Here is a 60,948-nt window from a genome sequence, read left to right on the forward strand (position 1 = left end):
GCGGCTTTATTCTAAAGGGCCAACATGTTTTCATGGCCCTGTAAACTAAAGCCCATGTGAAAACACATATGGGTGGTCACTAAGGGCTTAGAACATAGAGTGACCATTTTTCCCTTAAAAAAAACCCTCCAAAATAAGTAGCCACTCCAGTTTTGAATAGGAAGCCCCAGGTGTCTCAAAAATAAAGGAACAAAAACATTTTGGGGTAGAGAAGGAAACTGAAAAAAAATTCACCTTTATAAATTTTGACATTTTGCTCTCGGACACAAAAGCCTGAAACACTTCTGGTCATGAAGGGATTAGTGGTAACGGACACAAAATGCCAATTTTAACACCGTTAGTAAACACAAGATATGGTTGCATATAAAATTAATTCTATTAATTCTATTTATTCTCCATGTTCATGTTACTGCAAATAAAATACACTTTAAGTAAGCATTAATATGGGAAACCCAGGAGATGATGCTTGTATTATTTATTAAAGGAATCACTGACATATTCATGAATATTTTTCATATGTGAAAAATTAATTAAAATGGAATCAGGAGTTGTATCTGCATGTGCAATATTAAAATGGTAATAACAGTGACAGGTAGTAAATAAGTAAAATGTATGCACGTGCTATCCTTCCCTTTCCAAATGGAAGATGCACAAGAAAATATTGACATTTCACTAATTATATGACTACAAACCTGTTTAAATAGCTATTGCTACAATAACTATAACCCTTATTAAAGGGGTTGTTTGATTTACAGGACTTCTCATCAGATTACTGTATGGTACATGCCATGATTAATTGTTACTAGTGCAGGCATAAGAATCATTGTTCGCTCACTTGCAACTCGCTACATGTAAACAACCATCCTTCACTTGTTCACATTCACTAATACAGTAAGTGTAATGTAAATGATTTATCTGCATGTATAAACTGGCTGTGCCAGCAATCTCATAGGAACAATTTCTCTCTCCATGTAAAAGGACCCTTAGGGCTCACACCCACTTGTGTTTTTTTAATGCTGCGATGTAGCTGCGTTTTTTTCAATGGGACTTTCTAATGTTAAAAAAGCATCGGAGGGTGGTGCTTTGCAATTTTTGTGTGATGCGTTTTTAACATTAGAAAGTCCCATTGACAATCGCGCGAAAAAAATGCGCCAGAAAACGCAAGTGTGCAGAAGCTCTAACTCCTCTGCTAAATTTTAACTCCCCAACAGTTTAGAATGAGCTCTGTTCCGGTTGGTTGTAGCTCCAGTTCTATCAGGTCTATCAACATGCTTTTAGGGTCATTTTAAAGCTAAGATTCTTGGCATATCAATAACTCTTAAAGAACGAAAACTATGACCATTTGAAGTGGGGTCGGGAATACTAAATTTACAGCTGTCATTTCAGTCAGTGGGTTTAAGAACCCATTAACACGGCCATGAATACGCCACTTATTATGCGTGTAATATGTAGTAAATAAAACCCATTTATTTCGATAGGGTGTTTCATATGTGCAGAAAATAGGGTAAAAAGTATGCAGCATGTCCTATTTTGTTGTGTATTATGCACCAAAATAGGGTATTGAAGTGTATCAGAATGCACAAGTGTTCAGTGAATATGCATGATACATGTGTTTTCATTGTGTATTTGCGCAAGAAAACGAATGAGCTTTCTTGCGTTGTTTTGGTTGGCACGTGTAAATATGCAGCACTTACATGTACAAAAAAAAAAAAAATATATATATATATATATATATATATATCCATTGCAGGACAGCCTGAAATACCCCAGTGTATTCAAAATATGCTTATACTTAAAGAGAGTGATTGGGATGAGTAGGCAGCAGAGATTAGGGATTCTTATGTCTTTCCCATTATCCAAGGGATGGTCCACATGGGTTATCACCCCCCCATCAATATATAAAATACTTGCTCTCTGATTGTCACATATGGGTTTTTTTCCAGAAAAAGAATGACATGAGGACTCATCTAAACACTCCTCTACACTGTTTAAGGGCGAAGTCAGACGAGCAGAACTTTTTGCGAGTGGCTATGTACGCAAAAAAAAAGCGCATCTGATAGAACCATTGGTTCACTGTGAGGTGTTTACATATCTGTCTTATACAGGCGCAAAATTTCTGCACCTGCAAATGATAGGACACCCGTGCAGCAGCAAGGATCGTGCGGCACATAAAATAGTAACAGTGATCTCCATAGTGGCCACAGTAATAATAGGGTCCCCATAGTGGCCCCAATAGTGATAGGGTTCTGCATAGTGGTCCAAGCTATGATAGTTTCCCCAATAGTTAGTGGTTATTCACACTTAAGTATTTGCACACGAAAAATGCACGCATAATATGCAGAGAATAAAACCTATTGAGTTCAATGGGTTCATACACATTTGTGTATTTTGTGCACGCATTTCGTTTGCATAAAGAACATACAGAATGCTCTGTTTTCCTTTGCATTTGCGCACAAAAATAGCACATATTGAACTGATTTAATTCCCAATTTCAATGAATGATGTGTGGTTGTGTGGTTTTTGTGCAATTTTTTTTTTAAGTATAGTAAAACACGCACTTGCGCAAATGCGCACGTAAGCACACCTAAGCTTGTCAGAATCTTGCCCAAGATGTGTATGTATGTGTGTGTGTGTGTGTGTATATATATATATATATATATATATATATTTATATATATATAAATAAATAAATAAATAAATGTGCCTTTAACCCTTTCCAATCCAATTTATATCCTGATTTTCCTAGGGGGCTTACTCTTTTTCTGCCGTTATACAACAGCGCTATCTGCTGGCTAAAGCCAGTACTGCATGAGGTGACACGTTCGATAGGCTCCGAAGCAGAGAGGCTGGCAATATACAGTAAGAGAACCCCGATGGACATCTTCCAACATCGGAGCTGTACAGCCTTAAATCATTATGTCTTCAGAGGTCAGACAGTGGATTTGAAAGGGTTAACAGAGGTGTAAATCAGAGTAAGGGCAGGTTGAGCTGTATATACAGCCCTGGCTCTAAAGAAAGTTTCCTGATCTTAGCGAGCCATAAGGTCGCGTTGCCTGTTATTTTACACGTAGTAAAATGGTTTTAAATGACTGAAACACTTGTCCGGTCTCTTCCTTCATGAACTGAATGATACAGGACAGTAGATTTAAGGATGGATTGGAGGGATGCAAAAGTGTTACATGGAAAGCCACAGAGGAATATGTTGTAGTAGCGTAAGCTGTGAAGCATCAAGCACTAGAGAAGGACACGGTGGGAATACCTCTGTACAATGTTTTTTTTCTGTAATCAAATTATATATACATGTACATTATATATAATATAATCAACAATTAGCAAATTTTTAGCATTTTGCATAATCTGGCAAATGCTGGATCATAAAGTGTTACAGTATGAACAACGTGGGGTAAAGAAAATGACAACCTCACTCAGCATATGTGTGGTTGTCACTAATCCACATCGTGTGTCATTCAAACTGCAAGATATAATGGATTCTATAGTTAAGATCAAGCAGCATAAACTTCAAGGGGAAGTGAAAAGACACTTTACAGATGATTGTAGGGAGAAGTAATGCGTTTTTTGTTACTTAAGGAGTCTAAATGATATTGTTTGACAGTAACTGGAAAGGATCTCAAGAATATTAGAAGTCTTATTTCTGATTTATGTAATTTATACATGTAATATACTACACATCTATTCTTGCTTTCTGTACTGTAAAATCAAAGAAACCTGGGTCTACATCAATTGCAAAAGAAAGACACTTGAAAAGACAATATACAAACAGAAGTAGGCTATGTACTGTATTCCTATGCCTGGAGGTTTAGGAGAAATGTTTCTCCTATGGCTTTATAGCTGATTAACAAGGGTGTTGCCTTTAACCCCCAAATAATTAACCATACAGCATGCAGATAGTGTCACCCAGTGTCAGATGGATTTTATATAGTGGAGATCCAAATAATAGAGATATGGACTGCAGCACAACCAATATAATCACCAAGTGGGGGGATATTGCATCATGGTGCACAATCCCATAAATTCGATCCGGACTCAGAGACCCTTTAGAATAGTTACCATATAACAGATAGTGAGGATCAGCACTAAGGAACTCAGCATGGAAACCTATAAATCCTTTATTCCTCCAACAAGTAAAAGCTGCGATGTGTCGACCTGTTAGAGGCCTTTGTCAACCATGCATGACAAAGGCCTCCAACAGGCTGAAACATCGCAGCTTTTACTTGTTGGAGGAATAGGGGATTTATAGGTTTCCATGGCGAGTTCCTGAATGCTGATCCTCACTATCTGTTATAGGATTTTAAATAGTGTCTGGATGAAGATATTATATAGTGTTCAGAAAAATCAATTTCTGTGCTCTGTCAAGACCAAAGTTTGCCTCCCTGGTGGTCCATGATAGTAAAAAGGTACAAGGTAATATATTTAGTGGACTACAGTAGAAAAAGAATGTGCTAATGGTAGCAACTCTGGTGGTTTAAGGTATGGAAGGGGTTGAATGTAAGTAATCTTAGTGACCTAGGGAAGCAGAGATTATTGTTAACAACCCTAATGATTCCAGGCAGTGAAGATGCTATTGGTAACATTACTAGTGGCCTAACATTGTGAAAGGGTAAATACTTACGTGTCTGGAGGTCTAGTATATTCAAGGTGTCAGTATTTGCTCGGAAAACGCCTTTAACCCTTTCATTGCCCTAGATCATGGATTTTTGCACTATTCATGGTTTATTCAGGACTGAATAATTGATTACCTAGGGTCCACTGTTGAGAACCCTAGCTGATTGGACACCCATTGTGAGTGCCACAATACTCAGGGGTACAGAGAATAAGTTGATGCTCCAAACACTGTGTAGTGGCCGGCACTGGTAGTTGCATGCATGCGGTTCCCATTAATCAGACTTTAATGACCTATTCTGCGGATAGGTCATAAAAGTCAATTTTGGGACTTTGTCCCAAAATTGACCAATATCCAAGACCATCAAGGAAATTTTAGAGCCATGAAAGACTTATCGTCGGCATCCCTGGTGGTCTAGATAAGTAAAGGGGTTAATGTCACCATACCCAGTGATTTAGGATAGTGAAGGAGTTAATATCAGCATAAACAAAGGTTCTATATCAATGTTATATTTGTAAAATTTTAGTGGTAAAACTAACAAAGTCATAACAGGCATTGGAGCATAAAAATGTTTATTGAAAGACTACTCAAAGTTTGATGTAATTCCCTGACAGACATTTAAGCATAAGTCATTATACACGAAACCTGTTGATTGTATACAAGACCACATTTGGCGAGATCTATATACCATCAGGTGTCATGGTTATATCTGATGTGTTGTAGGGAATGAGTTTTAAAAGATCATAAATGTAGTCAGTTAAATATAACACAATGCAAAAGTACTTGTGACCATGTAAACTTATTACTGTAACAGTCTAATAATTGGGCATCAGTGTGGACAAAGGACCACGTCTGCAGTAGTAACATATCTTCTAGTCAATGTGAGTGCTGTCCTTTGAAACCTTCCTGCCGGTAAGAGAGTCTCCATCTTGTGGGTCTGAATGAGTCAGGTTTATGGTCCTGGATAACAATCTAAGTAAAAGAAGACAAAGAAAATATTAGTGATTCTGTAGCGCACCTCTTTTAGCTAGCAAGAGTACTCCAGCGCATGTTTATAGTTAGGGGTTTTCCAGAATATCAGAAAATAAGGGATTTTTTATTCTTAAGGAAACCACACCAGTATTGTCCATGAGTTGTGTCTGGTATTACATCAAGTTAATTGAGCTGAGATGCAATACCAGACACTGCCCTTGGACAAGTGTGGCACTGTTTCCCAAAAAAGCAAACAAGGCAAAAAATAACGAGATAGTCCTCCAAAAGGCCACAGGGCTCATTAGCTGTCACTGTTGAGGGGGCAACACTAACCCTGATGGCTTGGGCATCAACCCTTGGTGGCTACATCTATGGAAGGGCGGTTAGACAGGATTGAGCTTCATACCCCAATTAATTGATAATCTGTAATATTTGGACACTGTACAATTATTATTAGGGTAATCTATGGTACACTGTGAGGGTAATGTTGAAAGATTATGCATTTTAAATATATGACTATTAACTGAAAGTGTGAAATCTGCTATCAATCCGCAGCAAAACACACGTTAAGACCTGCACCTATGGTGTGGATTTTCACAGCTTTTCCATTGTGTTGTAATGCAAAATGTGGTGCGGAATGTCCGTTGCGGACATTCCACAACATTTTTCATTATGTGGGAACATACCCTTGAAGGGTAACTTTGCCGAAACATTTTCCCTATCTGTCCTGCTGCGTGTTTTTTTTACTGACTCTTGATAAAACCCCCTTGAAAAGGACATTTCTCATATTCAGAGGCTACTAAGAGGGAACTGCTATAGACTACCATTTTGGTCGCCTATAACATTTGCCAACCTAAATCCTGCGAAAGAAGCCAGTGATGGGAATAGGCACACAAACACGAAAACAAAAACAGTGATTTTGGGGGCAACTATTTCACCTAGCCAAAGTATTTTTATATGAGGTTGTCACGGTGAATGGGGTTATTGGAAATCAACACTGCTATTCATGCCTATGGAGGGGTACAGAACATGCATGTCCTGCTCTCCAGTCATGAACAGGAATTTAGGGCTCCTCATTCTTGAGAATGGTGGCAGTTCTAGAGATTGGACCTCCACTAACTTATTATATGTTGGGATTGACAGGTTATACGTAAAACAGGAGTTGCTGTGAGTTCCTGTAAGAGAGGGAGATCTCCAAGTTTGAACCACCTTTCTCTTAATCAGTGTGTAAAGCAACTACAATTCACAACACTCACTATTCGTACATGTATTATCTTAAAAGGTGTTTTTATCCCTTATTCTAAGAATAATGTATAACTGGCAAATTAGTGAGGATCCAGCCACTAGGACCCCCATCAATCCCAATAATAGAGGGTCCAGAGTATCCCACAATGAAGGCAAGAGCAGCTGCGCATGCGCACTGCTGCACCATTCATTTTAATGAGAGCACCGGAGATGGGCAAGTTCAAGCGCTTAGCCCTTTCCAGCAGTCCCACTGATATGAATAAAGCAGCGCATGCTCTACCACCTATATAGTCATTAGAGGACGCTCCAAACCCACAGTAATCAGCAAGTTATCTTCTAACATCTTAAAGTACTGCACAGTGGTAATTAAAAATCTGTGAGTTATTAATTACCTCTATGGCGGCTAAATTGAACACCCGCTGCAGGATTTCCCCATAGATGACAGCTAATGCCTTGGAGTCCCAGCACCATATGATCACCTAATCAGGAGACCCTTCTAACAAAAAAGGATTGTCTAAAGTTGTCACTTTTAAGGTAATAATAATCATAGAGAAAGACATAAGCCATGAGCAAGAAATCAATATTAGCCAATAATTAACATTTAACTAAACCTATTTTTACTTTTTCATTTCATAGTTTCTTCTGCTTCTATTATCAGCTCTGAATGTCAGTAATAAGCAGGCACTTTAGAGATCAGATACAGCCGGCTTACATACTGTGATGCCTGCAATAAGGAAGATTGTTCGGGCAAGGCTAATGTTTCCATAGTATGTGAAAAAAGGTCTCCCACCGAGTGACGGTAAATAGAGCCCAGAGGATTTATTCTGCAAGACATTTTTTCCCTAAAATCCCAGCCTACCTGCTATAAGAATATGGTACACAACCAAGCAGAGGTTCGCAGTTCCCCTCTGTGCTATAAAGCATCACACTGTGAGTACCTTTGACAAGCTAATATCATATTAAATGTCAAATCGCCCAATGCTACAAATGAAACACTGAATAAATGCCTTTTGCCTGGACACATTATGTAGATGGGAGGCCTTGTCTTGTAATGCATCTAATGTGTACACAAAAGGGGATTAGGAGGACATAAGAGATTAGAAATGACTAACATTGGAGATAATGCAGAATGTAGAACCCTTCAGCTATTTCACCCACTCCTTTCCTCATATATATCTTGGTATAATGCATATTTTTAGTGCTAAAAACCAATCCACTTATGGTTAATGCTCACATCGGAGCAAAATATTTCTGTATCAAGTGTGTGCATGAAGAAAAAAAAAAAATCAAAAAGGCAACTTGCACACAAATGTTTTTCCCTGATGATTTTCCAACCAATTTTTCAGTCCGGAAATCATACAGAAATAGAACCCATTTATCTGAATGGGAATATACACATGGGATTTTTTTTTGTTACTCCGACCAATTGCCTGAGTAAAGAAAATCCCAGCATGCCCTATTATTGTCTGATTCTTGAATGAGAATAGTACATGTACATGCGTGGGGTCCTGCACATGGATGGGGTGTCCATGTGCTGTCCAATGCGAGTTGCACCTGAGAATCTTGGGCGCAACTTTATATTCGTCCATGTGCAAATAGCCTTAGAAAGCTTTTCTACACACAAGTTCAGAAAATATTCCCAAAAGGAAACTGTGAAAAATTATTCTATTCTATTCTGAATTTCAATCCCATCATGCTTCAACGTAAAAACTGCACACTAGGAGAAGGGAAATGACAGCTACTGTACAGCTTATTCTTGGCTCACAAAAGTGGTTGTCATTTTTGAAGTCCGTTCAGCCAGGGACTTAAAAATCCAGATGGCATATCTATGACACCAGTGCAACACCCCAGAAGGGTGACAAGGGGCACCGGGCTAACGTGAAGAGCTGGGAGGGTGAAGTGCTGATATGCCACGGTGGCACTTACCATGTTTTGGTCCCAGAGGGATGACACGTTGCCAAGGCCAGTGTGGATTGCCGGCCAAGCTTCGACACTCCTTTGGCTGGGAGTGCAATAAAGGGGATAAGGGGAGTTGTAGTAGATATCACTCGTGACGCCACCATTCCCACACACCGTTAATAATCACAGAGACTTGTGTATAGTGCCTCGGGTCCTCAGGAATGGTTGAGGCCCGGTATAACTTTTACTAGAGAATAAACTTGGAACAACAGGTATTACAGGTACATTTCCCTTTACGCAACTGACAGGCTATGGCTCAATACAGCCCTATACACCAAGTTATCTACAGTATATGTCACCGGACCTGGATTAAAAGCACTCCAGAGGAGGAAGGTAGGGGTCACTCCACATACACTTTGGCAAAACACAATTAAGGAGGCTTAGGCAATATACACCCCACATAGCATACGCGTGGGTGTCGCAATCAAGTACCTCTGTGCGGGAATTCTGGTGTTGGACGGCCGTACAGGAAAACGCCTCTGATGTGAACGGGTACCTGGTTTCAGTAAGTTTGGGGTTGCTCGCTCTCTATATTGCTGGGATTCACTACTCTCACATCCACTCTCTAGACGCTACGGGATGTCGCTCCTCCTCTTCCATCTTTGCCTACATGGAAGCTAAAGGTACTTCCATGCGGCTCTGTGTTAGCACACTCAGGTCGACAAGATGGAATTTATTTCCCGCTCTCTGGCACTCACATTTATACCTTCACTTTTACCACATGACACAAGAGACTAGATACATTCAGCAGACAGACCTGACAGGCAACGATTTTATCACAGTTAACTCTTCAGACGCTGCAGCTGTGCAACACACATGCAGAAAATGACATGACAGCTTTGCACAGTGCATCTACATGAGACAAAACATGTATGACATTTATGGAGGGGACCTGGATGATGTTCTGGGCCACTACACCAGCATTTAACAGGATGCACCAGAATCAACTTTTGTCACCTATCCATAGGGTAGGTGATAAGATTCTGATTGGTGTGGGTCTTAATGCTAAGACGTCAACCGATACTGAAAATGGGGGTCCATGTCCTCCTCTTCTCCTCACTGTTCCCTTTCCGTCGCAATGAGGGAAAGCTTGACCATAGTGACAGCCAAGCATATGTACTGCCGCTCTAGTCATTTCAGGAGGACTGCTGCAGATAGCCTGTTTACATGTTTTCACCTATCTCCAGCAGTCCCGTAAAGTTGAATAAATCAGTAGAGCACCTGTCCAGCTGCTGCAACGTTTAAGTTCCTCATCACTGCAGGGTGTGCAGTGAAGAGGAAAGGGGGACACTGGACCCCCATTCTCAGGATCAGTGGAGGTCTCAGTGGTGAGACCTCCATTGATCAGACTCTACCAATCCTGTGAATAAGTGATGTCTATGCAGGAATCAGTCTTCGCCCCAATGCCTGCCATTGTAGCGGGAACCCTGCTGTCAGTGACAGCCAGCTCCCACTGTGGATAGTGCAGGCTGAGCTCCAGAGCTTACACTATCGGTATGCCTTAGATGGAGCGGAATAGGTGTTAAACTAATCAAACAGATAAAATAGCTGTCAGACAATTTACGGGAGGGGTGACTAATGGCAGATTTCTGGGGGAGATATATTAAAAGGGATTTTCTGGGACGCTAAAAAGGTATAAAATCAATAAAAGTTAAATATAACAATAATAATAACCATCTTTATTTGTATAGCGCCAACTTATACTCCCCTACCCTGGCCTCTCCTCATCTAGCGCTGCAGCCCCGATGCTCACCACATGGAACCCAGAAGAAGCAGCATGCAGTTACATGTTGACATGCATGTGACTGCTCAGCTGCTGACAGGCTTCAACAGCCATGGAAGACTCACCGCTGCAGCCTGTAACTGGCTGAGTGGTCATGCGCACTATAAATGGCACAAGACCGGCCACTGTTTCTCCAAGGTTCCGTATGGCAGGCAGCAGGGCTGTAGAACTGGACGGGGAGTGGCCAAGATAAGCGAGTATTGAATTTTTAGTGATTTTAAGCTCTTAAAAAAAGTCCCAGAAAATGCCTTTTAAGCCCCAAAGACACATTCTGAATGATATGGCCACTAAGTAATTACACCCTAACATTAAAAATAAAGGCATTGAGGACAAAACATGTTATCTGTGCAAGTCATATACAGACAGTATAATAAAGTTAATAGTATCTTCTACAGGGAACTATAGAAAGTATGATTTACCATCTAGTATGGCTATTCTTCAAGCCTAATTAATATGAGGACGGAATGAATCAAAAAGGAAAACCCAGCAACAAAAGTAAACTACTTTATTGAAACTCTTTAATACCACATGGGTGCATCATCATAAAACACCTATATGCACTGGGCATTTTGGACCAACATGAGTGCCTACTAATAGCTATAAGGGCTTATTCAGACGACCGTATATCGGCTGGGTATTCACGCCCAGCCGATATACGGTGTCTCTCTCTGCAGGGGGAGGAGGATGGAAAAGCCAGGGGCAGTGCTCTGAGCTCCCGCCCCCTCTTTGCCTCCTCTCCACCCCCCTGCACTTTTTTCAATAAGGAGAGGTGGGACGGGGGCGGAGCTAATTACCAGAACTTAGCCCCGCCCCTGTTCCACCTCCTCTCATTGCATATAGTGCAGAGGGGCAGAGAGGGGTTGGAGAGGAGGCAGAGAGGGGGCGGGAGCTCAGAACGCTGCTCCCGACTCTTCCAGCCTCCTCCCCCTGCAGAGAAAGACGCCGTATATCGGCTTGGCGTGAAAACCCAGCCAATATACAGTCATCTGAATGCGCCCTAAGAAAGGACTCATGTTGGTGCAAAACACATAGGTTATATGGTGTTTTTATTTTGGTGTGGTTCTAAAGAGTTCTAATTAAGAAGCACTTTTGGTGTTGAATTTTCCCTATGGATTTATTCCATCTCCAGATTTGCCCAAGAGCTGGCCCGGCGTTCTAACCCAGCAAAGTCTGCTTCATTCTATTTGGATTATCAGGTGAGGCGATTGCCTTTCTCTCCATTTCTTGCTAATTAAAATTACCTTTGCATTCTATTTTTTTTGAGTATGATCATTCATTTTTGTACAAAACATTGGTTACTTATGATTTTGAATGACAATATGATTACTAGCTCATGCACATAGTCTTTCTGCTCTCTCGGGCGCACCAATACAGCATCTGGGAGAAAAATCAGTCTTGAAGAACAAGTGTCTAGTCTAATTAATATGGGTATATTCATTCCTACCACCATCAAAATTGTTCTCTTAGACTAGTATTGATATGTGGAAAAGCTTTGGGGTGTTGAATATATATTATCATTGCAAAACCAATTTTATTCTATATTAGGGGGTAAGAAAAAAGATGCGCTGCTTACATCAAACTGTTGATTTAATCTGTTCATGCCTGAACGGTTTTCAAATCACTTTTGCACTTGAAAAATCCCCCAAAGAGAGAGAGGGAGGAGTTCTTTTAGTGAATCTGTCCTTGATTTTTCCAAGCAGAATTATATAATTCCAAAAAAAAAACGGAGCAAAAAACAACCAAACCACATTTTATTCAATTCATTTTCTCCGATATTTTAGATTATTTTTTTTGTGTAATTTACATTTGCATTTTTTTTGTAGATTTGTGCCAATTGTTTTGCACAGATCCTAATTTCGTCCTTGATTTACTGGTAATCTGCTCTTCTATTAGAATTTCATTGTGTGCAACTAAAATATTTCTACACAAATGCCTAGAGCATGGGAAACAAGCAAGGAGAATTGGAGCTCCTAACACAAAAAGAGAAATAGGATGTCATAGGCATCACGGAAACTTGGTGGGATAATACACAGGATTGGAATACAAGGCTTGAGGGATACAACCCATTTATAAGAAACAGACCTAAAAAAAAAGGGAGGAGGTGTAGCATTGTATGTTAGGAAAACATTCATTTCCAAAGAGATTCAAGCTTGAGAGGATGGGAGTTCTGTAGAAACTGTTTGGGAACGAATACAAGGAGAGAACAACAGAAAGCACACTATTGTAGGCATTTACTATAGGCCACCTGGACAAGCAGAAGATATGGATGAACTCTTTCTACATCAGATGCCCAAGCTCTCAAAAAAGCATGACATAGTGATTAAGGGAGATTTATTAATAATAATAATAATAATAATAATAATAATAATAATAATAATCATCTTTATTTGTATAGCCAACTTATTCCGCAGTGCTTTTAACTATCCAGACATTTGTTGGGAATCTCTCTCAGGTAAAAGTAATGGATCAAACAAATTCTTATCTGCTCTTGCAGACAACTTTATCTTCCAAAAGGTAGAATAGAAAACAAGGAGATAAGCTATCTTGGACCTAATTCTTACCAACAGGGAGGGAATGGTTGAGGATGCAAGAATGGCTGGGACCTCAGGAGGCAGTGATCATGCTATCCTTGAATTTTGGATAAAAAGAGGAGGAAGACCTGGGAAGACTCAGACCTCCCGGTTGGATTTCAGAAAGGCACATTTTAATGAACTCAGAAAAAGGATAGGAAGAATCGAATGGCTGGATGTTCTTAAGGAAAGAAATGTCCAAGAGGGTTGGGATATATTGAGAAATGAGATTCTCAAAAGCACAATCGTTAACAAATCCCTGAAAGAAGGAAGAATGGGAAGCATTTAAAGAGACCAGGATGGATGAACACAGAACTTGCACACGTTAAATAGGAAGAAAGAGGGAGGAATATCTAAAAAAAAGAATATAATGTGGTCTGCAGAAACTGTAGGGAAAGTGTCAGAAAAGCTAAAGCTAATAATAAATTGATGTTGCAACAGAGGCCAAAAGCAATAAAAAAGGATTTGGGGGCTATATCAAAAGCAAAAGAAAAGTCAAAGAAGCTATTGGATGCTTACAGGATGAAAATGGTGAATTGTTTAAGAATAATGTTGAGAAGTCCGAACTTTTAAATTCCTATTTTGTATCCGTTTTCTCTCAGAAAGTAGATGTAACATCAACTGATCTTCCCTGTGCTATTGGGGAAATAAAAAATGCAGGCTATCTATAAGCAGAGAGATGGTGAGGGAACACTTAGCTAACTTAAATGAATTAAAGTCTCAAGGTCCAGATGAATTACATCCTAGGATACTAAAGGAAGCAGCAGAGGTAATTGCTGAACCACTCGCCATAATCTTTGAAAACTTTCCTGGGAAACAGGAGAAGTTCCAGGAGATTGGAAAAGGGCAAATGTCTCTATCTTCAAAAAAGGGATGAACGTGTATCCAGGAAACTACAAGCCTTTGAGCCTGACTACTATACTGGGAAAGATCTTTGAACAAATTATTAAACAGCATGTATGCAAGTACTTGGATAAAAATTGAGTAATTAACCAGAGCCAGCATGGGTTTGTAACAAACAAGACATGCCAGACAAATCTAATTTCCTTCTATAACAGAATCACCGACTGGGTTGATCAGGGAAATGTCGTGGGTGTAGTATATCTTTATAACTTAATATCAGTATGGCATTTGACAAAGTATCTCTGGAATACTGCATCCAGTTCAAGGCACCCCACTTTAAAAAAGACATTGAACTTGCTCCAGTTTGTCTGAGAAGAGTTACTAAGATGGTGAGCGGTCTGCAAATCATGTCCTATGAGGAAAGGTTAAAGGATCTGGGAATGTTTAGCTTGCAAAAAAGAAGACTGAGAGGAGACTTAATAGCTGTCTACAAATATCTGAAGGGCTGTCACAGTGCAGAGGGATCAGCCCTATTCTTATTTGCACGAGGAAAGATTACAAGCATTGGGATGAAACTAAAAGGGAGGAGACACAGATTAGATATTAGAAAAAACTTTCTGACAGTGAGGGTGATTAATGAGTGGAACCGGTTACCACGGGAAGTGGTGAGTTCTCCTTCAATGGAAGTCTTCAAACAAAGGCTGAACAGATATCTGTCTGGGATGATTTAGTGAATCCCGTACTGAGCAGGGGGTTGTACCAGATGACCCTGAAATTCCCTTCCAACACTACCATTCTATGAGAATAGGGGGAGATTTAAAAATACATTTAAAAAATCTTATTATATATTTGTATAGTGCCAACGTATTCTGCAGGGCTTCCAGGTATTTTATTTATTACCCCCCCCACCAAGCTGGGTACTCATTTTACCAACCTTCAGAAGGATGGAAGGCTGGCTCAACCTTGAGCTAGCTACCTGAACCATGCAGGCATTGAACCTTCAGGTCATGAGTGAGAGCTTAGGACTGCATTTCTGCTGCCTTAGTGTTTTAGACACTTTCTCCATCTTACGCAATAGTGAGGCATGACTTTTTAAAAAGAGGCATAGTTTAGCAAAGAGTGTGTGACCAAAATGTGTACCAAAATTTGACAAAGTAAACACTAGCTTGCATAAAGTTAGATAAAAGGGTCTAAAGAGAAGCAAAAACTATCATCCAGCAAGAGCCATTGTGATAAATTTTCCACATTTTTAGACTGCCTGGTCAAAGTTTACGCAGTCTATTAGGATTAGTAAATCTGTCGCAGACTATCTGACAGTAATACTTCATGTACTATGTATCCAACCATAGAGGGTCAGTTCAAATGGCTTTGCCATGTTCACAAGCCATTATTGTGAAAACTATCTGTTCACCTTTTTATGTTTTCTACTTTTCTTGAGGCTCTTTTCTTGCATATTTATTACTATACAGATTTACTATACAGAATTTGAGGAGTGTGGAGTATATCAAGTGACCGGTGCCACTTCATTCAATTACTTTTCTTACCTGGATGTGTGCATGTAGTTTATAATACTAGATATTGCCACGTAACAGACACTCAGAACTCCAGACACTCCAAATGACAGAATCACAATTCCACATAGGGTGCAGAGCAAGACAACACCGCACACTGCTATAACAATACCTACAAAACAAAACACAGTAATAAAAGTAAAATCACAATGACAAGAGTAAAAAAAAAAATCTCACACTGCAGAACCATTTTCACGCCATCATTTCTAAAACTACACACAAAGTGTGGTTGCTGATCTGATGGGCATTTCCATTGTTATGATTCTCATTGTCAGCTAGGCGGGGCCTCCACTTGGCCCAATGAAGGGCAACATTATTGCCCAGCAATGGTTCTCGTTATGAAACCTGTCAATTGTGCCATTGTGAATATTGCTGTGTGTGGCATTTACATACATAGCGGGGTCTGGAAAGTCTTCAGACCCTTTCACTTTTTTTACCTTTTATTTTGTGGCTTTGTGCAAATTGAAAAAAAAAATAAAATCAGGTTTTTCTCTATTTTTCACTCAATATCCCTTCATGACAAAGTGAAAACACAATGTTAGAAATCTATGTAAATTTAAAGAAAATGAAAAACTAACATTTTTCATTGACATAAGTATTCACAACCTGTACTCAGTATGTAGTTGAAGCACCTTTGGCAGCCATTACAGCCTCCAGGCTTCCTAGGTATGATGTCACAAGGTTTGCACACCTGGCTTTGGAGATGTTCTACCTTTCTTTTTTGCAGATCATCTCAAGCTCCATCAGGCGGGATGAACAGTCTGTGGACAGCCATTTTCAAGTTTTTCCAGGGCTCTGGCTGGGCCACTCAAGGGCATTCAGAGACTTGTCGCTAAGCCACTCCTGTGTTGTCTTGTGTGCTTTGGAACATTGGGGCACATATACAAAACTTTTTACACCAGTTTTTGGCAAAAAAGGTGCAAAATTTTGTGCAAATGGACAAACTTGCAACTTTTTCATTCCCCGCCAGCCCCACCACTCTTATGAAAAGTGTGCAGGACTTGTTCGGAGGAGGCATGGCTGCTCTTGACTGACAGATTTATGTATAATTTTACAACGGAAACAGACGTAAACTATACCAGAAATGTATACCAGGTTGAACCTGGCGTTCTTTTCTGAGAAGGCGCATGCAGATGCTGGGATGCGCTTAATACATGAAGAGGCCTTCACCTCTTCCCGTATTAAGTGTGCCGTGCATCAGGGGAAATTATACAAAGCCTAGCATTGAAAATGTAAATTACCCCCATTGTCTTGTCGGAAAATTAACTTTCTGTCTAGTCTGAGGTCCTTTGCACTCTGGATCAGGTTTTCAACCCTGACCAGTCTATCTGTCCCGGTCATGGAGAAACACCCCCACAGCATGATGCTGCCACCACCATGAGTCACTGTAGTGATGGTATTGGGCAAGTGATGAGCGGTGCCTGGTTTTCTTCAGACAAAATACTTAGAACTGAAGCTACAAAGTTCAGTCTTGGTTTCATCACACCTGAGAATCTTGTTTCTCACAGTCTGAGAGTCCTTTAGGTGTTTTTTGGCAAACTTCAGATAGGCTTTCATGTGTCTTTTATTGAGGAGAGGCTTCTTTCTCCCCACTATGCGATAAAGTCCAGATTGGTAGAGTGCAGCAGTGATGGTTGACCTTCTGGAAGTTTCTCCCATCTACACATGGGTTCTTTGGAGTTCAGCCATAGTGACCATTATGTTCTTGATTACCTCTTTTACCTAGGCTTTCCCTCTCCCTGATTACTTAGTTTGGTGGATCAGCCAGCTCCGGGAAGAGTCCTTGTTGTTTCAAACTACGGTACTTACATTTAAGAATTATGGAGGTAACTGTGCTCTTGGCAACTTTCAGTGCAGCAGAAGTTTTTTGCAGCTTTCTCCAGATCCGTTCCTCCAGACAATCCTCTTTCTGAGCTCTACAGGCAGTTCTTTCCTCCTCATGGCTTGGTTTTGGCTCCGATATGCCTAGTGAGCTGAGGGGACCTTATATACACAGGGGTGTGTTTTTAAAAAATATGTCCAAAGAACAGAGTTCACCATAGGAGGACTCCAATCAAGGTGTAGAAACACCTCAAGAGAAATCCGAGACCCCAAGAGCTAAATTCCAAGTGTCAGACCAAAGGGTCTGAATACTTATGTCAGTGCTAGATTTTCTTCTTTTTTTTAAATAAACAAAGATTTCTAACATTCTGTTTTCACTTTGTTATTATTGATGGGGGGGCGGGGGGTGGGGGAAACCAAAAAGTCTTAATTTTCACAAGGCACATAACAAAATGTAAAAAAAGGTAAAGAGACTGCAGACTTTCCAGACCCACTGTGTATAGCTCATGCCACTGCTAAGGATAATTGTTTTGGTAACCCTGTCATTCAAAACCTTTACAAACTGATCCATACACAGTGCTTGTAAACAACTTGTAGTGATGAATAATTATCCAACATAAACAGGCATTTAAAAGTGTACCTCCACTGATCTTTTTACACATGATCTGCCATTGGGCTTGCAGAGATGCATGCTGGGTGGTATAATTGATGAGCCAACTGTACAACGCCCAGAATGTATGATGGTTGGATCCAATTCCAGTTAATAGGACCCATGTACGATACTTGTCAAAAGTTGTACAGTTGCCTTATCAACTTTACCGCCCAGCTGCGTTTCTTCACACCATAGATTAGATCAGGCAGGACAGTTGCAGTGGAGGTTAACTTAAAATAAGAAAATCACTTAAAAATTTAGTTGCTGAGATGCCCTTTTCTGTCAAGATGCTACAAATTTGACACAGTTTGCTGTTATGAAAGCTGGGTTGCAATAAATATGGCTGCTGCACAACATTTTAGATGTGGTCAATAGGCAATCTGTCTGGTTATACAGTAATACTTTAGTACCTATCAAGGCTTACAGTTCAGGACTGAAAAGCCTGGGCCACAGCATTTTGGTCAGTGCTTTTCATGAATGCTTTTAGAACCAAAACCAGGAGTGGAATATAAAGAAAGAAAAAGTAAAATGGAAAGATCTGTACCTCCTCCACTTGGACATTTAGACAACTTTTGTTACTAAGTTTACAAATACTGACCAGAATACTCAAGAGTGAATGAGGTTTAAAGCCGTTTTTCAAGGAAAACACATTGGCAACGTGTTATTAGATTAGGCCATCCATTGTGTGATTCGTGTGATTTTTACCCCTTGGACTCCCTTCAATCTCTAGAATAAAGGGGGCATTATACTCTAAAAGGGGTTGTTTCATCAGAGACAACTGCTTTCAGTGTTCAGTACCTAGGTTGGACAGTTGATCACCCCGGGTCATTCTCCCAGCAAACCGTTGATCTTGCTGTGCAAAGCAGTGGACAGCCAAAAATGTCAAAAACATACTAATAAATGATAGGCCTCGAATGAGTGGCCATCCTGTAATACAAGGTCAGCTCAAAGTCTGCCAGGACAGGAGGAGCTCTTACAGAGTGGCTCTCCGTTACGGTTCATATGGTGGGGGACCCTGCTCTGTGAGGTTCATATGCCTTATTGGAGTATACGAACAAGGTTCATGATCATGGCACCAAACCTTTAAATAGGGTTGAGTTGAAATACCAGTTTTAATACGCATGCACGACGTGTTGCTGTATCTGGATAGGAATTAAGGTGGCTGCTGAGCTCAAAGGCTTCCTTGTTTTATTGATTGGAAGGATCCAAAGTAAGAACTTCACCAATCACACATTGAGGACCTTTCCTAAGGCTGCATTCAGACGAACGTATATCGGCTTGGTTTTCACGCCGAGCCGATATAAGTCGTCCTCGTGTGCAGGGGGGGGGGGGGGGGAGGATGTAAGAGACAGGAGCAGGAACTGAGCTCCCGCCCCCTCTCCGCCCCTCTGCACTATTTGCAATGGGGAGAGGTGGGATGGGGGCGTGGCTAATTCGGAGACTTTAGCCATGCCCCGTCCCGCCTCCTTTCATTGCAAATAGTGCAGAGGGGCGGAGAGGAGGCAGAGAGGGGGCGGGAGCTCAGTTCCTGTCTCTTCCATCCTCCCCCCCCCCCCCCCCTGCACATGAGGACGACGTATATCGGCTCGGCGTGCACCCTAAGGAAAATCTCTTTAATTTGCCACACCCTAGCCTTTCCTAAAAATGATACACAGTAACTAGAGAACAGATGAATAGGAATTTTAGCAATTTGATAGAAGACTTATGGGTTGATTTTATTTTAAGATGAAATATAGGCCATTATCTCTACAGTTCTCATGATTTAATCAAACAAAAATGATTGTATTAAAATGAGGAATAAATGAGAATACATCTTTACAAATTGTGGCACAGCACATAAAACCTGACTTGAATGTATCTGTTGGCAGAGCTCTGAAATCATTATAAGAGAAAAGAGCGTTATTTGTGTACAAGAGGCAGAACACTTGATGTGTACAATTTTTATCAAGAGTTCAATAGGCAAAGAACATGCAGACAGTATTCTTTTACTGGCAGAGACAATCATGAGAAACAAATACAAAATGATTTTGACCTAAATAAGAAAAATGAAAAGAAGGGAAAAATTCAGAGTATATAGGTGAAGTAAGGACAATGAGAAGTCAATATTATGCGTTGTTGAGTTACCCAAAAGCAATCATGCTGCTCACCGAACCACTGCCATTCCTTGTCTTGGGCTCCCAAGATAATTCTATGAGCTCAATGTGCAGAATTTGAATGAATTCCATTAATCTTGGTATTCTTAATATAAACCAGGGGTTTAAATCAAGTCATAGATATTTGCTTATGTTACTGTAACAGGTGCAGAATATGACGCAGGTGCTGGAGAGGCTTTTCGTCAGTTCAGTTGAACAAACAACGCTTTACTGAACTATGATAATGAATAATATGGCAAAAACACAGTATTATTTGGATACAATGCAGACAGCCAGTTTACTAAGATTCATTTAACTTTATAATTCCATCCGTACCCTACAAAGAGGGTGTCCTTAATATTGTGCATGCAATACAGAGTTATCACAGTCAATTAAATGGTTTACCCTGGCCAGGGTAAATAGCTTCATAGATGCTGCTTGAAAATAGGAGTCTCCTCTGAAGTAACTTAAGCCCCATTTACAGGCAAAAATGATCGCTCAAAATTCGTCAGAAACGGACAGTTTTGAGCGATCCTTCTGCATTAGCTACTAATGGGCTATTCAGCCCATTAGTAGCTAACTAGCTTCATTTGCATGTATTTGAAGAACAGCGGATGGTCTGTTCTCTCAATACATCTGCTTTGTTCTGCTGTGGGCTGCTGGCTGCATACAATGCTATCAGCGCTGCCAGCGGTGAACACAGACTGCCGTTCCTGTTATCAGGGATGAGGATTTTTTCTGACTTGAAGTAAGCAATCAACGAAGAGTGCATAGTAAGTGCACGAGGGACGCACACTTACACGCAACGGCTATCACTCAAGAGCCATTGTTTGGATTAATTTTGAGCGATAATCGTTGCGTGTACATCAGCCTTTAGTCTTGCAGGAACTTCGATTAACCAACTGACTAAATCGGCTAACTGACATATGCAGTCACTGTGCCCTGCACAAATTATTAGCACAGGACCTTTGGGGAGGTTGTACAGTGATGAAGTCAAAGTAATCAGTTTTATACTGCTGTTTTTGTTAAATCCTGTCTTTAAATGTTATTTACAAAATTGTTTGCATTGCACTTCACCCAGTCCCACGGGCGCAATGGAAAATCCCTGTTGCAGCGTTTGTTGGGGACCAGGCGGTTTGGGTGATCTCCTTTGTAACCCTCAAGCTGTTGTTAGGTGGCCAACTACTATAGGAGCCTCGGGATCGAGGGATTTGTGAATGTGTGGCCGTCTGGGCCCTTGGGCTTGCCTACTGGCTCTGGGGTCAGGACGGTTCTACACCAATTCTAAAGTTACCCAAGAATTTAATGACCCTATAACTCTGGGGGAGGTCTTCGCCCATACACGCCTGTAGCCCCCGCAGCGCAAACAGCACAGAGATCGTTGCCCCACATATTCAACTATATTTAATAATGTAATGCCGACTTGAAAACCAATAAACATATTTAGAAGGAAAATAATCAGTTTTACTGGCGAAGAGTCTGGGTGAGGGTACTCATGATCATACACCACAAAAACTTGAATCTTCAAATACTGGCTGCTGGTCTCTTTCCTGGTGACAGCTTGGCATTTGCGATCTTCAAACCTCTGTCTGAAGTTTGTGTTGCAATACCTGTGTAGCACCACTTCAGGAATCCGAGAATGAGCTGTGATGTCCTCTATCATAGCTGTGTGATCATCATGAGTAATGGATACAAATAACTGCTCCCCCTGCAGCCAGGTCCTGTGTAACAGCATCACACAGACTGAGAAATTGACTAGAAAACAAACACATAACTCCAAGGAGATCTGAGCTGGTCAGAACTGAGAACTGAGATCCCATGACCATCTGAGGAGAAAGAGGCCAGGGGTTTCAGATAGAGAGAAATAACTAACCAAGATAACACTAGTTCAGTTATATACTCTGGGGGAATAGCTGAATGAATCAATGAATGAATGAATGACCCTTTAAATTTACTCTCATTAAGTATATACCTGAATCAGTGATCACAATATTTGTCTACATAAATCCATATTCATCACAAACTAGTTTATTTTGTTCAATACTGAAAAATCAACGATTTGGGTGGTGTATTAAAATAAATGAGATGTAGTGCATTTATTTTATGGCAGCTTTATTAGGGACAGCCTTTGGCCTTCAGAACTGCAGCAATTCCTCAGGTCATTGATTTCACTATATGCTGAAATCATTTTGTGGGAATATTGGCCCAAGCGAACAAGAGAGATTATTGTAGATGGAGGTACTGACACACTGTGAACAGGAAGGGTTCATTGATTCATGCTGCTTCTGCCAAATTCCACCCCTCCCATGAACACGGGCAAGAAATCTGGATCCATCTTACTATGCAATGCTTTTCCACTGCTTAGTGATCCAAGTTTCGCGCTCTTTTGCTCACTGGAGGCTTGTGTTTCTGTTCCTCTTAGGGCTTATTCCCATAGACATGATATCGGGTTATGTGCTGTCAATGTACTCCACTAACAGCACATGGCCTCATTTTAGCCTATAAGACTATGCAATTTTTTTGGTTTGTGTGAAAAAAAAAAAACAATTGCTGCATGTCCTATTCTTGTTTGTTTTCATGGACGGGCATAGGACATGCAATGTGCACTACCATATCGGACAGCATACATACCGGTACCTGTGTGCTGTTCAATATAGATTGTGCCTTAGATTCTTGGGTGAAATTTCCAATATGGCCATGTGTATTCGGCCTTAGATAGTGACTGCACTCAAATTGGTAATCTAGATGTTTTTTCTCAATCTTGCCATTCTCTGTATACTCTCCACACCATTGAAACTGGAAGGAATAATCTAAATAGTTGTGTCATGGAATATAAAGTGTTAAGTTATAGAATGCAATAAGTGTATGTTTCTTACCTTGCATTGGACTATTGACCCTTAAATAGAAGACTAAAACCTATGCTTTTTAGTGCCAGTAACTAGGATTTTGAGATAAGAAGTCAACAGACAAATTAAATAAGGCTAAGCTATGTTAACAGAGAAGACACACAACTATAGGAGAAATATTGTCTAATGCAACATTAATATCCTGACTTAAGTAATTTCTATGTCTGAGACGGGCCTTAAAGGGGTTGTCTCGCGGGAGCAAGTGGGGTTATACACTTCTGTATGTCCATATTAATGCACTTTGTCTAACGCTGTCTTCTCCTTCCATTTAGACGCGCTTGCGCTGTGTGGTCTTCTGCTGTTTCAATGGAGCGCTCCGGCGTGCTCGTGCCGGAGAGCTGGTCTGCGCGAGCACGCCGGAGCAGCTCCATTGAAACAGCAGAAGACCGCACAGCGCAAGCGCGTCTAAATGGAAGGAGAAGACAGAAATACACAAAGCTTATGACTATGAACTTAATGTCAATTTTGTAAATTTTTGTTTTAAATAAAAAGCTACAAAAAGGCATTACAAATAAAAAACTAATAGTTATAACATTTTTATTGAAATTATAAATTACTGCTCATTGGTGTTTGGCAAAGAATATCATAAAACTTCTGTATGAAACATATGGAGCACATAATCTGTGAAATTATTGAATATATAATCATACTGTGAACGGTTTATTACCACATAGGACATCTGTCAACCACAATGTGTCCAAGGAACTGTGAAACCAGATGAAAAGAACAGAACTTGGAGCCAAAATAAACAAGAAAAGCTCATAGTGTTGCGTAGCTAAAACTATATTGTGTTGTGGGATACAAGAAGACATTTATAGTATCACCATAGGTTTTATAGTATCGCCACAGGATAGCGGATACGTGACTGAATGGTGGTGACCCGATCACTAGGAGCCCAAATGATGACAAAATCAGTCCCATGTCTCGCTGTATGAAAGCGATGGTTGAACATCTGCATTGCAGCTCCAATCATCTCTATTGGACTGCCAGAGACAGCTTAATGCTGCTTTGTAATTACTTATGAGATTGTTCATAGGCTTGGTTCACATGGGGCGGAACTGCAGTGAGACTTCTATGCGGACCTTCCAAAACGGAATTCCGCATGCATTTTTAAACCTGAGACTAAGCAACAAAGTGGATGAGATTTGCAATTGTCTCGTTCACACCCTGCCGACAGTCCGCCAAGGACAAGCCACGGGGAAACTGACATGCAGCGCAGAATTCAAATCCGCGACATGTCAATTGTATCGCAGTTTCTGCTGCGGACTCTCTTCCCTCTATGCGGAGAGATTCCTGCAGCAGAATACAGGCGGTAAAGGCCACTTCCTACTCGCAGGTTTTGAAGTAGCCTTTCCTCTGTGGAAATCTCACAGATGTCCCATGCAGTCCCGCTGCAGATATTCCACGAGATTTTCCTCCCGTGGGAACCCAGCCTTAGGCCTCATGTCCACGGGGAAAATCAGGCCCGCTAGGGATTCTCCATGGAGAATCCGTAGCGGATCCCTCCTGCCCTGCGTACATGATGCTAAAAAAATCAGAATAAACTTACCCGCAGCGATCCGTACGTGTCTTCCTTCTGTCGCGGCCGGATCTTCTTTCTTCGGCACAGCGGATGTGCTCGGCACGTCGGCTGCGTGCAGCGCGCATGCGCCGGGCACATCCGCTGGGATGAAAAAAGAAGTTTCCGGCCGTGGAGGAAGGAAGACCTGCATCGCCCGGAGCAGGTGAGTTTAATTCAGGCGCTGGTCTCCCGCGGATCCGAACGGCTTCCATAGAAGCCTGCGGGAGCCGTCCCCGCGGGAAACCCGCGCCTGAATGGAGCATGCCCAGATTTTTTCCTGCACGCGGGACCCGCGCCTTCAGGGAAAAATGACATCCGCAGGTATTTAACTACCTGCGGGTGTCTAATGCATCCCTATGGGGCGCGGATCCGCGTGCAGGAAAAACTCTGCGGATTTAAAATCTGAATTTGCCCGTGGACATGAGGCCTTAGGGTTTTGTTTTTTCTGTGTTCACTGTGCAGTAAAAATGACATGATAACTTTAAAAAGCCTTAATTAAACCAACCCGAAAATAAAGTTATCTAGTTTTTGCTATGTTTTGCTACTTTTACTAAATAAATATATGTATATAATTCTTTTTTTTTTTAGCCAACCCTGCTAATTCTTTTCAGGGATGGGTCCTCTTTAACCCCTGTGTTGTCTGCAAGATTTCTACAGGAACTTTTACTTGAGAATCATGCTGAAAATGCTGCAGACTGAAAAGAGCAATAAGAAAAGAACTATATTTCTTGCTTACTTTTAACTTTCTTGTCTAGGCTGAGTATCCTCTTTGATATAAAAGGTATTACAAGAATATATACAATAATTGCCTCCCTATAGATTTAGCAAGACAAAAGAAAATGCAGAAGTCTCTTACCTTCTAAAATTATGACCCCAAGGCAGGCTGTTACTGCGGTTCCTACAATTACCGTCAGAAACAAGCCAACTGGAACAGCAGAGAGGGCAATAAAAACCAGGAGTGACAGAGACAGAAAGGGCCGCTCATCCAAATACTGTCCAACTGGAGAGTTCATAAAGGCGGTCACCTACAACAGTATGGAAGAAGATCAGAAAATACAAACGGAATTTAACAAAAAGAAATTATGTTCACTTTTGTTTAAAAGGACACTTACTTTTCATACAAATTAGGCTCATCTAACAGACTGTGTGTATCATCTTGTATCTCAATCTTGTAATAAGCTTGCATCATTTTTTTTTTTTTTTACTTTACCACTGATCAATTGTCTGCCCATAGGGGTTTCCCTTCCAGGAGCTTTGAAATCCACTGCCTGTTGTTAGGCATTTGACTTGTCTAGTTAAAGAGACATGAGGACACTGCTAGTTACTATGTGCAACTGAGGGGCATTCAGATGCTGCCTTGTAGCTGCTTGGACCAGAGCTATGCAAGGCAGCATGGGTAGTGTGGGAAAGGAAGTCCCAGCCAGTACAGTACTGGCAGAATGGCTGGTGTAGGACACCTACCCCTATTTGTAAGTGAATAGCAAACAGTAGGACAGCAGAACAGCTGGGACAATGGGGTATGGTCAGGGGTGAGGCTTATCACAACGTATGATTTTACCTCCATCATTATAATAAATACAGCACTGATTCAAAAAAGACAGGGAGCAAATTTTGCTGCATTTTTGCATCCAAAAAACTGTCAAAATACGTATTATTGCTGCGGATTTTGACTGGAAATCAGCAACGTAGTCGCAGTTTCCGGTTCCCAGTGGCCTGTAGTGGCCTCACCTGACCAGCAGTGCCACACCTGACCAGGATGCAGGGAACCGTAAGCCAGGGAGCACGGACAGTGGAGCACCGTATCCGAGGAGCACCGCATAATATGAAATCCGCTTCAGACACGCAGCTGATTTCCAGTCAAAATCTGCACCAATGGTACAGATTTTGACGGGTTTTTTTTAGAGGCGGAATTTGCTGCGGGGGCTCCAGCATTTCCGCCATGTGTAAACATCCCCTAAGTCAGCTTGAGATACACTGCCATGTGCAGAGTGGCCTCGGTAATACTAGTGACCCATATATCGGAATTAGTAGTAATAGTGACCCTCAACAGTAGCCCCAGTAGTATTAGTGCTCCCCTATACCAGCCCCAGCAATAAAAGTGGGCTATCACAGGAGCCCCAGCATTATTAGTGATCCCCCACAGTAGCCACAGCAAAAATAGTGAGCCCCCACAGTAGCCACAGCAATAATAGTGAGCCCCCACAGTAGCCACAGCAATAATAGTGAGCCCCCACAGTAGCCACAGCAATAATAGTGAGCCCCCACAGTAGCCACAGCAATAATAGTGAGCCCACACAGTAGCCACAGCAATAATAGTGAGCCCACACAGTAGCCACAGCAATAATAGTGAGCCCACACAGTAGCCACAGCAATAATAGTGAGCCCACACAGTAGCCACAACAATAATAGTGAGCCCACACAGTAGCCACAGCAATAATAGTGAGCCCACACAGTAGCCACAGCAATAATAGTGAGCCCACACAGTAGCCACAGCAATAATAGTGAGCCCACACAGTAGCCACAGCAATAATAGTGAGCCCACACAGTAGCCACAGCAATAATAGTGAGCCCACACAGTAGCCACAGCAATAATAGTGAGCCCACACAGTAGCCACAGCAATAATAGTGAGCCCACACAGTAGCCACAGCAATAATAGTGAGCCCACACAGTAGCCACAGCAATAATAGTGAGCCCACACAGTAGCCAAAGCAATAATAGTAAGCCCACACAGTAGCCCCAGCAATAATAGTGACCCCCGCAATAGCCACAGCAATAATAGTGACCCCCACAATAGCCACAGCAATAATAGTGAGCTCCCACAGTAGCAACAGCAATAATAGAGATCCCCACAGTAGACCCAGTAGTAAAAGTGTCCCCTTATACCCATATACTTGCCTCTTCCTGGTCTTCATGGCGCCCCTGCTCCTCTCAGCTCTGCCGGCAGAAGGGTGTGCGCCCGTAGCAGTGCCACCTCCCCTATCCTCTCTTGCGGAACCATAGAAGAGAGGTGTGGGGAGGATAGAGATCCCGGATGCACACACTGCCGTCAGTGTGTGCATTCGGCCCGCTGCGCTCCAGAGTGACATTGCCGTTATGTACAAGATTATACCCATACCCAGAACGTGGCGACATCACGGCTCATTTTCGCCCCTTCTAGAGCTGAGCTCAGGGAGATGGAGCCTGCATTAGTCACCAGTGTCCCCTCTGCGGGCTCCAAGTCATATAATGGCCAGATACAGTATACGGTTATTACTCGTGCACACAGGATGGCTTAGCGTATGACCGACTTTGGCAACATAGTACCAGGCTTCTTCATCTTATACCTTCAGGAAATCTGCCAGCATGTAAAGGATATTCCTATCTCTATAGACCATCTTATAGACAATAATATGGGTTTTTATTTGGAGGAGGGGAGAAAATCACTACAGCCCTCAAGCAGTGTGCAGATGTTGACAAGCTGGGTTCAGGGATGATCTTAGATGGAGTGCGGCCCTGGCCAAACTTATAATTCAGCATTTGGCGGCCCATTTATATTACCAACAACACAGTGATATTCAGTTAATATAGAAGGTGTGAGGAGATCTGCAGCACTGATTTCCAGACCCACAACTCCAATGTTGTGTTGACTGCTGAGTTCCCACTCCCGGCTGCAAGATTTTTCCAGAGCTGCGCTTGAGGTGACCAGATTTTCCCATGATCAAAGTGGGACAGCGGGATGTGGTCAGGGGGTAGGGCTTATCATGACGTATGATTTTAAAATGTACAGGGCTATTTAAAAAAAACAAAAAAAAAACAGGGAGCAAACTCAGCAGAATTTCTGCATCCAAAAAACCTGACAGCATAAAGCCTAAAGGATGAGGTGAGGAGGAGCGCTGCATAGTATGAAATAAGCTGCAGTTACGTGGCAAGCTGTCTAAAGGAATCTTGTTCCTGCAAGACAACGCCTCCGCTCACACTGCACAAGCGACCACGGCAAAACTGGTGGAGCTAGACTTCCAGCTGGTTGACCAACCACCTTATTCACCAGATCTAGCTCCCTCCGACTATCATCTGTTTCCAAACCTGAAGAAACACCTCAAGGGTAACAAATTTCACACCATTTCTGATGGCTGCTACGGATGACTAGTTTGAGGCACAACCGAAATCCTTTTTTGCAAGCCTTACAGAACTTGGAATACTGATTTAAAAAGTTTGTTGACATCAGTGGAGAGTATGTGGAATAAATGTAAAGTTTCATTTTCCTATCTCGTTTCCTTCTGGGTAAAACCAAAAATTTATCAGCACTCCCTCGTATACGTATCTATTACTACACTGTATGGAGGACTTCATATTTAGAATGGGTTTATCCCAAGCAAAGCAATTAGATGTAATCCCCAAAGGGAATCCAAAAACAATACCAGTAACTGGAGCTACAAATAAGGAGGTATCCCTGCTTGCTGTACCCCATTTGTTCCCGGCAACATCAGAAAATGATAGCTTACCAGAGAAGGAAGCACCAGTAATGGATTACAAAATGCTAGCCATTGAGGTGGCAAAACTAATTTCTCCTCACATCCAGGAAACTCTAGCAGCTATAGTAGCTGGTTCTTTGCGCCAACTTCAAGAGGTGGTGGCACAACACGGTAGCCATTTAGAGAATATAGGACATGAAATTGAGATCCTGTCATCACAGTACAGCTCCTCATCTAAGCACGTGGACAACCTCTGGAGAGACAACAAAAAAATCTGGGAGCGTCTGTAGGACTTGGAAAAGAGATCCAGATGAAATAACTTACGCATAATAGGAGTCCTAGAGTCATACCAATAAAAAGACTTATGCCAACTTTGTGAACTTACAATACCCAGCACGTTGGGGATCTTGCACACTTGCAAAACGGAACGTGCGCACATACTGGGGCTAGATGTTCGAACCGCAAAGGACCAGCTGAAAGATCTTCAGTACAGAGCCGGGGAGCCAAGCGGGAGGTCGCGCCAAGCCCCGGCAGCGACGGAGAGGGGAGTATATTTTTTATTTTTTTTTTACACAAGCTAGGGAGGATTTTCAAGGTACTTTTTTTTTTATTTTTTACACAAGCTAGCCAGGGGAGCCAAGCAGCAATACCCACTGGACCCAGACAGCGGTGAGTATATATATTTTTTTATTTTTTACACAAGCTAGGGATGATTTTCAGGGAAGGGCTTATATTTCGCAAAAAGCACTGCTTGCTTTCAATGGGTTCAGCGGCTGTAGCATCAAATTTCCTAAACTATACTAAATATTTTTTAAAATATTATACCCCCAAGTTCAGAAAGAATCATAGAATTTAAATTTCTAATAAAAAAGTGATATTTTTAAACCCATAAGTGACGCATTTTTTAGTTATTTAAGTGGTTACATTACTTCCTAAACCTTGGGAAGACCCAGCTGACGCAACGACTTACCGCCTAAGCTCCCTAGTTAACACTGATCTAAAGATATTGGCACTTTTAACAGTAGATATGGAAAAAGCGTTTGATAATGTCCCACGGACAGGATGGGCTTTAAAGGCTCATTCTGTTCCTATATATGGAATCTATATGCCTCTCCACAGGCACAAAAATACACTCTGAGGTTTCTCTCTCCGAGGTTTCCTCTACAAAGGGGCACCAGTCAAGGGTGTCCTCTTTCCCCGCTGCTCTTTAATATACCATTAGAACCATTGGCGCGTATGTTGGAGGGAAGAAGATATATAGCAGGGATCAAGATTCATAATAAGGACGGTCAAGTCTATGCTGTTTACAGGCGATATTTTATTGGCACTTGCTCGTCCACATACAGACCTGCCGTGGGTGTTTGCCTTGCTTGAAGCGTTTTGGAAGCAATCAGGATTTAAGGTTAATACTGAAAAATGTGAGTTACTAGATATCTCCCCTCGGGGCAATCTACATAATATAGACATTATAAAGTTTCCTATTACTGTAGTAAAGACATCTATCAAATATCTGGGGATAAACATAGGCAAAATACCCAAAAGTTTAAATAAGTTGAATTATCTCTCAATAATACATAAAATTACAAATGAACTCCAGATAGGGTATCCTTCTGCTATCAATTCTGGGGCGTTACCACTTGATCAAAATGAATAGTTTGCGGATGCTTTAATATCTGCTACAAACTCTCCCACTATTACTCACGTGAGAAGACTTAAGAAGATTGTACACTGCATTCTCGGCATTTACCTGGTCACTTAAAAGTCCACGTGTTGCTTTAAAAAAGCTTATTCTTCCTAAAAATAGGGCGGGGATGGATCAACTTCCCAGACATAGGCTATACCCCTGGAGCCTAAACGCCCTCTTACACGCAGGTTTTTCTAGCCTCCTATTAGGAGTTAAATACTCTAACATGGCAAGAGATACTATTGCCACCTGGAAAATAACACGTAAAGCATATGGTCTATCATTCAAACTGTCAAGACATATGGATCTATGGGGGCACCCCGAGTTCATTGACGGCCAGGATAATTATGGCGTAGCAGAGGCATTCTGACGGCTCAACACCTACTACACCAGGAGGAACCTAGGTATAACTCATTCAAGAAGATGTGTGAAATATATAATCTACCAGCGTCTCACTTTCTACCATACACACAAATCTGGAACTTCTTACGCAATAGACTTGCTAAAGTGTCTAAAGAGGTGAAAATCAACCTAATTGATTTACTCATGCGAAAGTCCCCTCAGAGGCACTTGATCTCTGACTTGTATGCTAGATTTAGGGAAGGAAGGGGAGTATCAGACAATGATGTACTGTTTAAGAGATAGACGCGAGAGCTCCGGGATCAGGAGATATCTCATGGGATGGTTGAATATCTGTAAGAACAGCCATAACGAATGAAAGATGGCGGGAAACATTAAAATTATACATGTGCAATATATGACTTTGACATTTCCCAGCATCCCAGAGGCCCTCACAGTTTACAGGCATGCCAGAGGTGCTCCCAACCAAAATCTGACTTCTAGCATGGTGTCTAGCAATGCCCTAAAATGAAACCATTTTGCACAGAGACTCAATCGCTTTTACGGGAGCTTCGGGGATTGTCTATACAGTTAACACCACAAATTGGCGCATTCCACTCTCTTCCCTAATAATACTAGGAATTCCAATATGATACACACTATCCTTATAGTGTGTATCACAAAAAAACGAGCCCTCACACAGCCCAATCGATGACAAAGATATGGATCTCAGAATATAGTAATGGAAAGCAATGCCTCTTGGAAGCCGCCAATAGAGGAACACATGTAGCTGCAGGGTTTCCTGAACATATCACTGAGCTCTCATTGTCCATCATACCACTACTAGGGGGGACCGACTGTCGTATATGATGGCCCCCCTGACCATCACACCAGCAGTGGGAGCAGTGTGCTGCTCCACAGCAAATCCAGGTTTGAGACGCTCACCCCCAGGGTTCCAGACCCGAACATTACTGTTGTCAGTAACAAAACTAAACCTCAATTCGTCGCTGAAGACAACCTGATTGCGCTCCATAGCAGTCCAGTTTCATCGTTCATGACACCACTGCAAACAGAGAAGATGGTTGGCAGGTGTTAAAGGCAGTAGACATAATAGGCAGCGTGAGCCCAAATGTCCTTCTGACAAGCGTTTGGAAATGGATCAGACACAGGGGCCTGTAATGATGGTGCCACCTGTCTCTAGATGGCAGAAAACGAGATAGTTGGAGCTGCTCGTGCTTGTCAGATGATCATACGATCCCTCTACTGGTGGTCCCAACACCTCCTAATAGTTTGGTCAGAACTGTTCGGGTAGTGGGCAATTCGTCGATAAAACCATCCAGCTTCTCACATTCCAATAATGCGCCCCCTCTCAAACTCGGTTAATTGCGCAAAATCTCTACGATTGCATCACAGAGGCGTCTAGTGGTCAAAAAAATTTACACAAGCAGAAACAGAGGTCACTACCACAAGGAGCCTCTGAGAGCCTTTTAAAAGGCCAAGCATGGAACCACTTTTAGGGCTTCAGGTGGCAAGACCGTTCATCTAATCTACACCGCAACTCTAATCATTTCCTTCTCATCTTCCTGAGATGTTACCACATGCCAAGTTTAACAGCAAAATGACAACTTCTAGGGGCGCAATTTTTGGGGGGGACAGAGTGCATTTCTCAATTTTTTTTTTCAAACTTCCCTTTATGTGTTGATTTTGCATATTTTTCAATAAAAAGAAGTACAAAGACAATAACATCACGCTTGTTGTTTTACATAGCATAGACCATGTGTAACTTATGGATACTAAATCAGCTGTATGTAAATTTCTCAATTTTAAATCTAATCTTGGACAAAAAAGGATCAATGGAATGGAGGCGATTAAGGGAGGAAAAGGTGAGATATTGATTTTGTTTATTTTGTTTGCTGTTCCTTTATTCTCCTTGTTTTGGGCTCACACAAGGTTTATAGGTTCAGGATAGTGAAGATTGACACAGGCAGTTAAACGAAATAGAGGGATGGGAATGGCAGAGGTGAAATGTATACTAGGTACCATAGTAAAAGGTTTCTTTTTGTTAATATACAATAAGATGCAGAATAATCAGCACACATTGTACAGTGGAACCGTACCTATTCTAGTATTGGAGCTAAAAAAGCACTAATATAAAGAGAACCTGGCAGCATGAAGAATATGCACAATTTTTGGCAATAATTTAGGAGAATTCATTAGTCCATTTTTCATAGCTGCCTTGCCGTGGGCAGAAAGGTCGCGCTCAACATCACAGATATCCTTTGTAAATCCCTCACGCAGTCTCTAGATCTTTCAATTTCCTCAAATCCACTGCATTAATCAGTAAAATTACTGTACGTCTGTTATGATAACACATCTGTTTCATCCTACACTTTTCATTTTATGACTTTAGTAGTTTTTTTTCTAACTCAAGATAGTAATTTCAGTCTAATTGTCATCATATGAAGGACTTCAAGCAGCAAAGCACTTGGTGATGACAAATACTGCATAATGAGTAGTGTTATAGACTATTATACATTACACGGCTGGGCTGTAGGTAATGCTTGCATTCTACCGGTAATTACCAGACTATGCCTGGTCTTTCAACTTGATACAATGACAAGTCCAGGTACAGCCCAGCAATTGGTGGTAAACTGCAAGCATTACGTGCAGCCAATAACACTTCTATAATAGCACCCTAAGGCCTCCCTCACACAGGGCGTTTGTAGAAACGCAGCGTTTTGCAACGCTGTGCTTACTGCAGATTCCGCCCGTTTCAGCAGCGCTGGCATACTTTATGCCAGCGTTTTGGCTGCGTTTTCAGCTCGGCTGAAAACGCAGCCAAGAATGCTGAAAAGAAAAAAAAAGTAATACTCACCTAGCCGCTGCAGTCCGGGTCACGGCCGCTGGTCTCTGCCGCTGATCCGGGCTTCCTCTGCACTCAGAAGTCTATTGCCGGAGGCCAGGTTTGAGAACCCCGACTCCGGCAATAGAGTGCTGTGATTGGTTGTCGGCGCTTGCTCGATGCCCAATCACAGCCCTTCATTGACTGTCTCAGCCAATCAGAGCTTGCCGGTGCTGATTGGCTGAGACAGTCAATGAAGGGCTGTGATTGGGCGCCGACAACCAATCACAGCACTCTATTGCCGGAGTTCTCAAACCTGGCCTCCGGCAATAGACTTCTGAGTGCAGAGGAAGCCCGGATCAGCGACAGAGAGCAGCGGCCGCGACCCAGACTGCAGCGGCTAGGTGAGTATTAACTTTCTTTTTTTCTTCTAACTAGCTGGGACAGATTTTTCGGGTAGGTCTTCTATTACAAGCCCTCACCCCGAAAATCGGCGAGCGGTTAACGCTGCCAAAAACGCAGCACCAAGTGTTGCCGCGTTTTCAGCAGTGCTGAAACCGCTGCCCATTTATTTCAATGGGCGACGCAGGGCTGAAAACGCCCCAAAATAGAACATGCATCGCTGTCAAAGCGCAGCGTTGGGAGGCGCTGCGTTTTCAGCCCTGTGTGAGCAGCCCCCTTGAAATGAATGGGAGTGTTGTACAGCGTTTAGCGCTCGGCTGAAAAGGCAGCGCTAAACGCTGTACAAAACACCCTGTGTAAGGGAGGCCTAATACTTTATATACAAACTCCTATATAAAAAATAAGATGAATTGGCTGCTGCTTAGTTAAAATGCAGGGCTTATGTAAAAGGCGCTGGTCATGGGATTAGGGTCCCCTACACACTGTAGAGCCAGATTCCGCATACGGAATGCTGCACCGAAATCCGGCCCTGGGAGCAACGGCGTCCATGCGTACCTGTCACTTTCAGTTTTTATCTGTACTGCGCATGTCAGACTGCTTTTCCCGTGTCATTGCCTAGCAATAACGCAGAATCTGCGACCTTTCCGAAATGTGAAGGAACGGACGTCTTCCATTGACTTCAAATGAAGCCTTCCGCGCAGAGTCCGCAGAAAAATCTTTGTCTCCAGCCAAAGACAAAGAAAACAAAATATAAGTACTAACAGTGGCGAGGTGAAAAGGGGCTGGGGTTTGTCAAACAGAAGCCTCCTGAGACATAAATGTAAGGTTAGTTTTATTAATATTTTACAGTATTAATTTCTTACAAAGTTTATTATTTTCACTTAATGTTCATTTAAAAGCAAAGAAAGATACTATATGGGCACATAGCATGCTATGGGTGCTGTATTTACATATCTGCAGCGCATAGGTCCATAATAGGTCATATGTGCACGTTTAACGCATAAGGCACTCTATAAAATAATGTTCAAAGCAGTGGGACATTGGACATAATACATAATGATATTTACTGAGTCAGGCCTTATTCACATGGGCAAATTTATTATCAGTACTTTGTGCACCAAAACCAAGAGTGGGTCTAAAATATGCAAGACATGCAAACCTTTCTATTATACTTTTTCTCCTCTCCTGGTTTTGGCTCCCAAAATACTGATGCAAAGTACACCCATGTGAAAGAGCCCTCAGGGATATGGTGATGTGGTTCATTTTTAATATATGGAGTTTATGAGGTTTGGGCTATTCCTGAGGGATAGTGGACAAGAATAATTTGTAACCCAATACACTATGGACTAATGGGATTGATCTATGTGCATTTAGATCTGTCTATTAGAGAAATACATATGCTAGCTTGGTTGAGATGACCTAATTTTTCATTATGTACTGTAGTATCTAAATCTGACTAGAGAATGTATAAGTCAGCGATTTCTCCATGCGCTGAATATTCCATATTATAAGTACTTACAGTATTTACAAATAAAGCACTTTTTAAAAAATACTTGAAAGCAGAAGATCTGCAGTTCCAAGGGTCCTGGATTCTACAATGCTGCATGTGCAGAATACTAATAGCTAAATATTTTCCCAACTAGAGCAACGTATTCCCCAGCAATTAAAAATTAATAGAAGTGTGATCACTGCTTGAGTTTAGTGGGAAACCCAAGCTGCTTGTACCATAGAGGATGCCAATGCCACTGCTAAAGCCCCCCTGGAGAGGAGAGGGCATTCCTAGATGTTCTGATCACCATTTTAATGTTATCTGCACAGGTGCTGTAATGTCAGCATGCAAAAAGGAAAATGTGTAGTAGGACCTCCTCTTGCAGGTAGTCAGCAGTGTGGGACATATTAAGGGAGTCTGTTACTTCTAGTCTGTCCATTAACCCTTTCCAATCCACTGTCAGACGTCTTCAGACATTCTGATTGAAGGCTGTACAGCTCTGATGTCGGAAGACGTCTGGCAGGATATTCTTACTGTATATTACTGGCTGCTCTGTTGTTGGGTGCCTCTCCAACATGTCACATACCACAGTACTGGCTCTAGCCAGCAGATGGTGCCTTTGTATAATGGCAGAAAGAGAAAACCCCCTAGGAAACTCTGAATCCAAAATTGGATTGCAAAGGGTTAAACTAATTACAGTGCCAGATAGTGGACTGAAAAAGATGTGGAAACCTACCATTTGTCTATGAAAAGAGGTCTAATTGCTGAGAATAATATTTTTTTTCATGTCATATATAAGTTAGATCCAAAGTACCCAGAGTCTCTTTGTTAAACCCTGCCCTGCACCTGCTCCTTCGTCTTGAATGATGGTTCAGGTGTTGTCAGTGATGTAGAACAGCAATGGAGATGTGAAGACTTGGGCCACTCACTGGGCACTTGCAATCTCATTTGCATATAAAGTTTATTTTCTCAGCAGCAATTAAGCCTCTATCTAAAGCATCATTGGTATATTTGCACATCCATTTCATTCAACTATGCAGTTCTGTAAATAGTTTAATGGGGAGAAAGGAACTGACAGACTCCCTTTAAAGAAACAGACGTTGATTAGTGTATGCAAAAATTGATAACACTGGACCAGTGACAAAATTAATATGACTTTATACAATAAATAATATGGATGCAACATAATGAGGTTGTGAATTAGGTTATATTATCTATACTATAAAGAAACAGGCACCTGCCTCTGTTAACCCCTCACAGACCAGAGTGTTTCAGTCCTAAAGGACCAAACACTTTAGTGACTTTACGCATGTGGTGGTATTATGGCCCTATTTTGTTTTCTTGGGCTGCAAACATAATTTTACAGCTTTTGTGATATACAGGACTATTTTAATACATTTTTCAGTGTTTTTTTTTTCTTTTTTTGTTTTATTATGGGTAATGTGTACAAAAGGTAAAAACACAAAGACGACTGGAGCTTTTAAGGCTGGTTCCCAGTAGGTGTGCAGACTTCCTGCACGGAAATTCTGCCCTCGGCTTCTTATCCTGGGATAAAGCAAAAAAGTGGACGAGATTTGCAAAAATCTCAGCCGCATGCGATGGCCCATCCGTTGCGGCAAACCCGCTCTGAAATTGTAATACCACCCGGGAATTCAAAGACGCGGGATGTCAATTCTTTCCCAGTTTCCACGCCGGAGCGAAGCTGCTCCAAAAGCCGTGGAGAAAGACCGCGGGTTTTGAAGCTGCATTTCTCCTGCAGAAATCTTGTGGTATTTTCGTACGGTCATTCAGCGGGATTTCGGTTCCGTGTGACCCCAGCCTAAGGGTTCCATCTATCTCACTGATTGCACTGGAGAGGTGAGCGTTAGGGACATGAGACCATTGATGGGAATATGACCATAATGACAAATCATTAAATGTCACTAAGGCTTCCTGCACATGGACGAATTTTAACTGGCATCCAATATTCTCTGGTGCAATCACATCGGAGAGCACAGAGACATACCATCCGTGTGCTGTTTGATGTATATGTACATGTGCTATTTTTGCCCAAGAATCCGACAAAAAAAGGACATGCTACAATCTTTTACGCCCGAGTAAAAAACAGCTCATCTGCATACACCTATTCAAATAAATGGGTGCTATTTCTGTCAAGTTTTCAGACCGATTTTTCGGTCTGAAAAATCGGACAAAAATATTATCCGGGTGCAAATAGCCCTAGGAAATATTGCAGCTTTTTTTTTTACATGCTGTAATAGAGCTGCCAAAGACTTTCATGAGGACTCTACAGTACCAGTGTATGTGCCTCCAATTTCATATGGAGATATACCAATGCTTTTTTTGTTGGATTCCATCAGGAAAAAAAAAATCATGGCTTGTGCCATCCAACACCGTTATACAGGAAGGCATTTTTCTAGGGCACAATTTCTCTGAACATACAAATTCTAAGTGAGCCTCTCTAGCAGCAGAGGATGAATGGCTTCGAAATCAGGTTACTATAAGCTCCATGCACTGGTCTCTGCTGTGTGTGAGACTCCTGATTACAATGGAGAGATCCTCTTCACTAACCTCCTCCATCTTAATATAAACTGCTTTTACTGGTCTCCGACTGTCATGTCAATAAATAGCAATATCCCTATGTCGTTATTCAGTCAAAGAAATATAAAAGGAGAAGAACCTTGGAGTTATTATTGATGGTCTTCATGACAGAGTTTATTTGCCTCTGTAATTCTTGCATTTTCTCTCCTCCTGCAGTTTCTGGACTGGTCATGCTGATTCCTGATTGCCAGTACCCAGTCTGCTGTTTCTAATGGCAGCAGTTTCTTGAAAGAGAAAAAAAAAGATATATATATTTTACAATCACATTAAATTCTGATCCAACAACATTATATAATTCATCAGTTATCAGACATCTAAAATTAAAAGTGCCATAACACAAGTGTTAGATCCATGGTTGTTCGGTATCAGGCATTATTCTCCTGTAAAGCCAACAATCAATTCTACAATATGTGCAGAGAATGTATTAATTTATTGAATTTTCTGGTTTCAGTGTGTAACACCTGAAAGAACTTACTGTACGTATGGCCGGAGGCCTACTCCTTGTCATGTGACGCCAGCACTCTATCTGGACCCTCGGGGTGGTATGCCTCAGAAATAACAGAGTCAAGTCCAATAATAGTTTAGCAATCTGAGAGTGAGCAGATTTACTAACTTTTAAATTAGCAGTAACAAATTGAATACACAGTTCTCTGTAAAACGTATTAGTAGTAGGTACACCAAGATGAGTGAAAGTATTAAGATGATATGTGTAACACTTGTTATTTAAAGGTTAATATTTAAGGCCCATTTACACCAGCAGATGATCGCCCAAAGATTGCTCAAAGGATAGTCTGAGTGACAGCTTTGAGCGATCATTTTGCATAAACTATTAAGTAGCTACTCAGCTACTTAAGAGCAATTGAGTGTGCAAATGAAGCCTTAGCTGAATGTAGTTAAAAGCCCGAGGGCTATTATCTGTGCTCAGATCCTTTGTTCTCCACGGGAAACAATGCTATCAGCACTCTCCGTGGAGAACTTCTGATAAGAGTGAAGGACGATTTTTAGTTTGGACTGAATTTAATGATCAGCCAACAGTGCACGAAAATTGCACGATGGGTGCACATTTAGACACAACGATTATCACTAAAACAATCGCCGATTAGTGTAAATGGGCCTTTAGTCTCACTGAGCTGTTCTTGAAGCTAGAAGAAGCAGTGTTTCCTGAAAACCACATTTGGTCATTGTGGCCACATTCCTTTACTAGGGTAGTGTGGGCAACAAGTCACATAATTAGTCATTAAACTTTGTCATGTTTTGTTCAGGAAGGTGGTCCACCATGATAGGCCATCATACTCTCCGTGTCTACTCGCATTATAAATAAAGTCCAACAGTTTTTGGTGGAAAATGCAGGCAGACTAAGAAAACTAGTGAATTGCAGAATACGGGCAGACGCTAAGCACAAGTAAATTAAAGGTCATGGTAAGTAACGAAATTTGCTCCGTTACAACTTTTACTGCTGCTTTAGCTTATGTCATGACGCAATTCATGGATCCAGTTTGTTTAAGTGATTTCTCTCATGCATGAATCGATTCTCTTATTTATGTTATTCTGAGTGTATATATTTTATCAAGGTGGAGAGAGTAAGGGCTAAAGTCCATGGATTTATGCAGTGTTCCCCGCGGTGTAAATCCGCGGCGGAATAACGCAGCTTTTAGGTTCTATTGAACCTAATGGCTCAGTCCTCACATGTGGGATTCTGCCGCGGATTTACGCTGTGGGAAAAAAAAAAAATCACTGCATGTTCTTATTTTTTCGTGTTTTTTCGTGGCGGGAGGTCTCAATTAATATAGTATTAATGGAGACCGCAGAAAAATGCGCTCATCATCGCCTGGTTTTACCTGGATCCAAAACCAGGGAAGGGAAGAGGATAGAAAGCAGAAAGATTGTAAAGACCACAACTGCTTTTAATTCATGAAATCAGAAAACTAAGAAATGTCAAAAAGAATTCCATTGCTAATGTAGTTTTTTAAGCTATTTTAATATAGTTTCAGATATTACAAAGACAGGTTATACAAGACTGTATATGCACTGGCCATGCAAGGTGAAGTACTACTATGACAACCACTCCCACCCAGAATGTCAGCCTAGGAGGTAAAGCTGAAAGCACTTACTGAGGCATGTAAGATGGCTGGAGGTAAGACTAAGCTACTCACAAGGTCCAGGTATTATTTGAGCATTGCCCGCAATTATGTGCCCATTGGCATACTAGAAGCTTTGTTAGGTCTTTGGGTAAACCAATCAGGAAAGCAGAAGCAGTGTCTTTGGGAAGAGCTAAAGCCTTGTACAACAAACAGGTGGTCATCATCAAAGTCCAGGATCATACCAAGAAGACAACTCCTGAGGTCCTAGGGAAGGTAGAAACAGTAGCCAAAGCAGTGACCCAGCTCCCCTTGGATGAGGTAAATGAGGTAACAGCTGTTAACCTGCTTGCAACTGAACTGAGCGTGGATATTTCTCTGTTCTCCATTTTGCAGGAACAGGCCTCAAAGCAAAAAAAAAAAAAAGAGCAGTGGCACAAAAAAGGGTGCAGAGTCACATAAGAGGGGAGTCTAGAGGAAAGGTAAACACCTGTGCCTCCCCAAATGCTCTACTCTATGATGTCACATTTAACCCATAAGGCAACTCACCAGTCAAATGAGGTAATATGTGGTGTAATGTCTTCTGTTTGCATTGCCCCAGGGTTCAACACGGCTGTAACAGAGTTTGTACAGGCCGGTATTGTGCATGCCTGTCATGGCCCTGGTAAAATGGTAAAATTAGGTTGTCACCACTGCTACAGAAAAGGATATGGCTAAGAAGCTATTGACTGAGTTACTATGTCAATATGGAGCCCCCTGAGGTAATAGAGAGTGATAGGTGACCATATTTAGTTAATGGAGTTTGAGGGGATTCAGAAACTCTTGAAGATTGTACAAGTTCGGGCCATTTAAATGCCGCTGTCAGAATGGATAGTGGTATTTAAAGAGTTAACAGCTGTGACCTACGATTCTGAGATTGGCGTGCATGCCGATCACTGCTGTTACGGCCCAGTGAAGGCTATCAAAGACAGCAGACACTGGTCATGTATAGAACAGGCCCAGCTTCCAAACCCACGCCATATTAACCGCATGCACATAGGACATACATGTATAGCGCAAAGGGATTCTCCCACTACTAGCTGTTTTGCTGCAGGAAGCAGATAGCTACATACATTGTGTGGTGGCTCAGTTTAGTACTGCAGGCTGAGTTCTATTGAACTGAATGGGACCCTGCTTGGACCACAGTTGTCTATTTCCTGCAGGAAAAAAAAGGAGGACGTGGGACAACCCCTTAAAATGTTGCAACATCTCTCTACTTTTATCCTTGACCATACAACCTTTCACCAGGACCAACCGTGTCCATAGGTGCATCTGGCGTTAAGCATCAAAAACACATTGTACTATTGTGTCTGTGTGGAACATATCTGTAAATATGCCCCCCTCAGAATTTTATTGTCCCATACTGTACGTCTGTTTGCCTCCAATTTTATATGATGGCACACAAAGGTAATCTGAGGACATGGTGCATCATGGGGTAAAAACACGCTCTCCACACTAGCCAAGAGATAAGGATCCCAAACAGAGGACCCTTCAAGATGTCAAGTGTTAAGGCATGTCATGCCATTTATTTTAAAGCATTTTTCAGATGCCTTGGTAATTATAAGAGGAACTGATTGTGTCCTCTCAACAGCTTCTTGAAGGGTCAATCAAGAGGCTGGAAAATAGCTTGTTATATATATGGCCCTACCCTCTATGAGCTATCTAAATCAGTTGATATACTTTCTTGCAGTCATCTGAGCCCACCGAATTAGTAAAAGGGTACTGGACCGAAATCTATTAGAAAATTGTACACAATGAATGGCATGGACATCCACAAATTACATCGAGTATTTTATTATTCTTAATTTCAATGCTCAAGTAGCATCACAGCTCACCCTCAAATAGCTGATTAGAGAATGGTAAAGATACAATGAGAAAAAAGGTGTCTAAACTACATTGTCAAAAAAATTCAAGCGCCTAGAAGGAGTTGGAATCGCATGAAACTTTCTCTGTGTGATTGTAACATTGATATAAGTAAGGGATTACAATATCGGAGCAAAAGGATAATTTATTGTGGAAAACTGAACACTTAAAGGGAGGCTCTAGTACCCTGTTGTACTACCTCTAGCTTGGATACAAGAGGTCATACAGGCGGGCATGGAGGCTCTGGTATCCTGTTGTACCACCTCTAACTTGAATACAAGAGGTCATACGGGCAGGCATGGAGGCTCTGGTATCCTGTTGTACAGTCCCTAGCTTGGATACAAGGTACGATACGGACGGACATGGAGGTTCTAGTATCCTGTTGTACAGTCTCTAGCTTGGATACAAGATGTGATACAGGCAGGCATGGAGGCTTTAGTACTCTGTTGTACCGCCTCTAGCTTTGATACAAGATGTGATACGGGAGGGCATGGAGGCTCTAGTACCCTGTTGGACCACCTCTAGCTTGGGCGCAAGATGAGATACGGGCGGGCATGTAGGCTTTAGAAGCCTGTTGGGCCGCCTCTAGCTTGGACGCAACATGTGATATGGGCGGGCACGGAGGCTCTAGTACCTTGTTGTACCACCTCTAGCTTGGATGCAAGATGAGATACAGGTGGGCATGTAGGCTCTAGAGCCCTGTTGGGCCGCCTCTAGCTTGGAAGCAACATGTGATATGGGCGGGGATGGTGGCATACATGTTCTGTGTAGTATCCTGTGGCCTATAAGTCCATATTTGCTGTAACTGATGCTTTAGATCGTGCATGTTCTATTGGTGATAAATCTGGCGACTGGGCAGCCACAGAAGTGTGACAATAGTGTGGAGACATTCCTGTGACACCTTTGTGTGTGTAGCCAAACATTATCCTGCTAGAAAATGCCTCTTGGAAGCCGCCATTAGAGGAACACATGTGCCTGCAGGATGCCCTGTACATATCGGAACATATCGCTAAGCTGTCATTGTCCCTCGTACCACAACTAGGGGTGATCGACTGTCGTGTGTGATGGACCCTCAGACCATCACACCAGCAGTGGGAGCAATTTGCCGCTCCACAGCAAAGGCAAGATTGAGGCGCTCACCCCTAGGTTGCCAAACACAAACACAGCAGTTGTCGGTGCCCACACTAAACCCAGATTTATCGCTGAAGACAACCCGGCTTCACTCTATAGCAGTTCAGGTTTGTCATTCACAACACCACTACAAACAGAGGCAATGGTGGGTATCAAAGGCAGTACATGTAATGGGTGCTGTAAGACCAAACGTCCTTTAGGCAAGCAATTGGAAATAGTTTCGACCGACATAAGGGCATGTAATGATGGTGCCACCTGTTTCTGGGTGGCAGACAGTGAAATAGTGGGAGCTGTTTGTGCTTGTTGGACGATCTGACTATTCCCTCTACTGGTGGTCTGTTGGGGGCGTCCTAAGCTTAGCTGCGTTATGTCTGTCCCCTGGTCCTAACATATCCTAACAGGTGGGCAGTTTGTCAATACAACCATCCAGCTTCCCGCATTCCAATAACGTGCCCAACCCCTCAAAATCTGTTAACTGGGCAAAATATCTTCAATTGTGTCATAGAAGCACCTAGTGGTCAATAAGCTCTATAGACGCGAAAAACAGGTCCACTTCACATAAGTAGTCTCTGAGAGCCTTTTTTTATTAGCCAAGGGTGGAACTACTTTTAGGGCCTCAGGTGGTAAGGCCCTTTATCTGATCACTTCACAACTCAATTTATTTGCATATAGGCCTGAGATGTAACTGCATGCATAGTTTTGCAGCAAACGACAATTCCTTCTAGGGGCTTAATTTTGTTTTACAGTAAGTGTATATCAACCCTTTAACATTTAAAAATGGGAAAAAATACACAATTAGATCTTCTTATAAAAGTGTCTGTACTCTGCGACTACTATACCTGAGGGATGGCTGTGAGAACCAGCAGGAGTCACCTGTAGCATATACATGCTAGTATATGATTTATAGGGCTGTCATACAGATAGACATACTGCGTAAAAGCAATTTTAATTGCTCAGCAGTACGTCTAGCTTTCTTGTTAATTTTATTTTGCAATTTTACTGCAAAAAAAAACAAGCCCTCATACAGCTATGCCGCTGATAAAATTAAAACATTACAGCTCTAGAAACGTGACGATCAAAAAACTGAAAAATTGATTGGTCATTAGGGCCTATAATGAGTCAGTCATTAAAAGGTATAACAAACACTCCCATTTTATAGATAGCTACAAATATGTCTTTGAAATACTGTAGTAAGGCAGAGATCACACTAGTGTTTTTTGGGCCTGTTTTACAAAACGGAAGTGGAACGGATGAAAACAGATTGCTTTCTATTTTTTCAGCCTCCCATTGACTACAATGTAAAAAAAATCTGTTATTGCTTAAGGTGCATTTAGACACAAAGATGATCGCCCAAAAGATGGCTTTTGAGCGATCATTTTGCATAAACTACTAATTGGTACTAATGCCTTTTAGTACCAATTAGTAGCGTGTGAGCTGCCGGGAGCTGAATTTATTAATTTTATATATTTATATTTTGAACGAATTCTTTTTGTTCTGCCTGCAGGGCTGACAGCTGAACAATGTAATCAGCTGTTATCAGCGGTCCCCGGACAGAGAACAGCACAGCGTACGGTCCATCTTATCAGCTGTTCTGCTGAACAACGGATTTCAAGCCGCACTGAAGTCTGTCGTTCAGCAGAAAACTGAAAGATGGGCACATTTACACTCAACGATTATGGCTCAAAAGATTGCTTTTGAGCGAATTTTGAGCGATAATCGTTGTGTCTAAATGGGCCTTTAGTCTTGTGAACTATAAACAAAAAGGGTAGCAGTCTGCGCTTTCGTTGCAGTATAAAAAATAGAATAGATGGAAAACTGAAAAATAGATTGAAACTGAAGACTTCAGTTTCAATGCATTTCTATGGGCAACAGAACAGCTAAACAGAAAACAAAAAAGTTAGTGTGAAATTACCCTAATGTCTGATATTCCTCATGTTGCGTGAATCTGGCCTTGCATTTGCTCCGAAGCAGCACTTAAAGAGCTTCTCTAGGTTTCTAGCCATCATGCTAGTTCTATGTAGCACTCAATTGATTTATACTAAGTATTACATACAGAGTCTGTTATTATTATGTTGATGGTCATTTTTGATTGCTTTTTTTCCATGAAGTTTGAAATAAAGGTTAATAAAATATGCACATACACATCCCTGTCCTATGATATAATACCAATGCTGCAATTCTGACAAGTGACTGTAATGTTCTAGGTTTAACATATTTTATAGTAAGCTAAAGAAAATGGTGTCTTTCTAAGAAAGCAGCCATATAGTACAAACAAGCCCTGAGGCTGGACACTGCTCCTAGGCGCAGAGGTGAAAAATACCCCGATTACAACATGAATAATATAGGAGCTGTACAACCAAAAACGTAAGCTGGCTATATACACTTCAGATGGCTGTCCACCAAATGCTTGCTTGGCTGACAGCTATTCCTCCCCACCACACCAGCTTGAATATGCTATCCAAATTATGGGCAGGAAGTTATAGAGCAGGATCTGCTGAGCAAACTCATATCATTTTAACTTGTATTTTATAGATTTACATCTCTGCTTATTCTGGGTTAGAGGTCCAATGTCCGGTCCGATCAGTGATTGACAGCTGTGCATGACTGTGCATACAGAAATAGCTATCAATCCCTGATCGGACCATTTACTGGACCTCGAAACTCAGAATAAGCAGAAATTTAAATGAATAAAATATAAGTTATACCCGAGTCTTCCATTTTCCATAAAACTATGTATCAACCTGCTCAGCTCCTTCCGCCCTATAACACGCCGCCTACAGAGTGGGCAGCATTTTGAATGTAAAAGGTTCCCTGTAATGACGAGATGGGAATAACGGGCTAATTATATGGGACGATTGTCACTCAAAATTTGTTGAAAGAAATGAATTTCAGCAACAATCGTGCAGTGTAAATGCAAAAAAAATTAAAAAAATTCACTCACTATTCATTCACAAGTTCTTATCGCTTACTCTCAGTCAGCATAAAAACTATCACTGGATCGCGGGATTCTCGCACATAGAAGGTGAAAAGCTTGAAATACTGAGTGAGAAGCCCGTTATCCAGCAGTGAAGTCTGTTAGTGTAAACACTCTGCATGAGTGTCAATGACCTTAACGGTGATGTCCGCGCTCTTGCAGTCGTTTACTTGACTGTCGTCTCATGTAAAAGGGGCATAAGTTCCATTCTTCCACTGAGAACTAAACGATTGGGTATACTGAAATAAAAAAGTTAATTGGAAAAACAATATTTGAAATGAGTAAGGGCTAATTCCCAGCTATTAGGTTCTATTGAACCTAATAGCTTTCTGCCTTTCAATGTTCACGCTGCGGAATTCTATCGTGGAATACTGCAGTGTGAAAGAAATCGCGACATGTTCTAATTGCCTCGGAAAAAGGAGCGTCTGGCTTCCACTGGCGTCACCGCACAGCGTGGCGCGTACTGCACTGGCTCGCCGGGCGGGACTCGCGCGGCGGATCCAGAGAGGCGAGTATTGGGGCTTTGGGGGGTGCCATGTCGGACTTCTCTATGATATTGCACTGGCGGAGTCCAACAAAGCCGTGGGCAGGAGGCCTAAGAGACAAAAGCACACATCGAACAACAATAACAGTCTTTACTTAGCAGCCAAATCATGGTAGCCACTTGAAATTGACACAGTTTCAGAACGTTGTAATACAGCTTCAAATACTTTGACAATGCAGACTCTCGAAACTTGACAACACTGGCCAACCTTGAGTATGGAATCAAGTACAATCTCTCTATTATGTATGGCAGTAACTTCCTCATACTAACACAGTATCATGACACAGCAATACCATCTGCAATACTTTCTACACACTCTTGGCTTCCTTCCTGTATGAGATAACACTTTATATTCACAGTCTCTTTAGTCATCAAATCTTGTGGACCTTCTCAACAGTTCTCATTGATTAGAGCTCACAGTATCTTCAATGTAAGGCCCTCTGTCCACGGCCGTTGCGGAATATCGCCAGTGATATTCCGTCGCGGGGAAGGAGGTGGGGCCGCTGTCAGTTCTCTGCATTGAGCTTATCTGACAGATAGGCTCACCACGGCAAATCGCGGTTTAGATCCCGTGAGCGGAGAATCGCCACAGCTGTGCTTTCCAGAGCAATGCTATGAAACGCGTTCACTGCATTACCCGCTCCCGGATTATCGCCGCCAGTAACACAATGAACAATCGCCCATGGACAGGCAGCCTGTTGCTAGCAGCTATTAGGTTCTATTGAACCTAATAGCTCAGTGCTCACGGTGCGGAATTCCACCGCGGAATTCCGCACCGTGAAATCACCCGTCCTCACCCGCGGCATGCTCTATTTGCCGCGGGTGTACGCACGGACGGCTTCCGCTATCTTCCACTGTGGCACAGCGGAAGATAGCGTGAAACCGCTTCCCCGCCTACCGCCGCCGCGTCATATGACACGGCCGGCCGCGTAATGTGACGCTGTGGGCGTGTCATGTTACGTGGCCGGCGTGTCACATGACGCTGCGGCGCGTCACGCTGAAGCGTCATGCGGGACCTAGGACGCCAGATCCGCAGGTAAGTATGGGGTCTCTGGGGGATAACGTGACAGGCTCCGCTACGGAATTCCGCGGCGTAGCCCATCACAGCCGTGTGCAGCCGGCCTAAGGCTCTAAAATAAATATATCTCTTTATTTATTACTAAGAGAGAGTTATGTATAATGTGTGTGTGTGTGTATATATTATATTATACACACACACACACACACATTGATAAGATAGAGATCGATCGATAGATAGATGCAAGTTGGGGGCACTTGCCCGGAATCTCCTGCTTACTTTCCCCTGCCCAGGAGTGTCAGCACTGCAATGGTGTCCAGAAACACTAGGTAAAGTCCACATGCTGGATCCTCCAGCGTTTATTTCAGCATAGCAACGTATTCAGTATACATACAGTCCAGTATATCATATGCGACTTCACATTGTTGTCTGTCACAGTGCACACAGCAACGCAAACCGCTTCTTCAAGCAGGACTTCTAGGAAGGTGACTTGGCCCCTCGCTCATCGCCTGTTGGGGCTGACTACCCCCTGTCCGCTCTGTGCTTTCAGGTCCCTCACAGACCAGCACCAGGTCTCCATATACTAAACTGTGTAGCCACACCCTTGTAGGTGCAGGTTAACTAAACCAAACTAAGTGACTGTGCTCAGAGGCCCCCTACAGGCCACTCTTGCTACTGCACTGTCAAATATATATATATATATATATATATATATACAAACACACACACACACACACACACACACACAAGCTCATTTATTTCAATACACCACAAAGCAAATAAACCTGCTTTGTTTTCATACACCTTTGGCCTCATTTATCAAAACTGCCAAACAAGAAAAAACTGTCCTAGCAGTTAATCACAGCTCAGCTTATATTTTTAATAGGTTATACAGGAACCATCATTTTTCTTTGCATTTTCTAAATAAACCTCAGCTTTTGTATATGGGTTATTCTTTTGGCATTCTGCTTGGCTCTTAAGATCCATTTAGATGCAACGATTAGAACACAAAATTCGTTTAAGCAATCAAAAGTGAGCAATGGTTTTGTTTTTAAAGACGACTGTTTAAACTAAACGATCGTTGGAAAATAGACGAGGCAGATGGGAATTTCAGTCGTTCTTTTATATTTAACGATAATTGAACATTAATTTGTTTGTGCAACATGTACGCCCCACTAAACGATGAACTGCTCCCCTTAAAATCACGAAACAAATTTCATTTAAACCAAACGAATAGCGAACTGCCAAACAAAGGATTTTAAGCGGACTGAAAGACAACCATGAACGAATTACTAACAAAAAGTGCACTATGAGCGCACGTTTACACATAACGATTATCGCTCACTTTCAACACTTTTGATGAATATTGAACGATAATCGTTGCGTCTAAATCGGCCTGGATGTGATATCACAGTCAGCCGTGCTATCCAGGTGCTTTATTTGCACTGTGAATTACTTTACAATAGGTTTTATTGTGTTGGAATAAGAGAACAATAGCTTTTTAGTGGACCAAGATAACTTAAGGCCCATTTACACGGAGAGATGATCGCTCAAAAATATCTAAAAAGCGATCGCTTGAGCGATCATTGTTGCGTCTAAAAGCGCGGCCATTGTGCACTTTTCATGCACTGCTAGCTGATCGTTAAATTCAGGCCAACCTAAAAATCATGTTCAGCCTTATCAGCAGTTTTTCACGGGGAGTGCTGATAGCATTGTTTCCCTTCGGAGAACAAAGGAACTGAAAGCAGATAAGAGCCCTCGGGCTATTAACTGCTTTCAGCTAAAGGCTTCATTTGCACACTAAATAGCTATTAAGTAACTGAGAAGCTACTTAATACTTTATGCAAAATGACAGCTAAAAGCTGTCACTCAAACTGTCGTTTAAGCGATCTTTGAACCTTCTGTACCTTGCTATCACAATCTAGGTAAAACCTGTCCTGTGTGTAGGTAAATCAGCTGCACTATACACATGTAAATTCCACATATTCCTCAGCAGTTATGCAATAAACATGATAGCATTTCCCATGTTATACCTCAATATGTCTTCTAGTAATAATCACTATCATTTGCAAAATAAAGAGTATTTCTCTCACTATACATAACATTAACTTCACTTTGCTTCATACATTTCTCTCTTCACTAAAGGTTGGCATTTACATCACTTTTCTAACTGAACTTTATTATACTACATTTATAAATTTGACTAACTACTCCGGGTTAACTAGCCTCTGCTGCCGTCTTGTAGAACAGTAGAGAAGCCCTCCTCTATTACCCGATTCACTTCGCTTTGTTTAAAAAGTTATTTTAAATATTCACTTCTAGTTTTCATCCACTACCCAAAGACTTTAATTTCTTTAGAAAATGTAATAATTTACATTTCATATATTTTCCAGTATAATAAATGGTGTAGGTGTTACCTTCGCTCGTAAAGAAGTAGAGAAAAACTTCAACTTTAAGGATATCTTTGCTTTGTTGTTATTCAGAACTTACTATGAATCAATATGAGCTACAAAAATTATGACATAGTGCTATAAAGAGGTTTACAGCCTAAGGCCGCACTCACAAGAACGTATGGTAAAACGCAGCATTTTACCGGCATGTGGAGCTGCGTATCACTGCGTTTGATCGCGTATGCTTGTGCATGGTAATGTATCTTACGCATGCTGTCACAACTGGCTTTTTTTTTCAACTTTCAAGTCATGTTTCCTATTGACCTGCATAAAAACCACCGTACATGGTGAGACATGTTTCACACTCAGCAGGTGCCACATTCCTACTCTGTCCGTGAGAAGTTGGCATGTGCACTCAGCTTGACTCTTTTCAGCTGTCTCTATGCACATGCTCTCCAATTCATCTCTATGAGAGAGCACAGACACAAAGCCATCTGAAAAGTCATGCTTTGGGTACACATCAACTTTATTGGGACACAGCGCAAGAACGGGTTACTTGGCAAGCATGAAACACAGCTCCCCAGCCTCCTGTTGCTTCACCTTGGAGTCCAGTAACGTAGTTTATGGGGGCTCAAAGTGATGACAGGTTCTCTTTAATGCGTTATGATAATTGCAATGTCCTACAATACTGTAAATTGAGTTACCACGATGCGCCAGTCATGTTAATGATTGCTACATCCGTATATAGTAACATAGTATGCATGGCTGAAAAAAGGCAATATCCATCCAGTGCAGCCTATTACGCGCACAAACGTGCCAAGTTAGTACATGGCAAAGGGCATCACGCAGCCAGTATGCAATGTCATTCTACACTGGCTGTGTGCCGCCTGCGTATATCTCACAGCCCGCACGCTGTGAGATACGCTCATGTGAGCCCGGCCTTTTACAGTAGAGCTAATAGGCTTTAGATCTCTAATAAAATAGAAGGCTTACATAAAACATACCAAAATCATCACAATAGCAAAGTGCGACCTGTAAAATGCTTGGAGACTATTACTAGGACATCAACTTTAAAAATCCTGCTGTGAAAATAGTATTGGCCAACCGAGAAATTACATTGGAACGGTAAGAACACTATGCTGCCTACAGAGTGCTAGAAATAATAAAACAATATCTAGTTCATGCACGCATTGCCGAGCTCTCTTGTTCTGCAGCGAAACACATAAGAACATTAATATTATACCATTTGTGAATTTAAAAGGGAGCATTGAAAGGGAAAGCAGTTCATTTACAAGACTAAGGAAAGTTATTAAACAGGTTGCCTGAGACTTAAAGGGGTTGTCCCGCGGCAGCAAGTGGGTCTATACACTTCTGTATGGCCATATTAATGCACTTTGTAATGTACATTGTGCATTAATTATGAGCCATACAGAAGTTATCAAAAGTTTTATACTTACCTGCTCCGTTGCTGGCGTCCTCGTCTCCATGGTGTCGACTAATTTTCGGCCTCCGATGGCCAAATTAGCCGCGCTTGCGCAGTCCGGGTCTTCTTCTTTTATGAATGGGATCGCTCGTGCAGGATGCCGACTCCGTGTAACTCCGCCCCGTCACGTGCCGATTCCAGCCAATCAGGAGGCTGGAATCGGCAATGGACCGCACAGAAGAGCTGCGGTCCACGGAGGGAGCAGACCCCGGCGGCCATCTTCAGCAGGTGAGTATGAAGACGCCGGACCGCCGGGATTCAGGTAAGCGCTGTGCTGTTTGCTTTTTTAACCCCTGCATCGGGGTTGTCTCGCGCCGAACGGGGGGGAGGGGGTTAAAAAAAAAAAAAACCCGTTTCGGCGCGGGACAACCCCTTTAAATAGGTTTATGGTTTCTTAGTCTTAACATGGCGTTATGTCCGTGAAAGTTTCATCATCATCACCAAATAGAGCATGCTGCGATTTTTCATCCACTCGCAGAATACACAATTCATATCCACGAGTGTGAATGAAAGAGCGAAAATGCATGCCTTTCAATGTGTGCGTTTTACTGCAGATCGCCCATGTGGATGGCAATCCAAATCCGCTCGTGTGAGCCCGGCCCTATCACTACAGGGTGCTTTATCAGCATGTGTGGAGGGGGCGAACCTTTCCGCCCTTATGGTGGATTGTGTGTTCCCCTTAAAGATTATTGTTGCCCCATTTGTCATTCCCCCATTGTTGTCCCTGTGCATTGGCCACACTGTTCTGCAGACTGTGTAGATATTAGTCAGTGGGACGCTGTATGTGGTGGTGTGGCCAGCGCATTGCTGGCCAGGAAGAAACATTATTTTCTAAGTGTCAGCTGGCAGGATGAGAATGTGCTGAGCATCACTATGGGCCATTGTAGTGCCTGACCCTGAAGTCTTAAGCATTCAGCGTTGCACTGCGACTCGGAGAGAAGCGAGCTGTGCGGGTGAAAGGGGAGAGTTTGGCACCAGTGGAGCAGGGTTGCGAACTGTTCAGAAATTCCTGGACATTATGCAAAAATAGGACCTTTTTTTGAGTGTCCGTGAAAAATAATGGATGCGTCTGTGACTCTTTGAGCCTGCGGGTACTTGAGCACATTATTACAACTGGAACTATCATTATTAAACAGCTCACTGTAAATGCTGGTAATGAGTTCATATCAGTTTTTGACATGCAGACATGTATCATTCATTATCTATCATTAATTTGTGGTTTTTCGATGTGTCCATAAAAATATTGGTTGTCCCTAATTTTTGGATAAGTTGTCCAGAAAAATGAAAAATTCAGGTTGGCAACCATGCAGAGTATAGCAGTGATCAAATGGAGTGCCTGAGGGACCTGCTATGTACAATGCAAGATGGTCTAAGTATAGCCACCGTGACAGAGGACGATGGGCTGAAGACTGGAATACTTTGGGAATTTGAATGGTGCTGCATTGCAAGACTTGAGTTCAGCTGTGGTGGGACAATCCAGCCCAGAGTCTAATAGGTAGGAAGACTGGCTTCCTTCAAGCCTACTGAGGGGCTTCTCCATGCAAGTGTAGAAGAGCAGTGTTGAGTGGTGAGGCAAAGAGGAACAGTAACAAGAGTGTTATTGGAAGGCAGGTTGAAGTATAAGGACGCCTACACACGGGCGGGTTGGATTCCGCATGCGGAATCCGGCCCTGGCAGCAGCGCTGTCCGCGCGTACCTGGTTTCTTTTGCTTCATCTGTACTGTGGATGGTCTGCATAGCAAGCCGTCAGACATGCGAAGTACAGATTTTTTTTTTAAACTCCTGCTTTTCCCGCATCATCGCCTAGCTATACTTAGACCTTCTTGACTTGTACACAGCAGGTTCCTCAGGTACCCGATTTGGTCATTGCTACACTCACTAGCGATGACGCAGAATCCGTGACCTTTCTGCAAATGTGAATTGCGAAAGGGCCGCGGATCAGACAGCTTCCATTGACTTCAATGGAAGCCATACATGCGGTATCCACTCAAAAATGGAGTATGCTGAGATTTTTCCTCCACGAGCAGAAAATCGCAATTGAATTACGCTCGTGTGCAGGAGAAGACGTTTTTACATTGCATGCTATGGGCGCTATTTGCTGAGGAATTCCCGCCCTGGATTATGCAATACAAATCCGCCCATGTGCAGGCAGCCTAAGAGAGTTATCCCTCCTCCTGTGTAGTATGTGAAGGTTCAAGTGTTGCACTGTGTCCTGCAAGTAGAAGAAAACCTTAAAGTTACAATTGTACTGCCATTATGAGTCAAACTGAGCCACCCTTTAAATAAAAGACAGTACCCCTTTCTAACAAGGCTTTGGACTGGGACTGTTTTTACTTAACTGTGGCTCGGGGACCATGCTGCGGGGTTTCTCTGGGTGTTATTCTACATGCACACTGCACGGTCACAGCCAAGGATAGTTGGGTAATCGTGAATGGCAGTGATGCTAAGAGGCTCAGTTTTATGTGTGGCTGTTGACTTATATGGACATTGTCTTCATTCGGCCTTACATACTATGTTACTTGCAGGCCCCACTTCAAGATGGCAGACTCCAGTGGTAACTTAAGAATATTTTACCTCAAGGAGGTGCAAAACATAGCATTTACAGTCATGAGTACAACAATCTGGTTGGTTACAGAGTCTCTTAAATGAATATACAAATACTGTTACCCTATAGGGTGGTTAGGGTTAGAACAATACTATTCCCATCACAATTTACCCTAATACAGCTAAAGCGTCTGGTTTGGGACACAAAATTCTATCCTGGCATTGGAAGGGGAGGGGGTATATTACCTGCAGTTTTTCTTCTCTGTCATCTCTCTGATCAGCTGATTCTGGGTCCTATTTTCAGACATTCAAAATGGCCAATGCAATCTTCAGACTACTTAATCCCCATAGTACATTGGTAGTATTAGACTATCAATACACTATACTTGATCTCTGATTGGCAAGAGCTGCGCAGGTGATCAGCATTGGCCAATCAGAGCAATACACAGCACAGTGTTCATTAGGTAGTTAAAAAATTGCAGTGGCCTTCTTGGTAATTTCTATCTGCCTAATGCACACTTTGCACTGCTCCCTGTTTGGTCAGTATTGATCAGGTGAGAAGCTCTAGCCAATCACAGAACATGTATAGTGCATTAGAAATCTAACACTACCAATGCACTGTGGCGATAAGATATTCAGATTACATCGGCCATCTTGGATGGCTGAAAACAAGACCAGCGATCAGTAAATCGGAGAGATGGCAGAAGAGAACAATTGCAGGTAATGTACTCCCCTCCTCCTCTCACAAGCAATTAGTCCGGACAGAAGGCACAGGGCCAGCGGGTAGGAGCAGCTGCAGCAGGGTAGGGCCGCACTCCACTGTCGTGCTGCTGCTGGATGATCATACACGGCAAATCCTGCCACCACTGCTGCCACTGAGGAGAGGAGGACAGCGCCGATGAGCAGGACTGCGCAAGGAGACAGAAGCGACATGGACAGCGGCGATCAGCGGCGTTCGACAGCAGCATCAGCGGGGAAGGTGAGAAAAGGGAGACAACCAGGGAACAGAGAACTGCAGCTCAGGGAGCCTCGGATAATTACTGCAGCAGCGCGGAGGACAGCAGCAGGTGCCTGAGTATATTCATACTGACCTTCCAGGACCTGCAGGGTACCCATCTCCGCAGCCAATCAGGTTCAGGGGGCGTCACCGGCCTGTCACTGCTCTCTCTAGCTGTACTAGATGGTGGCGTTAAGATACACTAATACCGGCTGCCTGTCCCTGGGTGGCCAAAGATTCGCAGGCGATTTAATAAATCGCCCACGGATCACGCTCTGTGAAGCTTTCCATACGGTTGCTATGGAAAGCACAGCTGCGGGGTCCATGAGCGGGATTTAAATCACGGCATGCTGCAATTGCTGCAATTCTCCGCGGTGAGCCTATCAGATAAGCTCACCTCGAAGACCTGTCCGCGCTCCCCCTCCTCCCTTGCGGCGGAATATCGCTAGCGATATTCCGCCTCGGCCGTGGACAAGGGGTCTAAGTGCAATATACATCAACAACCCCTTTACAGGCATAGCAGCGACAAGGACCAGTGGAGACATAGCGCAATCCTCACACTAACTGGTGCAATGACACAAGTAGTGGAGGAGCAGGGCAGGCTGTGGTAGGCAGTGGCCTCCCAGAAACCCATAGTTGTACATTACAATGGGAAAGAGCCATCAGTCACTTTGGTGCATTCCAACTCCAGCATAAGGTGAGGTTTCGGACCCCTGTTGAGAAAAGCTTAGTAAAATTGTGCCATTGTTGTGTAAAAAAGTTATCAATTCAACTCTGGTGCTTTCTGGTATCCATCACTTTAGCCTATTTAACGGTGATAGTCTGAGGGGAGTCCCTTTTAGGAGTAAACCAGCTCATTTTGCTGTTGCGAAAAAACGCATCGTCTGATGGATCCTGAACAGTAGGAAAGTGTATGGGAAAGACTTAGCCTGGGGACACACAGGGCGGATTTGCTGCAGAATTTCCCTGCGAATTAAACCCTGCGGCAAATCCGCCTGTGGCCGCTAATGCCGGGTTTAGCCAGCAGCGTGGACGAAATTTGTCAAAAACCTTGTCCACATGGGGCGGACAATCCGTCACGGCAAAGCAGGCATTAGCCGGCGTGGATTTCGGGGACGCAGCATGTCAATTCTTTTTTTTTCCCATGAGAGAGCCGGCTGCAACGAAAAAGCATGCGGCGGAGCAGCTCCAAAACCCACAGCTAAGCGCCGCGGGTTTTGAAGTTGCACTTATCCCACGGACATCTCGCGCTTTTTCACTACGGCATTTCCGTGGTGAAGCTGTCCCATGGGAACCCAGCATTATGGTGTTCTCTTTCTCTCTCAAGCTGAACAACTACTGAACAACAATTGTTCGGTGTAAAAGCACACAAACAGTCACTGCTTGGACTTTTTTGTCACATTTTTGCCAAGAAATCTGTAACAGAATCACAGGAAAAGACTAAAGCAGAAAAGCAGCAGAAACCACACAAGTGAATATATCTTTATAACTTTAGCTCCCCACAGGCTTCGGCACTGCTGTGGTTATCGCACTGTTCAATCTTAAATCGCAGGTGCATTAAACAGATAGTAGACAAGCAATTTAATGCTCCCCCGTGGGGTAACACTATCACTGTGATAATCATGGTGTGTATTACCATGAAGGAGCTCAGTCTGTAAAGAAAAATATATCTGACAATGAATATACATTCATTGTCCAAAAAAATCCCTCCCCTAGAAGGAGTTGTCGCAATTGAATGACACTTTCTATGTGTGATTGTAACGTTGATGTAAGTAAGTGAGTGATGACAATATCATAATATCAAGAAACACTGATTGCGGGAAAACTGAACCCTGTTGGACCGCCTCTAGCTTGGATACAAGATGTGATATAGGCGGGCATGAAGACTCTAGTACCCTGTTGGGTTGCCTCTAGCTTGGATACAAGACATGATACGGGTGGGCATGGAAGCATACAGGCTCCGCGTGGTATCCTGCAGAATAGCAGTCCACGTTTGCTGTAACTGAGCCTCTAGAGTGTGCAAACTTGTAGGGTGTCGAAGTTGTCATCCCAGATGCTCCCATACATATTCTATTGCCAATAAATCTGATGAATAGGGCAGGCCATGGAAGTGTGATAATGATGTGAAGGCATTCCTGTGACCCCCTTGTGTGTGCGGCCAAGCATTATCCTACCGGAAAATGCCTCTTGGAAGGCCTGGCATGAGAGACAACACATGGGTATTATTGTATCTTGACGCCATTAGGAATTTCTGGTGGAGCCAAGATTGACGCCCCCTGATGCTGATTGGCTGCAGAGGGTGTAAGGCAGCAGGTCCTGCAAGGCCAGTAAAGATGAATAGAAAAGGCATACAGCGGTCGATGGCGCTGCAGCCGCGCACCCCCAGGACAAAGTGCCTACACCGGCGGCGGACGAGAACGCAGAACCCCATCCACTGTTGAGCTGCTGCACGCCGTTGGAAGGAGGAAGCCCAAACTGAACTCACTGTTGTTTTCCGGACGCGGTCGTCACGGAGCAACTGATGCGGCCGGCGGAACAGAGCTGGCAACCGCTGGCCGCGATGAAGCCGTAAGGCGGCTGGGGCATAGAGTTGAAAAAAAGAATTGACATGCTGCATCCCGGGTTTACGCACTGCAGCACTGGCTAATGCTGGCTTTGCCGCAACGGATTGTCCGCCCACAAATCTCATCCACATGGCTGGCTAATTAGCAGGGATTAGCGGCCGCAGGCAGATTTACCGCAGCGAAATCCCACAGGGAAATTCCGCGGCAAATCCGCCCTGTGTGAACCAGCCTTAGGGCTCCTTCAAACTGGTGATCGTGATATCGCCACAAGAAAATAGCAGCAAAAATTGCTTCTTTGTTCACACTTTTTCCTATTACTGCATCGCTGCCGTCCATGATTTTCTCATGCGAAAGACAATAGGAGTCTCTAATGATAAAAAACACACAAAAATTGCAAGTTCGTGCGTGGCGATGCAATAAAACAGAGGCTCCATAGGGAAACATGGGCGATAAAAAGAAGCAAAAAGGCATAAAGATAGAGCAGGCAACTATTTTTAAATCTCGCAACATCGCAGGACAGACAACATCACAAATGGGAATGAAACCATTGAAAGCATGGGTTTCATAATTCAGCGTTTTCTCGCACAATCACATCCCGCAAAAATTGCACGATTTTATCGCAAGTGTGAAGGCAGCCTCAAGCTGCATAATACAAGCTGAATTTCTGCAACAGTGTACAGTACAATGTTTTAACAGACTCCATTCACTAAGCCCCAATGCACATGAAAGGATTTTTGCTGCGGACTTCGTCACCCCAGACACCCACCGCGAATTCCGTAGCAATGTCCGTCCATAGCATGCATTCTTCCACGCACACGAGCGGAAATCACTTGTAATTTCCGCTCACGGAGGAAGAATCACAGTATCTCTATTTTTCTGCGAGAATCCCACAGACGGCTTCCATTGCAACCAATGGAAGGCGTCTGTCCCGTGGTGATTCCAAAATGTTAATTTCGAAATCGCTTTGGATCCGTGTCATCGCTGACGTGTCATTCTTTGCACTGCACATGTGCGGTGGCGCACCAGCCGGCACATCCCCAGTGTATCCAAGACAGGCACATGGGGATCACTGGCCTGCCCAGGGTCGGATTTCGCTGCAAGATCTTGCGGCCGGAATCCAACACGACTGTTTGCATGCGGCCTAACAGTGGAAGTCATGCTGCAGATTTTCAAATCCACAGCATGCTTTATTTGTTGCAGAAATGCTGTGGAATTCATTCACTGTAATGAGTAAATTTTGCTGTGAAAATCCACGCTAAAATCTGTAGGCGGATTTTAGTGTGGATTTACTCCAGGATGTTAGTTCTGCAGTATAAGTTTGCAGCATTTCCAAAACAAATAGAGCAATGGTCTGTTTGAAAAAAAAAAATCAGAGCATGTTCTATCCTGGCCCGCACCACGGACGTGGCGATGCAAGTTGTGTCTGTGCATGTCGGGCGCAACTCACATATGTCTGTGTGCATGAGCCCTAGAGTGATAGTACACAATTGTTAGCAGTCACAGCGAATGCTCATGATATAACAATAACTAGAGGTATGCATCTGGATTTGCAATTGTGTCAAGTCGCAAGTACAGGTGCAGACCAGCAATTACCTGCAGCAGTGTAGGGGCTCCTTCACATTAGCGATCGCAATATCGCTACGTTTTTTTTAATGCAGATGTCAATAAGACTTTCTAATGTTAAAATCGCATCACACAAAAATGGCAAAGGACCCTAAGGGACCTTTCACACCAAATGGAATTAAGACAGCTGCAGAATTCCATGCCAAAATCTGCAGGTCTAGCTGCAGTTTTTGATGCGGAATTCCAGGGAGGTTTTAGGCTAGTTTCACACAGGCAAGCGGAATATGGGGTCATGTATCTCGCCCCCATACCGCGCTCGCCATCCATGTGAAAGTCCCAGGGAAGTGAGGTGCTTTCATGTGAAAACAGCCTCATACCACTTCGGGGATGAAGGGATCCTTCGGCACTGCTTTCACAGTTACGGCGGAGGATCGCAAAGTTCTCCCACTGCTTTCAATGGGCCAGCGCTGCTGCCGCCAGCCTGATTGAAAGCAATGGGCCTGCTATGCAAGATCACGCAGTCATATGTAACATGCCGCAATTGTTTTCTCGTATGGCATCGCGGTACTAGGCGGGGAAATAGCTGGAGACATATTGGCCCTGAGGCATACAGCGGGCGTCCTGGTGTGATTGTAACACTACATCCTTCATTGCTCCACCAAGAGTTAAAAACAAAAGACATGAAGATGTGCAGATCTGCTACTGGTAATACACATTCATTAACTTAATTCAAGGAAACTTTAAAAGCACATCTTCATCCATCTCTTCGGCTCCATAGTCTGACTGCTCTTAGCAAGACGTAGGCCATTCATAGAGTACAGGGAGAAAAGAGCAGATCAGGAAGCAGCAGCCAGCGACAGTCAGTGACTAGGCTGGTAAAGTAACCTAAGCCTCCCTCCTCTTACCTCTCAGTGCTGCCTGTGATCCCTTCCATACTCTTTACCACAACAGTGAGGGCAGCGTTTCCTATCCACTCCCCGCCCCAGGCTTCTGCTCAGACACAAGACCAGCCTTCACAAAGGCGAGCTCCTTACAGCGCCTGCCTGATCACTCCTCCTTCCGTGTCTACTTGGCATTGCACACTTTCTTCCTGCACTGGGACATGATGTTACTAAAGTCACAATAATTACAAAGTCAAACAGTTCTGCACTAATGTCATTTATAAGCGTGCTATATATATCCACCTGCATAGCTCAGCATTACGGAGATAGTATATATTTATATCTGTGTCACTTGTAACCTTCCCACTCTTCTAGAACCTTATAATCAGTTGTATGCTGTTTACTAAATTGCAGCCAAGTCAGTAAATATTTTGAGA

At 42.6% G+C, this 60,948-nt stretch overlaps 1 protein-coding gene across 1 annotated transcript; it reads right to left on the reverse strand.

Annotated features, from left to right (window-relative positions):
- Window positions 1-5,176: 5,176 nt before the first annotated feature.
- On the reverse strand, window positions 5,177-60,680 carry LDAF1 (lipid droplet assembly factor 1). Its single transcript, XM_066576290.1, has 5 exons — window positions 60,536-60,680; window positions 38,522-38,666; window positions 25,493-25,661; window positions 15,538-15,676; window positions 5,177-5,593 (listed from the first exon to the last, which is right to left on the reverse strand). The coding sequence occupies exons 2-5, from the start codon at window positions 38,612-38,614 to the stop codon at window positions 5,494-5,496; spliced, it is 501 nt and encodes a 166-aa protein (XP_066432387.1). The 5' UTR covers window positions 38,615-38,666; window positions 60,536-60,680; the 3' UTR covers window positions 5,177-5,493.
- Window positions 60,681-60,948: the final 268 nt, after the last annotated feature.

Source organism: Eleutherodactylus coqui, chromosome 8 (genome assembly GCF_035609145.1).
Source record: "Eleutherodactylus coqui strain aEleCoq1 chromosome 8, aEleCoq1.hap1, whole genome shotgun sequence".
NCBI classification, from domain to species: Eukaryota; Metazoa; Chordata; class Amphibia; order Anura; family Eleutherodactylidae; genus Eleutherodactylus; species Eleutherodactylus coqui.

Bases quoted from the DNA above. Each gene is read 5' to 3' on its own strand.
- LDAF1 (XM_066576290.1), bottom strand. From the start codon at position 38,614: ATGACCAGTCCAGAAACTGCAGGAGGAGAGAAAATGCAAGAATTACAG. The intron at 15,677-25,492 runs GTAAGAGACTTC...TTTGTTTTGTAG, and splicing joins TGGGGTCATAATTTTAGAAG to GTATTGTTATAGCAGTGTGC. The intron at 5,594-15,537 runs GTAAGAAAAGTA...TCTTTTACTTAG, and splicing joins AACTACATGCACACATCCAG to ATTGTTATCCAGGACCATAA.